Source organism: Elephas maximus, chromosome 13 (genome assembly GCF_024166365.1).
Source record: "Elephas maximus indicus isolate mEleMax1 chromosome 13, mEleMax1 primary haplotype, whole genome shotgun sequence".
NCBI lineage: Eukaryota > Metazoa > Chordata > Mammalia > Proboscidea > Elephantidae > Elephas > Elephas maximus.
In genome coordinates, this window is record NC_064831.1 from 77,256,710 (window position 1) to 77,328,234 (window position 71,525).

Consider the following 71,525-nt stretch of genomic DNA (forward strand, 5'->3'; position numbering starts at 1 on the left):
GAGAGCCTCCTTGTGTTCTCCTTCCAGAAAGGAATTTGTAAAACTAAGAAAATGGCCTGGTGTGTGTAACTGGTGTGAGCAATCTCTCTCCTGCTCTACTGTCCATTCTGCTTTCTTGTGCATTTTCTGGGAACCCTGGTGGCACAGTGGTTAAGAGCTACGGCTGCTAATCAAGGAGGTCGGCAGTTCAAATCCACCAGGTGCTCCTTGGAAACCCTATTGGACAGCTCTACTCTGTCCTATAGGGTTGCTATGATTTGGAATCGACTCCACAGCAGTGGGTGGTTTTCGGCATTTTCCAACCCCTCTTTAATCTGGGTCTGCATTTCATTTGGTCTGTCTGTCCTGTCTGTTTCCTGTCTCATTTCACAAGGGATTTGAAGCAGCTGTCAAAAATACATGCAAAATAATACCACAATAAAGCAACTATTTGAGTAATCTGGGGCCAGAGAAAAATATGGATAAAGATTACAGCCTAGAAAATCCTACAGGGCAGTTCGACTCTGTCACATTGGGTCACTATGATTCAAAAATTGACTCAACAACACTTAATATCTGGAGTTATACCGAATGCTAATTCCTTAGTGACTCATTTTCAGAATACTGCTTCCAGAACAACTCTAGTCTGCCTTATGCTTTCCAACTCAGAATGACATTTTGAGCATTAAAAAAAAATATTATATAATCAGCTGATTCATTCAATAAATATTTATTGAGAACCTACTTTAAAAATATCCCCACCCTTTCCATTTCTAAAGTATTTTGCCACATTTTGGAGATACCACTATGGTGTCCTTTCAGAATCAGACACTAGCTGATGCTTTGAATTCTAGAGAACATTCTAGAACCCATCCCTATATATAATTTCAGTCATTCACCTTGTTGGTAATCCACTTACTGTTTTGGAATGTTTCTTCCATAATTGTTCTAGAATGCCATCTTCGAATCACGTTTTGTGATGCTGTGCAATGTCCCCTTCATATCTGTGGTCCCGTCCTCCCAGCCACCCCCTCTGTCTTCTCGCTGCCGTCTACTCTTCCTTTTCTCAATGTTGCAATACTTGTATCAGAGCTCAGCTCAGACCCCTTAGGCACGCCCCAACTCCTTTGCACAGCCCTTGAGCCTGCCCTCAGCCCCTTTTTCCAGTCCCTCCGCTCAGTGTTCCCAGCACTACCCCATCCATACCTGGCCCTCCTCCTGTCCTGGCATCCCTCAGAATAGCTCTGCTTCCAGAGCCTGTGGCCAGCACTTTTCCTGGCTTTCCAGCTATTTTCCATGTTGTTTTCTTGCCTGGGATGGCCACTGCCCAGTATCATTGACTCGAAGGCCCAACTCGACAGCCACTACCCTTTAAACCCTCCTTCCCTGGTCTACTCCCCACTCCCCACCCCCAGCCCCAGCCAGCATGACTGCCTTGCTCCTCTGTGCTCCTAAAGTGCTTGTCCTCTGAGGACGAGCAATTGAAACAGAAGTCCAACCATGAGCTACTGCTGACCTTGTGCCTGGAAAGCTAAACTTTGCCTTCAATCACAGTGCAGAGGAGGCAGGTAAGTGCCCTGTTCTCATGGCCTACTGGACTCTGGGTGAAGTTACCAGTTACTGTGAGCTTCTGGAAGGCAGATGGTTCTGACTCATCTTTGCATTCTCCAGGCACCTGGCCCAACCCCTCCTTGTTCAGCTAGACCTTAAAGGGGACTCTTCCTGCTGTCTTGGAATTTTAGCTAAAGGCTTGAAGCTGAGGATAGTTGTTGTTAGCCACCGTTGAGTTGACCTCCCCTTGTATCTGTTTTCACTGGCTGATTTTCTGAAGTAGATCGCCAGGCCTTTCTTCCAAGTCTGTCTTAGTCTGGAAGCTCTGCCGAAATTTGTTTAGCATCATAGCAACAGAAAGACCTCCACTGACAGATGGGTGGTGGCTGTGTTTGAGGTGCATTGGCCAGAATTGAACTTGAGTCTCTACCACTGAATGGCCATTGCCCCCCAAACTGAGGATTAAAAAAAAAAAAAATCCATTGCCATCCAGTCGATTCCGACTCATAGCAACCCTATAGGGCAGAGTAGAACTTCCCCAAAGAGTTTTCAAGGAGCACCTGGTAGATTCAAACTGCCAACCTTTTGGTTAACAGCCGTAGCTCTTAACCACTCCACCACCGGGGCTTCCGAGCTGAGGATAGTAGCCGCTAAGTATCAACAACAATCTGAAGTTGTGATTCTCAGCTGGTCTGGGGTGGGGCCACTGCAAAGGCCTCACCTGGCTGATGGCCAGGCCCTTACACTTGGGCCTCAGCATACCATTGAAAGGGTGAGACCGTGGGCAAGGCAGTTCTCTGCAGTGAAGCTGTCCTGGGGGTGGCAGCACTCCCACGGCTAGGCAACAAGCCCTTCCTTTAGGGCTGTGGGTGGCACACTACCTGTCCACCCAGAGAAGCCAGGGCACAGGTCTCTGTGTGGAGGGGTGGGTAGGAATGAGTCTCCAGAGACCCACTGATGGCCCCATGAGGGGGCCAACCTGTCACTAACAGGAACCCCACAGATAACATCTGCAGAGTGAAACAACCTTTGTACATTCTCTCTAAATTCGTCTCCCCCCACCCCGCCAACCCTGGGCCAGTCTGGACTTGGAGGGGAAGAGGTGGGGAAAGGAGGGTGAGGACGAGAGAACAGCCTCTTTCTCACGGCTGGTCCCAGGCAGGAAGGCAGTGTGGGGGGCGGGGGGAGGGGGTGGTGTGTGGCCCTGAGCTGGAAGTGAAGTTGGAATTTTGTTCTGGATCTGGACTGGGTCCCTGAGAGTTGCAGCCATCAAAATGAGACTTAGGAGTAAAAGTAACCAGAAAGCCATGGAATCTCCCCTAGATGGTGCTTTGGGGGTACAAAGACGGGGACCTGACAGAGTTGATATAAGGCAGTCACGGGAGAAAGAGCAAGTCCTGCCTGTCTCCCTAGTCCACCAACTGCTCCTTGGAAACCCTGTGGGGCAGTTCTACTCTGTCCTATAGGGTCGCCATGAGTCGGAATCTACTCAACGACAATGGATTTTGTTTTGATCCTCCTAGTGCTTTTAGTGCTTGGAGTTCATTACTCCGAGGGCTGGACAGGCTGGGCAGAACAGGTCAGTCCTTGGGGGAGTGGAAGGAGGGCTGGGCCGTACTTTTTGTGTGTCACCGTGGATATGCAGTGACCCAGTTTTCTGCCTCTGCCAAAGGACCTGAGCTCTGACTATGGGAAGTGTGAGGTCTCTAAATGACTGCAAAGTACTTTTCGATCAGACAGAAGATAGGTGAGAAATGCGTTTCCGTTAATGGCCCAATTATCCCAATCCCAACAGGACAAAAAGTGTGCTTTTGCCTGCTCCCGGGGACTGGCTGCAGGGCCCCGGACTGTGCTCTCCCGGGTGCAGTTTCGGTGCTCAGCACACACAGACCAGGGCCGCAGCAGGTTCCTTGCGTGGCTGCATCTACTCCGCCCCTTCAGAGGGCTGGGATGCAAGGCCTGCTGGGCACCCCGACGCTGCAGCCCAGGCTTCCAGGAGGAACCACAGGATCCTTCTGTTAGGCACCCGCTGTGGCAGCTTTGGGGCGTCTTGCCCTTTAGTGTTTCTGTGACCCAGAAATGGCAATTTTGCCTCCTAAATGGTTTGGGTGTGACTACTAACCTAAAGGTTGATGGTTTGAACCAACTCAGTGGCACCAAGGAAGAAAGGCCTGGCGAAGTGCTTCAGTAAAGACCCCAGCCATGGGAAACCCTACGGAGCGGTTCCATAGCGCCATGTAACGTGTAGAGGGGTCACCCTGTAACGTGTAGGTGGGGTCACCCTGTAACCTGTAGGTGGGTCACCAGGAGTTGGAACTGACTTGACGGCAACAGGTTTAAACCTGTACTGACTTGTCCTGCTTGACAGTCCTGATGGCTGATGTCCTCAGCTTTGCCCCTGGATTTCTGCCTGGCCTCCTGTGGTCCTCCCTGCCTCCAGGTTTTGGGCTTGGGGTCCCTCTGTCCTTCTGGTAGCTGCTGGTGTTCCTTGGCTTGTGGCCACATCACTCCAATCACTGTCTCCGTGGTCACATCACCTTCTCCTCTTCTGTGTAGTCAAATCTCCCTCTGCCTCCTTCCTGTAAGGACACTTGGGACTGCATTTAGGACCCACCCAGATAATCTAAGGTAATCTCCTCATCCCCGGAGCCTTCGTTTAGTCACATCTGCAAAGACCCTGTTTCTATGTAAGGTAACATTCACAGATTCCAGGGATTAGGGCCCATTATTTAGTCTACGGCATTCTCCCTGCCTCACATTACGCCCCAAACTGCTTGCAGTTTACTGTGTGGACTGTGCCATTTCTGCACTCTGCCCTTTGCTCATGCTGTCCTCTCTGCCAGAATGTCCCCCATGTCACCTCGTCTCCCACATTCATGCCCTGACTCTTATTTTGAGCTCGTGCCATCTCCTCTGTGCAATGTTCCTAGATATCTCTTCCCATTACCACACCATCACACACACTGGCACACTCACACACACTCCTGGCACACACACACACACTCATGTACTCACACTGTCACGTGCACTCACATACACTGTTCCACACCCACACACTCATCCACACATACACATGCATACTCACACACATTCACACATTCTTGCACACACACACACTCTCACACTCACACACACACTCACACCCACAGGTGCTCCTCGTCTGCATAGCAACCTGTGGTGTTACAATTGAAGTTTTCTGAAGTTGCTTCCCCAACTGGACTGTATGTTGTTTAGGGCAGTTACCAGGTCTTAGACATCTCTATGTCAGCACTGATGGATGTCTGAGGAAAAAGGGAAGAAGGAAAGACTCTTGAGGGAACGATTGAGCCATTTGGTATGTTAATTTAATTTAATTTTTGGCTGCAAATACTGACAATCTGGCTTCATCTAGAGTTAAGTGGACTGAAGGGAGTGGGAAGATAGATGATGGGCTTCTACAGAGCGTTTTCTGATTAAAATTACAGGAAAAAGCCCTTGAGAAGAAGAACACTAGCAGCAGCTGCAGCAGCAAGACGGACATGGATTTGCATCCACCACTATGTTCCCAGCCAGGCCTCTGCAGAATGGAGCCCAAGGCACTGCAAGTATCGGAAGCTGCCCCCTCAGTAGCGCGAGTGAGGAGCAGACGGCAGGACAGGCACAGTCACCCTGGATGGACACCAACTGTGTACAGGCGGAGCGCACGGCTGTCTCAGCAAATCCTCCTCACAGCTCTGTGGAGGTGGGAGTAGCTGAAGCTCAGAGAGGTGCAGTTATTTCCCCAGGGTCACACAGCAGTGCTGGAATTCACACCTGGCTCTGTCTGACTCCAAAGCCCAAGCTCTTCCACCCACTAGTTGGCAAGGCATGGGCACTGGCAGGGAGCCCACAGGGGGAGAAGAACTGGATTTCCAGGGCCATGAGTCTGGCCCTTGTAGCACCCCTGAGGCCCCCCGGTGGGGTCTGGTGAGTCCAGATCTAGCTTTATTCTAGCCATGAATGAGTTATAGTTTCCTAGGGTGCCAGAGCCAGATTCCACTCAACCCTCTCCTAGTACTAAGGGGGAAACTGAGGAGTGGGGTGTGTGTGTGTGTGTGTGTGACCTGCCAGCCTGCGTCGTGAGCCTGTGTTCAAGCTGGGACCAGACACCAGGTGCCTGCTCCTCCCAGCCGGGCCCGCCCCTCTGTCACCACGCCGCCTCTCACTGACATTTCCGCTCAGTTCAAGGGGATTACGCAAATCCAAGCTGGTTAAGCTGCCACAGGGCACTATGGAAACGGAGCGCCCTGCTCTGCCTGCCGCCTCTTTTTAGCCAAGCAATCAGGACACGGAAACTGACTTTCTGGCAAGACGTGTTATCTAAATAGTAGAAGAGGGTGCGCACAACTTTCCTGAACTCGGGCAGGCAGAGGGCAGAAGCCAGACTAATTACGAGCACATTTCTGAGTCACAGCAGATGTTGCCTCCCAAATACCGGACCACCAGTGGGGGTGGGGAGTTACGGGGTCCACGTATGTCAAACTGTAGATCAAAAAGGGCTATATGTGTATTTCAGCAGATCATTTACATGTTGCTGAAATGCAGCTTCTGTATCTTTTTGAAAACAATTCTTTATTTCTATTTTATTTTAGTTAGCTCATTAATTAATTTGAATAAGTAACAACAGGTACATGGCACCCACTTCTAAAGATTCAAAAGGTTAACTCTTCCATCTGTTACCCAGCCCCTCAGTATCTCTCCCTGGAAGTAACCATGTTTCCACTTTTGGGTATGTCTTTCCAGGCACTCATTCCGTCTACAAACATGTGTACATATATCCTTTGCTTATCTACCCAAATTAGCCACTGTACTATACATGTTGTCCAGCTCCCTCCCTGTACCCCCCTGCCTTATTTTTCATTTAGCAATACATCTTGGCTTGTTTCAGGGCTGATAGCTTTCCATTATATGGATGTACCATAATTTCTTTAACTAGCCCCCACTGATGGACTTTTAGGTGGTTTTCAACCTTTTTCCGTTACTTACAATGCTGCAATGGTACTCATGTGCAAGAGTATTTATAGCTGAAATGTTCAATATGGTAACCACCAGCCACATGGGGCTATTTCAATGTAAATTAATTTGCATGGAATAAAATTTCAAATTCGGTTCCTTGGTCACACTGGCCATGTTTTAAGTGCTCACTAGCCACATGGAGCTAAAAAAAAAAAATGGAGCTAGCGGCTACCATATTGGCAATGAGGATATAGAAGATTCCCATCGTATAGAAAGTGCTGTTGGACAGTGCTGATGCCTTTGTATGATAAATTCCTGGAAGTGAAATTATGAAGCCAAAGGTCTGTGCCTCTGAAGCATTGACAGATACTGCTGAACTTCCTCCTGAAGAAGCTGGACTGATTTACAGCTCATCTCCCCCAGTAAGAGCTGAGTGAAAGCTCTCTTCTTTCAGAACCATTGTATGGAATGCTGGAGAAAAAGCAATGTTCCCTGTCTGAGTCCAAGGACATTCTGTTCCATTTGCCCCCGTTGTGTGTGTCAGACACTGCTGTTCCCTACTTACAAGGTCACGCCTGTCACAGGGAGTCCCACGCTGGCTATCTCCAAGGCCTGGCCCTCTGCCACCTTGCTGAGGTCTGTTTCTCCCCAAGTTCAAGTCTCTTCACCTCTCCTCTCCCTCATGTCCGGGACTCCCACACAACCTGTTTCCCAGCCCACCACATCTCAGGGTGAAGTGTTGATCTCCTCATATATTCCCTGTTGCCATGAGACAGCCTTTTCTAGAAGACTCAGCATCCTTGGCTGAAGTCTCCATTTCCTCACCTCCTACTCCTGTCAGCCCTCCCTCCCTAAGGTACATTGTGACCTCCAAGTTGCCAAAGTCAAGGGGCACTTTGCAGTCCTCATCTCAGCAGCATTCTCCACTTCATTCCTTCCTTCTTCAAGTGGTCGCTGTCTTTGGCTTCTAGGATGCCGCACTCTCTTGGCTTCCCTCCTGTCTCTCTGACTGCTCCATCTCTGTCTCCTTTGCGGTCTTGTCCTCCTGACAGCATCAAAATTTTTGCTTTCTTCATTTCCTCACTGGGTACTTTTTTTTTTTTCTGGACAATCTCATCCACATCATGGATTTCTTTAGCATATCTACATTTGGTGAGTGATGGTAATGCATTTTAATTTTCATTTCCTTGGTTACTAGTAAGATAAAGCATCATTTTCATGTTTTTTGCCGTTTTGTATTTCTTTGTCAATGCAGGCCAGGAGCAGAGTATGTTGAGCACAGATTCTGATCCAGATCCTGGCTATGGCATGGCTCTGTCTTCAGCCCATTCAGGCACTCCCAGGTCTCTCTAGTTTCTACACTTCTCAGCATTTTCATCCCCTTGGCTCCTTCACCGGTCTTTGCACTGGTATACTCATCCCTAGCCCCAGCCTGCATTCTCCAGGACTCTCACCACTGCTCCCCTTCCCCTATAGTCCGAGAACATTCTGAGAAGCAGCCTCTTATCACCATTGCTTTTCTCCAACACTCCTCCCCTTCCCTCACCCAACTCTACATGTCACATCCAGTGACTGGGGACAGGTGTCAGCATGCTCCCAACTTTTCACCCTTCCTCCCCCCTTCCAGGACATTGTTCTTCCATCACCACTCAACAGTCCTTCTCTCTGGAGTTCATACTGCCTGTGACCTTCCTCTTCTTATACTCTGGACCACTCTACTTTGTTTAGGGGCTCTTACTCTCTCACAGACTTCTTCTCTATCCCTTTTCTTGACATCTATGTTGGGACCTCAGCAGCAAGTTTAATGACTTTGTCCACATTTCATACTTACTTGACTTCAATCTCAGTGACTTATTTCCATTCAATTTTGACACCTACATACCTAGCTCCACCTCCTGTACATGAGCTACTTCTAAAATAACTCTGAAATCTCTTTCTGACCTTGGCCGCCTACACTCCCATCTCCCTTGCTCCATCGTATCTGTTGAACCGACTCTATCCTTGGTATAACCTCAAGTTTTTGACCCCTTCCTTTTCTCTCAATCTTTCAGTAAGCTTTTACTTCCATTAATCTTCCTATATAGCCTGAAATCCATGACCCATGATGCTAACTAAACCTTAACCTGTAACCTAAGGATCTCTTACTCCCTTAACCTTGGGCCATGCTGCTTTGCTAATTTCCAATCCTAGACACCCATTCACTTATCTGGTTATCTCCCATGCCACCTCATCCATGAAGGCTTCCTTTCCTTCCCTTAAACAGAGACGGTCCCTCTTTCACTTAAACCTGAGGAACACTTACGCCTTTTCAATGGAGATTCATTCTATTACTTCCTCCTTGGGCTGTGAGCTCCAGGACAGTAGTGACAGTTCCCTATCTCTGATCCTGGTGCCCAGACTCTGTGGAATAATCTTTGTTCTTTCACTTTGGTTAAGTGAACAATTTCTGCTTTGGCAGTGACTGATGCATCACTCTGGGCTGATAATACCCAGATCTAAAAAGCAACATGCAACTTGAAGAATGTAATCAAATCACTGAATTGTACATGTAGAAACTGTTGAGACGGTGTATGTTTTGTTAGGTATATTTTCACAATAAAATAAAAAAATAACAAAAGCAATGTGCCTTTCTAAACAGGAAAAACTGAAGAGAATAAAGAAGCCTAGGGGGAGGTATACCTGTATTTTTCTTTTCTTAATGCATACGTGTCTTAGTTACCTAGTGCTACCATAACAGAAATACAAGTTGGTGGTTTTAACAAACTGAAATTTATTTTCTCACAGTTCTGGAGCTAAAAGTCTGAATTCAGGGCATGTCTCTCGGGGAGGTCCTTCTTTGTTAGTAGCCCTGGGAGTTCTTTGGCCTTCCCTGATGTTCCTTGGCAATCCTTAACAACTGTGTCTGTCTCTGTGTCTATTCTGCTCTTGTTAAAACTCAGAAAGAATTAGGTTTAGGACCCATCCTACTCTGGTATGACTTCATTAACATAAAAAAGGAACTCCTATTTCTAAACAGGGTCCTAGTCACAGGAACGGGCTAAAAATTTCAATACACATTTTGGGGTGATACACCTCAATCCATAACAGGCATGTCAGAGCCAGGCTGCAGGCAGAATTGGATTGGAAATGCTTCTCCTAAAATGCTGTGTGATATTGTGCCAGCAACCAGGCACTCTAGTATTAAACAGGCACACTTTGGCAGTGACTGTATCTCGTATCAGGTAGTGACCTTGGCTGGAAGAAGGGGTAACTCTGTGTCTATGCTGAAAGGACATAAATTGCATTTGCCCTTTCTCTTGCTTAGGAGAGGATAGGTTTCCCTTATTTGGCCAATCCTGTGCTACCAATGAGCTGGTAGAAGAAAAATGCAGATGTTGTTGTTAGGTGCTGTTGAGTGGGTTTTGACTCATAGCAACCCTACCTACAACACAATGAAACACTGCCTGGTCTTGCACCATCCTCAACAATCCTTGCTGTGTTTGAGCCCATTGTTGCAGCCACTGTATCAATCCATCTCACTGAGGGTTTCCCTCTTTTTTGCTGACCCTCTACTTTACCAAGCATGATGTCCTTCTCCAGGGACTGGTCCCTCCTGATAACATGTCCAAAGTATGTGAGACGGAGTCTTACCATCCTCGCTTCCAAGGAGCACTCTGGTTGTTCTTCCAAGACAGACTTGTTTGTTCTTTTGGCAGTCTGTGGTATATTCAATATTCTTCACCAACACCATAATTCAAAGGTGTCTATTCTTTTTCGGTCTTCCTTATTTGTTTTCCAGCTTTCACATGCATATTAAACAAAAAAAATTCCATGCTGTCGAGTCAATTCCAACTCATAGCGACCCTATAGGACAGCGTAGTACTGCCCCATAGAATTTCCAAGGAGCGCCTGGCGGATTCGAACTGCCGTCCCTTTGGTTAGCAGCTGTAGCACTTAACCATTACGCCACTAGAGGATTGAAAATACCATGGCTTTGGTCAGGTGTACCTTAGTCCTCCAAGTGACATCTTTGCTTTTTAACACTTTAAAGAGGTCTCTTGCAGCAGTTACACCCATAGAAATAATCCAAGGCCCTCTGCCCAGAAACAAGGAACTGTGTCATAGAGCTGATGCCAACGTGCTGCTTGGGCAAGTCCTTTCTAAATAGGAAAAAATGAAGAGAAAAGAAGAATAAAGAAGCCTGGGGGGAGTGCGAGCACATAGCCTGCCTGTTCCTCAGGACTGAGACCCACTGCTGAGAAGGGTTTCCAGCAGCAGGGGACACGCATCCCAGCATTTTAGGGTAAATGATAATAGACTTCAGTGGTCAGCCTTCCATGAAGGCGCTTGTTATGGATTGAATTGTGTCCCCCTAAAATGTGTTGAGCTCTGTCTTAGTCATCTAGTGCTGCTATAACAGAAATAACCCAAGTGGATGGCTTTAACGAACAGAAGTTTATTCTCTCACAGTCTAATAGGCTACAAGCCCATATTCAGGGTATCAGCTCCAGGGAGAGGCTTCTCTCTCTCATGGTCATGGCAGAAGCCACTTCCCTCTGTCACCACAGCTCCTGTCATGTGCCGCCTCCTCCCTAGCTGCACCTTTTGCTAGGTCTTGATAACTGCTCCTTCCTCTGCCTCTTCCAGCCTAGGGTGGTAATGGCTTCCTGCTCCTGCTATTCCTTGAGCTCTCCGCCATCTTGGTTTATGTGCTTAGCCCTGCCCACACATCTGCAAAGAACCTTTGTTAAACTTCTCTTAAACCCTTTGGGCCTTCTCTTTCCTGCCTGAACCCTGACACATCTTCCAACTGCTCCAGGCCCTCTGTCCACCCAAATAAAGGGCAAGCCACATCAAACCACAAGAGCAATTCTCAAAAGCCCGATGTTTTTTATCCACTGTGTTTACACGTAAGGAGCCCTGGTGGTACAATGGTTAAGCACTTGGCTGCTAACCAAAAGGCTGGTGGTTCAAACCCACCAACTGATCTATGGGAGAAAGATCTGGCAATCTAATTCCGCAATTACAGCCTTGGAAACAGTATGGGGCAGTTCTGCTCTGTGCTTTGGGGTCGCTGCTATGAGGTGGAATTGACTCAATGGCAACAGGTTTACATGCAGTTTTAAGGTGAGACATTCTTGACTCCTACCCGCATTGGCTTTGACACAAGCAGCCTTCAGCTGGGTTTTTTTAGTCATTAGTCTCAAGTTTACCTTCACAGGTGCTGCTAAGGAGGAAAGAGAAAGCAGTAGGGAAAGATTTTTCCTTCTAAATTCAAATTTACGTTCATGGTCCTTCCCTATCTTCTTTAACACAGCCTCTTAGCTATTTAATAGGGCATTTGTGGATTTAATTATACAGAGCTCAGGCAAATCACACTGCCTTGCTGGCTGGGCAGAGAATTAAAACTCCACAGTACCCTTCTTGGCCAGCAGGCCCTGCCCAGACTCTGATCTGGGAGGAACAGTGCTTTTGTGTGTGCACCACCCTTTAGTTTTCTGGTGATGCTCTCAACCTGGGCCTTCTGTCTGTGAAGGAGGGGTCTTTCCTGTTGGGTCTCTAGAGCTTTGGCTTCTGCCCCTGAAAGGTTGTTGAGTTCTCCAAGGATCCCAGAGCCCCCACTAATGAGTGGTCAGTCCTGCCTGGGGGTCCTGGGCCAAACCCACCCAAGGGTCAGCACTACCTGGATTCCCACCTCTACTTTCTTCCCTGCCCTTGTTTTTTTTCTGTTGCTCTTTTAGAAGACGATTTACCAAACTGACACAGAATGAAGCTTGTTTGGTATTTGGGCTGCACTCTAGCCCACCCCTCCACCCACCCTATTTTCTAGAGAATTCTTAGTTTTATACAAATCTACCCACCCCTGTTTAGGGTCACCCAGTCTTGGGTGCTGGAACTGTTGCAGACCACTGAGTTGTTAAAGATGGCTGCCACGTTGCTACGCGCAATCTGAGCTGGAAAATCCTCCGGCAACGTTAGGGATAAGTTTAAATATGCCCACTAAGGTGAAATCCAACACTAGAGTGCACTCGAGGGAGAAGGGCAACTACTCTCCATTTGTGGCCAAAGCACAAGTTGTTCATAAGAAAGCTGCTCTGCTGAGCTCTGGAAACCTTGGTTAAAGGGCTACAAAAGCAACACCTGAAATCAAAGAGGCAGGTTTCTGGGGAGTGGCAGATCACATCTGCCGCATTTTAACCTTTCCATCTGGGTCTAGCCTCAATTCACAATCACTTCTTCAGGAGGAAGGGAGAGATTACTGTTCCCACCTCTGGAAGCAAAAAACTCACGAGTTACTGAAGTGGTAGAGACTCTCTTTTATTTTCATCGCAGCAGAGGCAGCATTTGCTGGGTGGCATCTGGGCCACAGCTGTCCTTTTGCTCCTACTCCTGTCCGAGACAGGCCTGGCCTTGGTTCTGGGACACCGATCTCGAGTCGGAGCAGCAAGCGAAGGCCACAATGTAAGGAGGCAAAGTTCGTTCCTTGCTGCCTGAACTGATCTCCCACAAGCCCTCTCCTGGACAGTGTGACTTCTGCGAGGTCGTGCTAGACAGAAGACCTGCAGTCAGGTTCTCGCTTCCTTCTCTCACAGCCTCCGAGCCTTCCGGGGGCGGCAGCCATTGTGTGGGATGGGCGTGTTGTCTGTGATGGAGATCACCTGCAGGCCCCCCATGGTCAGCCCCTTGATGGAAGACTAGAAAGAGCAGAGAGAAAGAACAGGAGAATGACGGGTCCAGCGTCCCAGACAGGGCTGGGGGTGGTGGGGAGTGCCAGGGAGGCTTACTGGCTTTGGTACATTCAGCCCCAACCCTATTCCCCCAGCACTCTCACAACAGTCTCCACCCAAACCCGTGACCAAGTTCTCAATGCTACCCGCCTCTCTAATTGCACCTGCCACTTTGCATCTTGCGCTTCACGATCCAGCACCCAAAACTACTCTGGCTTTGGCACACCTGAAGCCTCATACTTCTGTAGCTTTACTTATGCTGTGCAGTCCCTGGGTTAAGTGCCTGACTACTTACTAGCTGAAAGGTTGGTGGTTCAAACCTACTCAAAGGCACCTTGGAAGGCCTGGTGGTCTGCTTCTGAAAGGTCATGGCCTTGAAAATGCTATGGAGAAAAGTTCTACCCTGCACACACGGGGTCGCCATGAGTTGGAATGCACTTGACAGCAACTAACAACAACTTACGTAGTTTCCTTTGCCTGGAATGTCCTTCCCTCCTCTCTCACCTGGCAATACCTTGTCGTTCTTGAAAAGCCAGCAGAGATGTCACCTTTTCGGGGAAGTTCCTGACCACCCCCATGGGATCCGGCCACCCTGACACATGCTTGACCACTGCCCTGACTGGTCTGGACTCAGGGACCCGTCTATGATGGTCCCCCAGAGGCACCCTCCCACTCCCAGGGCCTGGTACACAGCAAGCACCCAACAAGTGTCTGATGGACTGAGCTAAGCAATCTAGGTCTGCGCCGAGGAGATGAGAGATTATAGGAACAACAGAAACAAACTCCAAGCCAGCACGGCAGTCCACTAGAGGGTGCTTTCCTCTCTCTCCTGACTCTGCTCTGAAACCCGTTTCTCTTGGCACAGATGGCTGTGGAGAATCACTGAAGAGTCACGGTTACTTACCAAGCGCCCTGGCCCCAGGCCTTTCACCACCACTCGGACATGGGTCACGCCCTTCCCCACGGCCTTCTAAAGAAACAGCAATTGGTTAGTGGCCCAGAGACAACCACTATGTCCAAATGTCTTGCTACTGCCACCTGGAGCAGCATGGTTATAAGCTTTAGAGAAACGGCACGTACATATACACAGAAACAAGCAGTTAGACAGACAGACAGACAGACAGACAGACGGGGCCGAAGCCAGAGAAGCCAAGGGCAGATGGCTGCAGTGGAGAACAGACACCGGCACAGGCCACAGAGCTGGGGAATTACAGAATTAAAGTAGACTGGGTGATGCAGACGGTTAGTGTTCCTGGCTGCTGACTGAGAGGTTGAAGGTTTGAGTCCACCTTGAGGCATCTCAGAAGAAAGGCCTGGTGATCTGCTTACAAAACAATCAGCCACTGAAAACACTAGGGGCACAGTTCTCCGACACACACGGGGTTGCCACGAATCTGACTGGACTCAAGGGCATTTGGTTATTAGCGGTGATCCCTGTAGCCCATAACAGCACTGCCACCCAATGGAGAATTCTAAATATTGCTCAGGTTTCTCCCTGATGGGTAAGTGCAGAATAGAAATTCCCAGTTAAAGTGTTCTCTTACCATTTTAAATCTTTATAGTTAATTCTGGTTCTTGATTATAAAGGCAGTTCATTATAGAAAGTCTAGAAAATACACGGAATTCACTCATAACCCACGCCGCAGAAGTCACTGTCAACACTGATACATGCCGTTTAGTCATGTATATAATCTGTCCATTGTTGGACATTTAGAACATTTCCATTTCTGACAATCATTAATGTGGTACAATGAATATTTCTGGGCACTGAGCTTGGCTTGAAGGTCAAAGTTTGCCCCCAGGAAGTACTCCTGCTTTGGCTGAGTCAGAGCATCTGTAAGGCCTGTGCTACAGTGGGAAGTGCAGGCACTTTAGTCCCAGATGGATCTGGGCTCAGATCAGAGAACTGAACTGGCTGCAGGGCTCTGAACGAGTCACAAACGCTGAATCTCAATTGGCTCTTGGAAGTGTGGATAATACTGAGGGTCTTTTGAGGATTAGAGATAATGAATACGGTGTCTGGCACACAGCAGATGCTCAATAAATATACCAGTAGCAGCTCACTGTCAACTGGCTTCCAGAGAGGTCTGCAACAGTTCTCACTCACACTGGTAATGTATGTGTCTTCGCCGTGCCACTTGCTCTCCTAATAGAGTGTTATCACTGCCCCCAAGCCCCACTGGCTTTTAAATAGAGGGGGCTCTGGTTCTTAAGCCTTCAGTGCCCTGGCTCTTGGACCTCCTAGAATGAACCAATACGTGTTTCACCTCTAATGCAGCCGAGAGAAAGAGAAGAGAGAAGCGCTTTCACACAGACCTCTTCAAACCACCCAATGAGTCGGGGTGTCTAACATGGTACGGTAAGCATCCCATTGCTTCTGAACGCTAGTTTAATGACAATTCTCCTTTACAGCGATCAGCCATGCAGCTAACAGACCTCACGGAGAGGGCCGGGAAGGACACCACTTACCAATGCCGCAGCTATGCCTGTGGTCTGCCCCGCGATGCCCGTGCCCTTCTTGGAATTTCGAAATCCCTCCGTGCCGCAGGAAGCATGGGCCAGTGGCTGGTTCGTGGCAGAAATGACCTGGATCTGGGTGCTGGGAGTATAAGGGGACACATAGCATACAGCTACCGTTCAAGGAGAAAAAGAGCTAACCTATTTCCTCATCAGCCTGAGTGGGCTGCAAAAAGAAAGCCAGGTGCTTTTTGAATCCATGTAGCCATTTCACCCTTGTCACGTAATCTAGCCTGTGACCACCAAGTCCTGTGTTGTTCTCTAAATTGCTTCATGGACCTCTGTGACGAGACACTGACCCATCTCCAAGTGTGGCCAACCTGGAGAGTTGTCACTAACGTCAGTGCGCTTCCATTACCGATGGACGATGGGGAGTGCCCTCCAGCACCCGTTTTTGAAAGCCTCACCGGAAGACCAGTCTTGTCATTCATTGCTTTAATCTCACCATTCACATTTGGCCTTACAAAGTAGAGGCCGGTGCAGTGGCCTAAAGTGAGTACATTAAGGGGACATTTCTTTGGAGGTTTATATTCTGGTTAGTTTGTAATAAATCATATATTCTTAAACCACACCTCTCATCTTATTTATATATCACTCGCCCTCTGCCTCCCAGTGCTCAGTAATGCTTACCAAACACCTTCATGGCAGGCTACCTGGCTTTAAGACACATCCTCACCAACTCTTGAACAGAATCAGGAAATAGTATTCCCAAAGAAAGCAAAGCAATCTTATAAATAGGATACTCCCAATCTATTTCACATTTTTACAGAACTCAAACAGACTTTAAAAAGACAGAAGGTGGCTTCCCAAAACAAGACGGGGTGAGCCTAGAGTTCTCTAGATTAACACCTTCAGTCCTGACCCACCACCTCTCCTGGGAAGGCGAAAGACAGGCACCACTGACCCGCCCAGGTGCTGCCTGCTTACTTGTTGTAGGATGCCTTAATGTGTGCGATTGGGATCTCCTCAAATTTCCTTCCTGCCCACCTCAGAGAGCTCTCCTGTCCTGGAACTGGAGGGTAAATGCTGCAGTTAGAAAAAAAATTTTATTTAAAATTGCCTTATTATTATTATTATTAATCAAAGAAATACATCATATGGTAAAAAGACAAACAAACAAATAGCACGGAAGAACTCACAACAGAACCCACAGCCCTCTGCCCCACCCCTCTGCCCTAGGCTTGCTCTGTGGGGTAGCTGCCTGCCGCCCTTCCTTTGCAGTTGTTCTGTGTGCTGCCTCCGTATCTGTAAACACCACGCTTGTGTGGCTATTTCTTGATTTGTCAACTTTAGACATACCTAGTGACTTTCTGGTGTGAAAAAGAAATTTTAATTACACTCCCTACCCTTCCCCGTCCCTTCTAGTATAATCATGACTATTTCAAGTCCTCCATTGGTTATTCTTTTTGTAACTTTAAAAATATAGTCAAACCTCCATTTCATCTTTCATCAACCACAGACAATATCTTGACTCCCTACTTCATAAAAAATAAGATGAAATAGTTTTAATATTCACAATATCACTATTACATACACAAAAAAACCCAGTATCCCCTAGAGCAGAGGTCAGCAAATGTTTTCTGTAAAGGGCCAGACAGACAGTAAATGTTTGAGGCTTCACCAGCCACATGGTTTCTGTCCTAACTACTCAACCTTGCCATTGTAGTACAAAAACGGCCACAGACAACACGTACACAACTGAGTGTGGCTGTGTCTCAATAACACTTTATTACAAAAATTGCCAACGGGCCGGATCCGGCCATGAGTGAGAGTTGGCTAAACCCTACCTTGGACTAGTGGTTCTCAGTGCTGGGTGGACATCAGAATCATTCCAAACTTCTGCGCGGGGTTGGGAATTTGCTTTTAAAATACTCTAGGTAAATCTGAGGGAGCCCTGCTGGTGCAGTGGTCAAATCATTTGGCAGCTAACTGAAAAGCGGGCAGTTGAAACCCACCAGCCGCTCCATGGGTGAAAGACGTGGCAGTCAGAGGGTTGCTGAGACGGAGCCGACTTGACGGCAATGGGCAGGTGAATCTGATGTGAACTCAGGGTTGAGAACACTGGTCTAGACACTGCATTGAGTTCAAGGTCTTTCACCATGCCAGCCCAATCTGTTCTCTGGCTACCCTTAGGTAAGCACTCTTTTCATTTTCAGGTGGAAAAACAGAGGGAGAAATAGGAGAATAGAGTTAGTGAGAAAGGCTAGGCTTTGTCTCTAGGAGACCTGCCTCAGTTCAGAGTTTTGTTCACCAAGCTGTGTCTTCTTTCGTGCAAAAAGCACACACAATTGTCCCTCCGCATTCCAGAGGGGAGTAAACCCGCTGTTCCCACCTGCCCACTCGCACAAATCAGATTCACGGTTGGGCCCCCACAGCCACCTGAAATAAATCACACCATTAACTGAGCACCTGTCCTTAAGCAGCCCTACCTGCCTTGCTAGAGGTATTCTAAAAAACGAAATAACAGAGTGGTATTCAAAAGCTACAAGAGTATTCCTTCCTGCTAGACCTCACCTTGGAGATGACTTAGCCCTCACAGGTCGCGGGCTTATCAGCCTGCTGCATGCCTAGATGGAAAGCAGAGTCTCCTACATGACATTCGGATTTAAGACATACCATTTCCCCATTGGTAATTTCCCCTGTTAACCTGGGTAAAAAAAACAAGCCCACTGAAGTCTGTATCTAACCAGTGTAATGCTTTTCATACATATGTATAACAAGGTTTTTGGTAGGAAGGATTTGGGGCTTAAACCACTTAATTGATGGCACAGACGAGACTAGACGTCGAAACGTCCAAGTCCAATGTAGGAACGAATAAGTGGTTCACCCCAAAGTAGCCCAGGGAAAAAAAAGACAAAGCTTTTTGGCACTGGTCTGCTGCCACTTCATACTCATACTCCCACCAGGGAAACGGAGATAAACCCAAAGCCGTACGCACTGCCATGGAGTCGATTCCAACTCACAGTGACCCTACAGGACAGGGTAGAACTGCCCCATAGAGTTTCCAAGGCTGTAAATCTTTATGGAAGCAGACTGCCACATCTTTCTCCTGCGGAGCTGCTGGTGGGCTTAAACCACTGACCTTTTGGTTAGCAGCCAAGTGCTTAACCACTGTACTACCAGGGGTCTTTCACTTAACATTACTCCTATCATAATTGTTGGTGATTCAGTAGGATCCTTCTAACCACATGGCTTCTCTGTTTCCGGATCTCCTTTCCTCTAACAATCCCTCCATCCTGCCTAGCCCGCTTCATGACCAGTACCTACAAGCCCTTCACAGCCCTGGTTTCAAACATCACTCTGTGGGCACCCCCTCTGGCACATCCACTCATTCCCTCTACGATCTTGTCCAGGAGCCCTTCAATTCTATGGACCCACCACTTTTCACCACCTCTTATACCCCCCATGTCCTCAATGCCCTTCTCACCCACAGGAAATGCCACAGTCAATCATTCCAACCACTCCCCCCTCCCCAATTCTCTGCCCACTCGCACTTCACCATACTCGCCTGGCAAACCTCACCCCTGGTTAAAAACATCTCCCCCTGCCACCCTGCACCCGCACAGCTGGCCGGAGAAAAACACACAGCCATGCCCGCAGTCTCTATTCCAGGGTTTCTAACCTCAGCACTACTGACATCTTGGCTGCATAATTCTCTGTTATGGGGGGCTTTCCTGCACATTGTGGGTTGTATGGTAGCAGCCCTGGCCTCTACCCACCAAATGCCAGTAGCACCTTCCTCTCCCACCCCTCCAGAATTGCCTTCGGACGTTGCTAGGGCTGGGGAGGGGGTTGGGGAAGAAGCAAAACCACCACCGGTCGAGCCCACGGCTCTAAGTTAATGATTTCTAACATCAAGTGGGCCCTCAGGCTGCCTGGCAACCATCCTGCACAATCCTACTTCATTTACTTGTAGATGACTACTTTATACCTTCTTTTGTTTCCCCAAACCTCCCAGCTCCTTCCTGCCAGCTGATGACCTTCACAGAGCAATAGAAGCAATCAGAATTTCCTCTTGCTCCCATGATCAGGCATCTGGGCCCACACCCTCTTAGGATGGGTGGACTGTGTGCTCTCAAGGACACCACTTCAGCAAGCCCCTGCTCCAGCACCTTCTCGATTCTTACCCTCTCCAGCATCATTTCAATCAGCACACAAACATGGTTACTTTCCCAGCCCCCAAGCCAACAACAAAAAAAACCTTCTCTTGAACTCAAAGTTCCCACAGTTACTGCCCCATTTCGCTACTCCCCCTTATGGCAGAACTCTTGTAAGGAATTGCCTATGTATGCCGTTTCTTCCTGACTTCTTAGTCAGTTCTCTCTCCAACCCACTCTAGTCAGGCTTTGGCCCCCACCACTCCACAGCTGCTCTTGTCAAGGTCATCAATCAACTCTACACTGTTAAACCCGGTTAGCAAGTCTCAGTCTCTGTCCTGGCTGATATAAGTCTATCAGCAGCATTTGACACAGCTGAGCTCCCTCCTCCTTAAACACATTAAACAAATCAAAAAGCTCTCCTGGTTTCCTACCTCTCTGGACGTTCTCTGTCTCTTTTGTTGGTTCTTCCTCATCAATCAGATCTCTAAATGTTGGAGGGCTCCAGGGCTCAGTCCTTGGGCCTCTTCTCTTCTTTGTCTACACTTAGCCTCTTGATGATCTCATCCAGTCTTATGGTCTGAGGTATCATCTCTATGATGATGTCGCCCAAATGTCTACCACTAGACCAGGCTGACCCTCTGAGTTCCACGTCTAATAACCTTCCTTGAGCTCCACTTGGACGTTAATTACGCATCTCAAATTTAACTTTTTTCTCCTTATTTATTTATTGATGGCATGTGTTTTCAGTATTGGAATGCATGCTTACTGAGTGTGTTTAAATTTTTGGTTGCTAACATGGATTTTGAGAAATATGATCTGGTAACACAAGCCACCAACGAGGCGAGCAGCACTGTGGCGTCACTGATCTGTGGCATGACAATATACCAGTGAGAGCTATATAAATAATTTATTGCAGACGCTTTCCATTAGGTTACATGGGGAACCTCTGGTTTTCCAAATATGCACAGAAAGATGAAAACAAACCCATCAAGGCTCCCTAGTTATAACACAGGAAAGCCATGATTATGCTTACAAGCCTGATCTCACAGAAATAAAGAAAAAAGGCAAAAGTTTACAAAACTAGTACATTCAGGAAGCATCACCTAATAGAATGCTCAACCTACACAACAAAGAGGCTCTAACTCAGGTTTGCTGAGCTTCCCGCATTTCAAAAAGGACCCGCCTTGACGCTAAGTGCATTAGAACTGAATACAGCCTAACCTCTGAGGACCAGAGGCATAAAGTGGTTGGTATACTGTTAACCCAATGGTAAGGAAAAGGTTAACCCAGCTAAATCCAAACTCCTGTAATCTTCTCCATCTTAATAAACGCCAATTTCATCTTTTCAGTTGCTGGGGCCCAAAATTAGTCTTCCTTCACTCCTCTGTTTCTCACACCTTACATTAACAAATCCTGTTGGCTCTACCTTCAAAATGTATCGGCTACCATCATTTCTTGCCTGGATTACTTTAATAGTCTTCTAACTGCTTAGACGATTTCTCCCTGCTTCCATTCTTGCTTCCCTACAGTTTAATATCAACACAGCAGGCAAAAGGCTCCTTTTAAAATGTAGGCAAGATAATGGCACATCTCTACTCAAAACTCTCCAGTGACTTCCCCTCTCACTCAAGGGTAAAAGCTTAAGAAGTCCTTATGACGGCCAAAAAAAGGCCACACAAGCTATGGCTGCACAAGTCTGCTGCATGCTGCCCCTCACCCCCCACTCTTATCTCCTGCTGCAGTGAAACCTGGGAGAGCCACAATTCGATGGGTCTGTCTTGTTTTTCCAGGTCTTACAAGTTTTCCGCTTTTGACAGGGTCTCATTGCTTTTCTATCAATCGTTTTAGTGGAAAATATTTAAGTTTTCCTTCTGACAGGCTTCCACCTTACACAGGATCCAGCTTTTGCAGGTTTTACTGTATTTCTACCTGTCACTCCACACTGGCCTTCCTGCTGTTCCCCACACACACCAGACACACTCCTACCGCCTGTCATATGCCCACGTTTTACTTGTTTTTTATTTACTGCCTCTCCTATTAGAACTTAAGTTCTATGAGGCAAAGATTTTTGTCTGTTTGATCGCTGACATAGCTCCAGGACCCTGAACAGTGCCCAGCATTGCTGAATGAATGACTACAACAAAATCTTGGTTTAAACTCCTTCAAGCAGCTCCCTGGTGCCTATAGCGGGGACACAAAGATTCAGTGTGGACAGCCAAGACCCTCGACCTTATGATCCACTCTAGTCTTGCTGGTCTCATCTACCATTAGTGTCCACATTTACCCTGAGCCATCACAGAGCTACCTGAAGACACCATGTACTTTCATACTGCATACCTTTACATGGGCTGTTAACTTTACCTAAAATGATCACTATCATCTTGTTCAGCTCAACTCCCATTCAGTTCAATTCTTAGCTTCCCATTATCTTCTCTACAGTCTTGCCTGATTTCCTCAGGAGTGAGACACTTTCTTTCATATGTCCAAACACCCAACTCTTACTGCCATTATACTCCTGATCAGATTATGGTGTAACTGTTTGCGTGTGTGCCTTCCTTGGTAGGCTGTGAACTACAGTACTTGTAGGAAGGAATGATCTTTTGTATTTGTATTTCCAGCACCCGGCATGGTGCCTGGAAACCCTGGTGGTGTACTGGTTAAGAGTTCAGGTGCTAAGCAAAAAGTTGGCAGTTCTAATCCACCAGGTGCTCCTTGGAAACCCGATGGGGCAGTTCTACTCTGTCCTATAGGGTCACTTATGAGTTGGAATCGACTCAACAGCAATGGCTTTTTGGTTTGGATTTGGCATGGTGCCTGGAGCACAGTACATTCTCAGTAAATGTTAAGTTGATGTACGGTATATGAAGCGTATAGAGACGGTGGCAGTAGTGGCAGGCAAGGTGTCAGTCCCTAAGCCTGAGCACAAAAACCACCCTGGACCTGGACTAACTCTAATAAGTCCACAGCAAGTCCGCAGTAATCTGTCATATCCCAGGGACTGCCCCTCTGTACACATCCACCCACTCTGGAGTCCCAGACAGGAAAGGCTGTTTGTCGGACATTATCTCCATCTCTGCAGGAAGGAAAACTGATATTATATTCATTCAACATCCACTCATTCATTAACAAGTGTTCATTGAGCATCTACTGTGTGCCAGGGCTTATTTCATTTTCACAATTTCCCTCAACACTACCCGCATTTAAAAATGAGAAACTTGAGGCTTGATTTACATAAAGTCTCGGAAACGGCAAGGGGCAGAGTTGGGAATTCATTGCTTCCCTGACTCTGGAGAGTGACAGGCAAGAATCTCGGGGAGCTGGTCTCGCAAGGACTGAAACTAAGTGGCTCTCACCTGAAGCTTCTGTGCCTCGGAGCCGCCTCCTCCTCAATATTCTCCGCCGCCGCTTCTTGCAGCTGCTGGAGGCCAGTGTGGATCGTTCGGGCCGGCGCCTCGGCTAAGACCCTGCAAGGAAGGAAAAGTTCGGTGAGGTCCAGCGGCGCCCTATAGGCCACTGGAGCCAAGGTGGCTCATGGGACATGAGCAGGAGTGTAGCCTCGGAAGTGGTATGGGTTCGGAGGGGCAATCACTCTCACCCGGTGGTCGGTGGCCGAGCCCATGACCGCAAGAACAGGGACCCGGCAGTCTTTGCAGTCTGCATGGCTTGATTTGACCCCAGCCGGGTCTCGTCCGCGGCGTCCGCGGAGCCTGGCGTGGCTGGAGCTGCGCCAGCACCACGAGTACTTATTGGGGAGACACAGAAGGGAAAGACATAATTATTCTTTATAAGGCCCATAGTTTTTAGATCATTTAAATGAATTTGTTCAACTTAAATGATATATGAGTTATTATTTCAGTTTCGACTTGGGGCTTTTCCTTTTTTCTAGTGCGCCTAGCATGACAAGATCTTCGTCTAACCTCTCTTTTGGAATGGTTTGTTCTAACAGCGACCTGAGCGGTCTCCCTCATCCCGCAGCCTTGTGGGAACATGGGGTTGGCTGAGGACGTCGCGGGGTGCCGCGGTGCATTGTGGTCAGAGTAGGAAGATGGCGGCGCCCGTAGCGCGAACCTTGTTAGGGGTGGCGCGGAGCCGGTGGCGACTGGAGGGGCTTCCGACTGGTACCTTGAGTATTCGCAGTCTGACCCTTGCGGCCGCACCTTCGAATAGTGGGTCCCCATGGCGCCTGTTGGGCGCTTTGTGTCTGCAGCGGCCACCGATAATCTCGAAGCCGCTGAACCCGTTGCAGGAAGATATGGCAGCTCTATTCAAGCAGGTAAGACTGAGGTGCGGACTGTGACTTGAAGGTGACATGAGGAAGCAGTAGAGTCAAGCCTGGGTTTGATCCCGACTCTAGCATCAATTAGTCTGGGTGGCCTTTGGGGTGTCACTTCATCTCTCTGTTGTATGCCGTCGGGTCGATTTAGACCCATAGCTGCCCAGTGAGACAGAGAAGAACTGCCCTATAGGGTTTCCTAGGCTATAATCTTTTTTTTTTTTCTCAAATAATTTTTATTCTGCTTTAAGTGAAAGTTTACAAATCAAGTCAGTCACTCGCACAAAAACCCATATACACTTTGCTATACACTCCCAATTACTCTCCCCCTAATGAGACAGCCTGCTCTCTCCCTCCACTCTCTTTGTGTCCTTTTCACTAGCTCCTAACCCCCCTCCACCCTGTCATCGCCCCTCCAGGCAGGAGATGCCAACATAGTGTCAAGTGTCCACCTGATCCAAGAAGCCCACTCCTCACCAGTGTCCCTCGCCAATCCATTGTCCAGTCCAGTCTATGTCTGAAGAGTTGGCTTTGGGAATGGTTCCTGTCCTGGGGCAACAGAAGGTCTGGGGGCCATGACCACCGGGGTCCTTCCAGTCTCAGTCAGAATAGGCTATAATCTTTACAGAAGCAGATCGCCAGGTCTTTTCTTCCCCAGAATGACTGGTGGTTCCAGCCGTTGACATTTCAGTTAGCAGCCAAGCCTAACCAGTGCACCACCAGAGTTCCTTAAACTTCAGTATACTTACCTGTAAAGGGGTAAATGCCTTACTGAGTTGGGGCACATAGTAGGCATTCAGCAAAAGGTAGTTTCCTTCCTTTTTTTTTTTTTGGCTTTCTTTATTGTCATTTTAGGCAACTCTTTGGTGATGCTCTCCTTCTCCTTGTTCATTCAACACACTAGGAATGTGGTGGTGAACGAGGCTGACTCAGTTCCCATCATAGAGAGTTTGAAGGGGAGAAAGTCTTTGTGATGTAGTCAGTGTTAAGAAGAAAGAAGTACAGGAGACAGTGAACACATTTGTAAATGTCTGTGATAAACTAAAGCCTGCCCCTTTTTATCTCACAGGGTCATTTGTATGAGGGACAAGTGAGGGAAACATGGGCAAAAACTGGGCGTAGTGGCTGTGAGGGCCTTAAATCACCGCAGATGATGACCGAAGCGTTATATTTTACCAGGGTCTGAAATACTTTCATCTTGGGGTACTGAAAGCTATAAACTTTGCTGTGTTTTTTACTTGATTTATTCATTTGCTTTCAGATATTCATTGGTCACCTACCGTGTATCAGACATTGTGCAAAGGATACAGTGGTTATTAAGGCAGGCATATGTCTGGTTCTCAGAGGTCTCTGTTTCATGGAGGGGGCAGTCAATAACCAAGTAATCATGTGATTATATAATTGTAGATACTGATACATGTTGTAAAGGAAAGTACAAGTAGTGTAAGAGTGTTTAATAGGGAACCTTATTTTGATTTTATGGTAGTGTAAAAATAGCGTGGAAGCAATAGACCTCCTCATCTAACTTCAGGAGGGGGAGAGAGAATCATTATCAAGATCAACATCAGCTCAAAGCTGATTCCTATAAGGTGGAGGTCAAACATACCTCCTCTCTCTGACCTTTTTACCAGTTCTAACACCAACCATCCCCTCTATGGCACTCTACTTTTCTGGGTTTGATAATTTGTTCAGTGGCAACACAGCATGCACAGACTACACTCACAGCTATGGGGTTTATTAGGGAAGTAACAGGTTACATTTTGGGATCAGGATCAACAGGCTACAACTAGGAATCAGGATCAGGAAGCGTGTAGGCAAAGTCTCCCTTCTTCAGTGCAGGACAGCTCTCAGCTCCTCTCAGCCCCCTGAAGACAGGCCTTCTCCCTTAGTCCAGCTTGGGCAAGTGTTACAAAGGTCTTTTAGCTCTGCCAACAAGTACCTGGAGGCGCCCCACTCTGCCAGTAATTCTCGGGCCAAAAGTGCACTCAATTCCCTCTTTTAGTGGGTTGGCGGCTCTGCCAAGTGCCTGGAGGTACCCCACTCAGCCAGGAAGCCTCCTGCCCAAAGGCACTCAGCTCTGTGGCTTAGTGGGTCAGCACGCCCACTGTAGTAGCCACCTCCACTGTAGCCACCTTGCTCCATGGGCTGGGAAGCTCACCATGCCATCTCCTGGTTCTGCCACCAGTGTTTCTCTGCCGTGCTTTTTGCTGCTTCTAGTCCTGTGCTGTTTCTGGTGTTACAACTCTGTCTGTCTCTCGGGTCTAGGAGGTTCTCAGCGCAGGGACCTCCGGGTTCAAAGAACGCGCTCTGCTCCTGGCTCTTCTTCTTGGTGGTAGTGAAGTCCCCCTTTTTGCTTCTGGGATTGGGTCCCTTTAAGCCAAGTGGGATGGCACAACTGACCAATCCCCTTGTTAGGGTTCTCTGCACCTTATTTGCATCTCTGTAAGTGTTTCATGCACCTTTGTTGTTGTTAGGTGCTGTCGAGTGCATAGTGACTTTATGCACAACAGAATGAAACACTGCTCTGTCCAGCGCCATCCTCACGATTGTTGCTATGCTTGTGCCCATTGTTGCAGCCACTGTGTCCATGTCTTTGAGGGTCCTCCTCTTTTTTGCTGACCCTGTACTTTACCAAGCATGATACTCTTCTCTAGGGACTGATCCTTCCTGATAACGTGTCCAAAGTATGTGAGACATACATAGTCTCACTATCCTTGCTTCTAAGGAGCATTCTGGTTGTACGTCTTCCAAGACAGATTTGTTCGTTCTTTTGGCATATGGTATATTCTGTGGTATATTCAGTATTCTTTGTCAACGCTGCAATTCAAAGGCGTCAGTTCTTCTTCGGTCTTCCTTATTCATTGTCCAGCTTTCACATGCATGTGAGGTGATCGAAAACACCGTGGCTTGGGTCAGGCGCATCTTAGTCTTCAGGGTGACATCTTTGCTCTTCAACACTTTGAAGAGGTCCTTTGCAGCAGATTTACCCAATGCAATGCGTCTTTTGATTTCTTGACTGTTGCTTCCATGGCTGTTGATTGTGGATCCAAGTAAAATGAAATCCTTCACAACTTCAGTCTTTTCTCCGTTTATCGTGATGTTGCTTATTGGTCCAGTTGTGAGGATTTTTGTTTTTTTATGTTGAGGTGTAATCCATACTGAAGGCTGTGGTCTTTGATCTTCATTAGGAAGTGCTTCAAGTCCTCCTCACTTTCAGCAAGCATGGTTGTGTCATCTGCATAATGCAGGTTGTTAATGAGTCTTCTTCACATAGTCCAGCTTCTCAGGTTATTTATTCAGCATACAGATTGAATAGGTATGCTGAAAAGATACAGCCCTGACGCCCACCTTTCCTGACTTTAAACCACGCAGTATCCCCTTGTTCTGTTCAAATGACTGCCTCTTGATCATGCACCTTATTTGCATTTTTAGCAGGCTATCCAGTCCCCTTGGTGGGCCGCAAATACCTTATTTGCATAGTTCTGCCCAGTCATTGTAGGAGTCACAAGACCATACATGGCTAGAAGGGCCATATTAATTCATTGCCCTGCTGGTCGCTATCAAGGGACATTTTGATATTTAAATGATACTTAGTGATATTTAAATTGGAGTCTGAAGAATGAATAAGAATCTCTTAGGAGAAGAGTGTGAGGAAAAAACATTCTAGGAAGAAGGGACAGCATCTGTAAAGTCCATGAGGCAGGAAAGTCCTTTGGGGACTCACCAAAGACTGATGTGGCTGGAGCGTGGTAAGTGGACAGGCAGGATCTGCCTCAGGCCTCTGTTCTTTGTAGCAGTCTTGACCCCCTATCACATTCTAATATTTTGGCAAATGTAACTCAAGCCCAAAATACAGATGAATTTTTTTTTTTCACTCTCTGTATGGTATTTTGATCATATGTTTGGTTATGTTGTTGTTGTTGTTAGGTGCCGTTGAATCGGTTCCAACTCATAGTGACCCTGTGTACAACAGGACAAAACACTGCCCGATCCTCTGCCATCCTTACAATTGTTATTCTTGAGCCCATTGTTGCAGCCACTGTGTCAGTCCATCTTGTTGAGGGTATTTTTCGCTGATCCTCACTTTACCAAATATGATGTCCTTCTTCAGGGACTGGTCCCTTCTGATAACATGTCCAAAGTATGTGAGACAGAGTCTTGCCATCCTCGCTCATGAGGAGCATTCTGGCCGTACTTCTTCCAAGACAGATTTGTTTGTTCTTCTGGCAGTTCGTAGTGTATTCAATATTCTTTGCCAACACAATTCTTGGTAAACTTATGAGCCTGTCAAGTGTGCTAGAGCTCTGTTGCATTCATTCTGTTTTTATCCTTTTGATTTTCCTAGATCGAGTTAGAGAGAAGCCTGTATTCAGACCATGAGGTTCGTGCTTTGGATGAAGCCCAGAGACTGGCAAGGAAGAAAACCGACCTCTATGGTGAAGAAGATGACAAGGAGATATTGCTGTTGCAGGATACTGAAGATATGTGGGAACAGACATTCCTACAGTTCAAACCTGGAGCTCGCATAACAGGTTGTGGCCTTGTCAGGCCAGCAGGAGGGAAGGGAGGAAAGGTGTTCTAGTTCCCAAACAAAGAACAGCTTCTTAGCACTGGCTTTGTGTTTTAAGTAACAAATAGATTCAAATAACAAAACTTCTTTCAGGCGGGAGAAAAATAATTTCTTTTCCCTGTTTCTCACATCAATCCTAATATAATTTTTTTTAAAGGCCTGCATTATTTTTGAGTGGGAGGTGAGGGTGTTGGAATAATCCTTTCTGTCTCTGTTAAACTTTGTGAATGTTACCTGAATTTAACTCCTAATTTGGGATTGAGAGAGGACAAATTAAGCCTTTCCCACTATATCCTGTATTTTGGAGCCTTGATAGCACAGTGGTTAAGAGCACAGCTGTCAACCAAAAGATCGACAATTTGCATCCACTAACCACTCGTTGGAAGCCCTGGGGGGCAGCTCTGCTCTGTCCTGTAATGCCGTATGAGTTGGAGTCGACTGGATGGCAGCGAGTTTGGTTTGGGTTATCTTGTGTCTTATCTGAAAGCCTTCAGATAAAATGGGCCTTCAGATGAAATGGGGGGTTGAATTCCCTTATCCCTGTTTCACAGATAGAGCCTAAAGAACAGAGAAGGTGAGGATTAGTTACTAATACTGTCAAAGCTAATGAAGGAGTAGTATTTGACTGAGTATGGGCATTGCTTCTTTTCCAAAGGCTCAAAGTACTTTTATGTTTTGCTCTTCAAAGAGAAGTTCAGCTCTTGTCTTCCTCCTCTTACCTTTTAGTTTCCTCGAAACTATGAGGTGAACCATTGAAAAGGTCAAGGTCAGGGAGATGGGTCAGGGTTGTAATTTGAGTATTAGCTCTTTGAGGGCAGAGGTTGTGACTCTCCCTTGAAGGAAGACTACACAACTCTTACGGTTCTGGCCACCACAGCCTCCTTGTCTCCTCTGACCCCCTTCTTTCATAGAAGCTGATAAGAAGAATGACCGAACCTCACTGCACCGGAAGCTAGACAGGAGCCTCATCCTGTTGGTCAGAGAGAAGCTTGGAGACCAGGATTTTTGGATGCTGCCCCAGACAGAGTGGCAGCCTGGGGAGACCCTCAGGGCAACAGCTGAGCGAACCCTGGCCACACTCTCCGGTAAGCTCGCTGTCTCGTGCTGAACTCCTCGGGGCCTACCTCAGACTCACAGCCAGAGGAGTCACACGCTGACTGGGAGGATGGGTTCAAGGGCGGGCTGGGAAGGCTAATGGAAACTTTGATGTTTATTAAAGTTTCAGCTACAAAAGTCAAGGGGAGGATTTCCCTTAAGCCAAGAGAGAGTCATATCTTTGTCCCACCAATTTTTTTAAATTTGGTGCATCCAGAATTGATGTTTCCACCATTCCTGCAGCCTGCTTCTCTTTACAGCCTTGCTTATTGACACTGCTGCTTACCTGTTCATCCAGCTGCAAAACTCAGACTTATCTTTGACCACATCCTGACACCACAGGCCCTTGAGTTCTACCAGTTCTCTTCCTGAGTGCTCCCTCTTTGTTTCCACAGCTTTAGCTTTGGGCCCCTTCACTTCCTACTTGTTGTTATTCACTGCTGTTGCGTCAGCCCCAACTCATGGCGACCCCTTGCATAATAGGATGAAATGCTGCCTGGTCCTGCACATCCCCACAGTTGATTGGGGATTGGACCGTTGTGATCCATAGGGTTTTCACTGGCTGATTTTTAGAAGTAGATTGCTAGAGCATTTTTCCTAGTCCGTCATAGCCTGGAAGCTCCGCTGAGATCTGTTCAACGTCATGGCAAAACACAAATCTCCACTGTTAGACACTTAGATGGCTGTGCATGGGCTGCCTTGGCCGGGAATCAAACCTGGGTCTCCACTGATACATGACGGCTATGCATGGGCTGCCTTGGCCGGGACTCGAACCTGGGTCTCCACTGATACATGGCGGCTGTGCATGGGCTGCCTTGGCCGGGACTCAAACCTGGGTCTCCACTGATACATGACGGCTGTGCATGGGCTGCCTTGGCCAGGAATCGAACCTGGGTCTCCACTGATACATGATGGCTGTGCATGGGCTGCACTGGCTGAGCCTTCTGAATGGAAGGTGAGAATCCTTCCACTAAACCACCAGTGCCTCAGTCACTTCTCACTAGACCAGGGTTTCTCAACCTCAGCCCTGTTGAAAATTGGGGTGATTCTTTTTCGTGGGGGGCTTGTCCTGTGCATTGTAGCATGTTTTGCAGCAAAGTACCTGGACCATAGTAGGTGCTTGCTGAATGTTTGCTGAGTAAATGAATTTGGAGGCTTAGGTGCACAGCCACTTTACTGGTCCTGTCACCAGCTTAAGTCCCTGCCAACAAAATGGCAGAGGCCAGTGTGTGCTCTCCCGATCCTCTCACGGGAGGGGCCTGTGTGGTATGGAGGAGCGCAGCGACCCAGACGGAAGGGGTGGGGCTTTGCTGCTCTCCCGGTTTCCTCAGCCGTCACGGAGGGGTTGGCAGCCGTGTTTCTGCCAGGTTCATTGCGTTCAGGTGTTCATGTCACGTCAAACATTCATGACTGATGCTGGCTCAGCTCCACCCCCTGTGTGCCATGTGGGACCCTTCCTCCTCTGCTCTACACTTTCTTCCTCATAATATATCAATGTAAAAGGAAATATATAAAAGATTTTATAAGATCAAATCATACTTAATAAATGCATATAAGAATAAAATGTATTGATTTATTAGTTTATTACCAGTACCAGCTGCTGCTGAGTTGACTGACTCATGTTAACCCCATGTGTGTCAGAGTAGAACTGTGCACAGTAGGGTGCCCAGTGGCTGGTTTTTCAGAAGTAGATCACCAGGTGTTTCTTCCAAAGAGCCTCTGGATGGACTTGAACTGCTAACCTTCTGGTTAGCAGCCAAATGCATGAACTGTTTGTACCACTCAGAGGCTGTTAGCTTATTAAGTGGCAGATAATTTGTTCTTGCTCTGAAAGACCGAGCTCAACCAATGTGAAAGTATATTAACAAAAGTGAAAGTACATTACTTTCCTCCCCACCACCATCAAAATTCCCAAGTACTACTGCAGGGTGGAATTCCTAGAGGCAGAATCAGTGGGTAAGAGGTGTGCATATTCAAGTTTTGGATAAGTATTGCCCAACTGTCCTCCAGAATGTGTGTCACTGCTTCCATTTTCAGGAGTATTGTATGGGAGTGCCTGCTTGCCCAGGCCTTGCCAACAAAATGCTCTCTTTTGGATTAGCATTTTCCTGACAGCTAGTGACATTGACTGTCTTCCTACATGTTTACATTGTCTTGATTGCTAGTGAGAGTGACCATCTTCTTACATGTTTATTGCCTATTTGTATTTTGTGAACTGCCTAGTCAGAGCCTTTGCTCATGTTGGTAGCGGGCTGGTTGTATTTTTTTCCCCTAAACTTGATTTATCTTGTTGTTGAGAATATACACAGCAGAACATACACTAATTCAACAGTTTCTACATGTACCATTTAGTGACACTGATTACATTCTTTGAGTTGTGTAACCATTCTCACCCTCCTTTTCTGAATTGTTCCTCCCTCATTAACATAAATTCACTATCCCCTGAGGTTCCTGTTTAATCTTTCGAGTCACCGTTGTCAATTTAATCTCATATAAAAAAAATTTTTTTTTTTTTTTAGCTCTTAAAAGAGCATAATGTTCAAGAGAGACCTTTTTTTTTACTAGTTAAACTAAATTATTGCCCTGTTTTAAGATGATTTCAGGGGATATTTTTGGCTTAAGGTTTAAAGATTATCTCAAGGCAATAGTTTCAGGGATTTATCTACCCTCCATGGCTCCAGAAAGTCTGGAGTTCATGAGAATTTGAAGTTCTGTTTTGCATTTCTCCCTTTTGGTCAGGATTCTTCTATGAAATCTTCCATCAAGGTGTTTAGGAACGGTAGCTGGGCATCATCCAGCTCTTCTGGTCTCATGGCAAAGGAGGCAGCTGTTCATGGAGGTGGCCAACCACGTGTCTTAGTCACCTGGTGCTGCTATAACAGAAGTACCACAAGTGGATGGTTTTAACACACAGAGATTTATTCCCTCACAGTTCAGAAGGCTAGAAGTCCGAATTCAGGGCACCAGCTCCCAGGGAAGGCTTTCTCCCTATTGGCCCTCATGGAAGATCCTTGCCATCCATCTTCCCCTGGTCTAGGAGTTTCTCAGTGCAGGGACCCTGGGTCCAAAGGATGCGCTGCTCTCCTGGCTCTTCTTGCTTGGTGGTAACGAGGTTCCTCTGCTCTCTGCTCGCTTCTCTTTTTTATCTCAAGAGATTGAATCAGAATACAACCTAATCCTGTAGATTGTGCCCTGTCGCGTTAACATAAAGCCAAAACCAAACCCGTTGCCACTGAGTCGATTCCAACTGGTAAAAACCCTATAGGACAGAGTAGGACTGCCCTGTAGGGTTTCCAAGAAGTGGCTGGTGGATTCTAACTGCTGACCTTTTTTTTTTTTTTAAATTGTTGTTGTAAATATACCTATCACACAGCTTTAGCCAGTTGAACTTTTTACAGGTGTACAACTTATTGACAGCAATTACAATAAGTGGCTGTGCAACCCTACTCTTAATCAGTGTGATTTTTCCATCACTGTTAACCCCTTCCTCTCTCTCCCTACCATCCCTAGTAACCTCTAATAAACTTTGGTCTCCATACATTTGCCTTTTCTTTTTATATAAGTGAGGTCATACAATATTTGTCCTTTTGTGATTGGTTTGTTTCACTCAGCATAATGTCTTCCAGCTCCATCCATATTGTAGCATGTACCGAGATTTCATTCCTCTTACTGGCTGAGTAGTATCCCGTCGTATTATGGACCACATTTTCCTTATCAGTTAATCCATTGCTGAGCATTTAGGTTGTTTCCACCTCTTGGCTGCCGTGAATAGTGCTGCAGTGAACACTGGTGGACAAGTCTCTTTTGGAGTCTCTATTTTCAAGTCTTTAGGGTTTTTTTTCTTTTTGATTTGAGGGAGCTCTGTATTTTTTTTCATCCATTTTTTTTCCAGATTATGAAAAAGTAAATCATGCTTATTGACCTAAGTGTGGAAAATTCAGAAAAAATAAAGAAATATGCCAGTTTCATTCTACCACCTACTGATAGCCACTGCTAACATTTTGTATTGTAGATGAGCTGATACTCTTTTTCTAATGCTGATGGTGGTGTTTTTTGATATTGAAAAAAAAATTCACATATATGGTGAAAAAATATGAAACATGCCTAACAGATATAGTCTAGAATAAGAAGTAGCTCTCCCTCCTCAGAGGCAGCCACCATGAACAATTTTTGTGTGTATCCTTTCAGAAATTTTCTATTCGTATACAGTTTTATCTTTCTTTTTTCCCCACATAAATGGGAGTATATATATATATATATATACACTGTTATGTACCTAGCAAGGAGCCCTGGTGGGACAGCAGTTAAGTCCTCCTTGGCTGTTAACTCACAGGCTGGTGGTTCAAACCCACCTAGCAGCTCCACAGGAGAAAAGGCTTGATGCTCTGCTCTTGTAAAGAATACAGCCTAGAAAACCCCATAGGACAGTTCTGCTCTGTTACATGCAGGGTGTGGGGGTCACTGTAAGTCGGAATCGACTTGATAGCACCCAACAACAGCAACAAAACGTACCTTGCTTTTTTCTCTTAAATGTAGCTTTAAAAAAATTTCTGTACAACACATAAAAACCGATCTTACACGTTTTCATACCAGCGTAGTATTTTATAACATAACATAGATAACAATTTGTTGAATCTGCTGCAGTGAACATCCTTGTACACTCATCTTTGCTCACATGGACAAACAGGCTCATTCGGGAGGATGAAGTTCTAGAAGTGGAGTTACTAGGTCAGGGAGTATGCACAATTACAACTGATCGCTCCTGCCAACAGTAGCACTTACACCACTACACCACCACGCCGTGTGCGAGGGGGCGCCTTCCCCCTTGTCCGTCCCAAGCACTGTACAGCTCAGGCATTTTGAGTTTTTATTTTAAGCTTTTTGAACTTTATGAATCCGATAGATGAAAAATGGTGTGTTATTATTGTTTTAATTGGTATTAGTTATTAATAAGATTGAGCATCTTTTAATGTGTGTATAAGCTGGTGGTACTTATTTTCCTGTGAATTTCCTGTTTGTATGCTTGGTTCATGTTTGCTTTGGATTTTCTTTTTCTCAGTCATTCCTAAGTGCTTAATATCTAAGCATCTGAAGTACCTTAAGATATTATTCCTTTGTTGAATGCATATGAAGTATTATTCCTAGTTTGTCATTTTGTTTTTGACCTTGTTTTAGCTTCATTCTTCTTTGCAAAAAGATTTAACTTTTATGTAAACAAATAGAAGTTTTTATTTTGGTGTTTTGAATTTTTTATCTTAATTAGACAGTCCTAGTCCACATTTTCTTCTTTGAAAAAAACAATTTTTTTTAATGAAAAATTTAAAAATCTAGAAAATATTAAATACCTGTGAAATCACCATCGGGGATGGACAAACCTTTTATGAAAACTTAGATTTCTGGTATTGAGTCTTTGATCCATAGGGTCTCAGTTTTGGTGTAGGAATGAGATGGGATATAGTTTATTTTTCCCATATAGCTAATCAGTTCTCCAAATGTCATTTAATAATTACTCTATCATTTTCCCATTTTTTTGAAATGCTGAATGGGGATTATTAACTCTGTGTTACAGATTGCAGAGATTATCTTGCCGTGTCTTGGTCTTTTAGTTTGTGATGTTCTCACCCTACAGAAGTTCTGTATAGTCAAATCTGGGGCTTTCTTTATGCTTTCCCTGTGGCATTCCTTTTAAAAGGTTGCCCTGGTTTTTCATCAAGAGCTGGCGACAGGGTTGAGTCTAGAACCTGGGAGCTCTGACTTCCAGACCTGTGTCATTTAAACTGCGTACCCGACTGCCAGTCTAAAAGGAGTAGCTTGAAACCTGGGAACAAGCCCCGTGAGTCTGAACTCCATGGGCCAGGAAGTGTTTGGATTGAAAGGGGAGGCAGCTCGTTTTTATGATGACCCTAGTCCTCATTCAGAAATGCTTTTATCTCAGGGGGCCTGAAGTGATTCTTGCAGAGACCCTCTATGATTTGGGAGCCAGAGTGAACATCTGTTTGTTTTTTTCACTCAGAAAACAACATTGAAGCCAAGTTCCTAGGAAATGCACCCTGTGGCCACTACAAGTTCAAGTTTCCCCAGGCAATGCGGACAGAGAGTAACCTTGGAGCCAAAGTGTTCTTCTTCAAAGCACTGCTACAAACTGGAGACTTTTCCCAGCCCAGGAAGAAGGGCCAGCATGTGTGGGTCAGTAAGGAGGAGCTGGGTGACTACTTGATACCAAAATATCTGGCCCAGGTTAGGAAATTTTTCTTGGACCTCTGATGGACTGAGCTGCCTGTGGACAATCTCAGAGACATCTAGGACTGAGCCTCAAGGCCATTTGTGTGGTTGACCCATCTTTGCAGTGAATGTTAGGCAGCAAACTAAATTGTGAGAAAATAAAGGAGTTTACCACTTGTGAGTCTTGCTCATTTGCCCTTGAGGATGGCTGGGCTTCTCCCAGTGAAGAGAGAGCCACCAGGGCCCCTTTGTTCTGGAACAGCCATGTGGAATAAGCAAGGTCAGCTTGTTCTCCCTGTTCTACAGATGGAATCACGGCTGGGTCATGACTTGGCTGTAAGTCCCTGGTGGCGCTAGAGGAGAGCCCTGATCTTGTGTCTTAGCTGGGACTCCTGGTCCTATAATATGTTGTTGGGTCACCATTGGGCCCCTGTGCCTGGCACACGGAAGGCTTCACTGCACATTTGCTGAATGAAGGGAAGAGACTGAGGGTCTCAGGCATGCCTCTGTCTGCCCAGACCAGGCGTTCCATAGCAGGCTGCAGTCCTGGCCCCCCCACAGCTTCCCCTGGTATCCTCTGAGACAGCATCTGGACCTAAACGGACTGGCCCGAGTAACATAAGCTGGCAAAATGGGATTTCTGCTTTGAGTCAGATAGAGCCTTGTTCGTACGCAGGGTCAAGGAAATTGCTTTCTGTCACCAAAATGGAGGGATGCCTAGCCCTGCTGTTGCTCTCCTTTCCTTTACCTCCAGCAGGTGCTCTCTCTGCCCTTGCTACTGAGGAAAGGTGGGCACTAGGTGAGGCTTGCCGATTGTGTGGACTATAGTGGTTCCTACAGGATGTAGCCTGGCCTGTGGGGACGGTAAGGGCAGCTGCAGGACCAGGAGTGTGCTTTCTCTTGCTGGTCTTTGGAGTGAGGCCTGTATGTGTACTGCACTGCATATTAGGGCCCTGGGCACCCCTAAGCATCAAGGGAAGGAATCACCAGGATGAGATGGCACTGCTCTCATGAGCATTCAGAAACGGGTCTGTTTTGCTACAATGTTGTCTTCAATGGGAAATAGCATATGTGCAGTTGGTAAACAGAGAAATGGTGTCAGGATAACCCAAAATTATATTGGTTCCTGGGAGATTTTCCCCAGCACGTTAATGTTTTGAAATAATCAGGGACAAGATTGAATGCCTTGAGATAAAAACTGAAAATTTTATATAAGTGCTTTCCTATATTGCAAATAATGGTTGTTTAGTAGCTTCTGGGTTTTAGTAGCTTCAGGAATCACTACTAGCCGTTTTTCTACGTTCGACTGCCTGGGGAATCTGAATGGCAATGGAAAAGCCATGAAGACACTCCCCTCATTTTGTTTAAAAAAAAAAAAAAATGATGAAGAGGGCTCCACCCTGGATCAGTTCTGATGGAACTCATCTCTGCGAGGACCTACATCTCGGGGAGAAGCACGAGCCCCAGGATTTAGGGCCGCCATGGACCTGCGTGCACGTGCCAGTGGACACACCTGCATTCATGTCACATTAGGCATATTTCTGTTTTGTTAGGGCTCTGGTTACAAGGCTCCATAAGTTTTAAGTGGTTGCCACTACCCCTGTTCCCACGAGCCCTGTTATTTTGGGAGTTATATTTTGAAGAACCCAAGTTTTTATAGCATTACTGCAGAAATGGCTGTATTTGCTGAGTGCCAGCCTACATCTTAACCCGACTGCCAAAGGTGACCAAAAAGTTGTTTCTAGTATATTCCTTGGGGGGGAAGGTAGCCAGAGACCAAAAGAAGAGAGGTGACGTCCTCCTTGTTTAGGGCGTGGAGGCCTTCAAAGATGGAAGAGGAAAGGGTCATGCCTGTGCTGTGGGATTAGGAGTTACAGTTTGAGGTGTATTTGTGGACCCTAAGAAATGCCACTGTGTGTGAGTGTGTTTAACGTATAGACCAGACCACCCAGCTTACTAGAAGGATCCTCCACAGATTTAGCCCCACGATTTGGTCATTGTCTTCCAAAGTGATTTGCAGTTACTCCTGGCTTCACCTTTATTGGTCCTACAGAGAAAATACAACGCTTACTGATTTCTTTTCCTGGTAACTTACTCCTATGTGGCCATTTCTACACCTTATATGTGCTTCTGCATCTAGCACTTTCTGGGATAGCTAGTGGTTTGTTAGCCTGGCTCCTGTACCTAACTGGACTCCTGCATCCTAGTTCAGAGCCTGCCTGACGGGCATACACAGCTAGTATTTGTTAAGTCCATCCGTGTTTCTCAGGAGCACGGAACTTGGAGTCAGAAAACCTGGTTTGAGTTTGCTTTATGGCCCTTTGGCAAGCTACTGCCACTATCACTATTAACGAGAGTGGAGTGATCCCCCAGTGCCAGGAACCATGGTGAGGGTCTTACCTAAACCTACATTTTAATATAAACCAGCAGGGCCAGCATCATTACCCATATTTTACAGACGAGCAACCAAGGTTAAAGAGGTTAGCTAAGTTGCTTAGAGTTCACTAGTGAGTGGCAGCGTCAGAATTTGAACTCAGATCTTTGCATAAAGCCTATTCTTAACCTTTCTTAACTTTACCTTCCTCATCTGTAAAATGAAGACCATACTACTCAGGTAATGTGATAATGTATGCGAGAGTATTTAGCACCTTGTGTGGCTGGTTATAAACATTCAGTAAATGTATCCCTCCTTCCAACGTATTATGAGTCAGAATCCACTCAATGGCAACGGGTTTGTTTTTTTTGTTTTCCAATGTATTTAAGCTCCTAAATCCTGTTCCACAATTCAGCCATATCATTTTTAGTTTTTAGGACTCTCATTCATACCTCTTCCAGATTATACATTGTGACAACTCAGCATTTCTGACCTATTTGATAAGGAACCTGGGTAATTTGGACGTTAATGGATTTTATCTACCCATCTCAAAATGGATGGGTGGCAGGTCAGTCCTATAGCTGCATCCAACTGGTTGGGTTGTGTTTGCCCCATTGCACCCTGGGCCCGGAAATCCAGAGCCACTGCTTGGCACAGGATTGTGGGCCACTGCAAACCAAATGGACTTGCTGACCCATTCTATTACCCCAGCAGGGGGAAAAGGGAGCACAGCTGAAAGGTCAGCAAAGCAATTATTAAGAGCTCGCATATCACTAAGCTGTAAGCACACACAGCAAGGTAAAGCCTGTTAGCCTGAATTCTCAGGGCAGCCAAGGCCCCCGCCCTGCTCTGTTTTATTTCCTATAAGCCTGTGGAGCCTGGATTATAGCCAGTCACTTCAGGCTGTCAGTCACCTCTCACCTGCCTTGGAACTTCAGTGCATAAGACCCCAGAAGTGGGGGAGGAAACTGCTCATCCCATTGCCTGCAGGAGATACGTCCAAAGCAAGCGCTAATGGAAAGGCTTAGGGGATAGGCCCTGAGAGTTAGAGAGTCATAGATATCACTGCTGCAGGGAGACCCCTGTGAGTTTGGGTGGGGAGGGGGCAGAGGGAGGGAGAGGGAGGGGGAGGGCGTTACCAACCAGAGTAAAGAATAGGTGCGTGTGCGCACACATGAATACAAACGAGCTACCCTATCCTAATCCATTGACATCAAGTTGATTCTGACTCATACTGACCCTATAGGACAGAGTAGAACTGCTCTATAGGGTTTCCAAAGCTGTAATCTTCATGGAAGCGGACCACCACATCTCTCTCCCACAGAGTGGCTGGTGGGTTTGAACTGTGACCTATTGGTTTGTAGCTGAGTGTTTAACCACTGTGCCACCAGGGCTCCTTATCCCATCCTAAGCCATTCTCAAGTGGGCCTGAGGAGCCAGTGAGAGGTTTTGTTCAAAGAGGGCTTGGCAGTACAGGCACACCATTGATGATTGGAATATCTGACCCCCAGGCCCCAAGTAGCTGCTGAATGGCTGAAGATGGGTCTGAGATCAGTAAGAGGGACCCCCATGTTCTCTTTTGACCCAAAAAACCAAAACCAAACCCTTTGCCATTGAGTTGATTCCCGCTCATGGCAACCCCATATGTTACAGAGTAGAATCTTCTGTACAGTTTTCTAGGCTGTAATCTTTGCAGAAGCAGGTCTCCAGGTCTTTGTTCTGCAGTGCCGGTGGGTAGGCTCAAACTGCCAACCTTTGGGTTAGTAGCCGATCACAAAATGGCTCTAATACAGAGGAACCCTTAGACAGGACTGGTGGACAAAGTAGAGGATACCCTGGGATTATGGGGTTTGGGAGGACGTCTCCATTTCAGGTAGATGGGGCTGAGAAGAGGAGAAAGGACAATCCCAGACTAAGAAGCCATGTTGGAGGCAGAGGGAGAAGACGAGGCTTCCTGGCTGGTGTGTGACCTTATATGCAAGCACCACAAGGTGGCAGGATTTGTCTGAAAACCATTTCGTTGTGGATGTAGACAGGATGTCTCTAACAGCCTTCACCCTTGCCTGGCCTGTGACCTTCAGAGAGATTTTGCTTCAGGCTCAGCAGAGGCCCCAGTAGGGGACCTTCAGGATTAAGAAGCAGCTTGAAGCTGATGTGTAACTGGCCAGGACAGACCTGAAGCATTTTTGGCCACCTCTCCTCTGTGCAGACAGCTCCAGGGAATGCCACAGATAGCCACTGTCACATGGGGGTGGGGGAGGGGCTGGGAGGGACTCCCATGTACTGAGACCCTCTTTATGTTGTCTGTGCTAGGCCTGCCTGTTCACAGACTCTGCCTCATGTAACTCTTTATGTCAGTCCTGTGTGGCAGCTTTCACTTTTGCCATTTTTAGGTTAGTAGACAAGCTCAGGGAAGTGAAGAGACTCTGAGAAGGTCTCAGCCAGTGGGTGGTAGAGCTCAGCTTTGAATCAGAGCTCTTTGATTCTAGAGCCACCCATCGTCCTGTGCTGCCTAGACGCTTACCTCTGTATCAAAGAATTCCTATACCTGTCACTGAGTGGCATTCAACTGCAGGTCTGCCAGGACCATGGACCCTTGGAAGGGCCTAGGAAATGGGGCACTTTGGACAAATATGAAGAGGATTTGCAGTAGAGAACATTGAGGCTAAAGGGACTGAAGTCATTGGGTTTGGAGAAGAAAACAGCGAGGGTCATGATTTCCATCTCATGGAGTCACTGTACCTTACCTGGGGGCTGGATTTGAAAGCTGGTGCATATGTCACTCTCATGAACAGAGTTATCATAGAAATGTCCCTGAGAAAGGAGACACATTGTGACTGGCATAGGGCCTTGGGAAATTCAACATGGCCAGTGTTTTCTCCAGTGAGAGAACCAATTATGGTTTATTTGGTTGAGCACAAGATGAGCTAGTTGGTTTGTGTTTAGGAGCCTTTTTGTACAAAAATACTAGGATTCCTGTACCTGTCACCGAGGGCCAACCTCTTGCAGGTCTAGGCCTTCTAGAAAGACCTGTATTTGTTGTTAGTTGCTGTAGAAATGGCTCTGACTCATGGTGACCCATGTAGCACAGAATGAAAAGTTACCAGGTCCTGTACTATCTTCACCATCATTGGTGTGCTCGAGTCCATCATTGGTGACCACTGTGTATTTCGAGTGTTCCAACTTAGGGGCTCATCTTCCAGCACTGTATCAGACAATACTCTGTTGTGACCCACAGGGTTTTCATTGGCTGATTTTGGAAGTAGATCATCAGGCTTTTCTTCCTAGCCTGTTTTAGTCTGTAAGTTCTGCTGAAACCCGTCCACCATGGGTGACCCTGATGGTATTTGAAATATTGGTGGCATAGCTTCCAGCCTTATAGCTACACACAAGCCACCATAATACAACAAACTGACAGATGGGTGGTGGTTGAAATGGCCTGAACTGGGACAACCTGGTAAAATATGTGGAGGATTTAGAATCACATTCAGCATCATGAGCTGCTCACAAAAGGCAGGTGCTCGGGACCCAAGATGGAGTTGCCTTCCCCATCTCAGGCTCATTCCAGGGCAGTGCCCATGGAAGAGAAGTGTGCACGGAAATGCCTGCGCTGTTTGCAGTGTTGTTGGCCTCGCCTGAAAAAATCCACATACATATAGTCTGGATTCATAAAAGCCAAATAGGTATGTGCTGTGATTGCCCAGTGTTCATTTGATCCTTACTTGCTTGTGTAGCTCAGTGTGCGCCCCCATCTACAATAGCTAAATATCAGGCAATGAACTGTTTTAACCCATCTGCCCAAAGAAGGCTTGGCTTCAAAGGTAACAAATTAGCATTTTTTCAAGGAGAGAAGTTTGGGTTTTGGAAGAGTTCTAAACTCAAGCCAGGCGATGGGAGTGATTAAGCTATTAAACTGGTTCACTCAAGTCTCAGCCAATAAGAATATGTGATTATAAGTAACGACCGTGGATTTTTTTGTTTGGTGCATAAACTGACTCTGAAAGCAGGTCTAAAGAGTTCATTGGGCTATGGCAACATCAGTAAAATAAGGATTTCACTTTTTAAGATGACTGTCTTGAAGCACATGGCACTCATTTGGATGGAACAGTATGTTTGCTAGAAAACAATTTTATGTTTCTTGTGGCCACACCTCATATATACCCTTCTCTGAACACCATGGAGTCTCTGTGCAGTGTAAACTATTAAGCCCTTCACTACTGGCTGAAAGGTTATCAGAACCCACCCAGAGGTGCCTTGGAAGACAGCCCTGGTGATCTGCTTCCGAAAGGTCACAGCTTTGAAAACCCTGTGAATTGGTTCTACTCTGCACACATGGGGTCAGCATGAGTCAGAATCGACTTGGCAGCAATGAACAACAGCAACTGAACACTTTACATTTCCTCTTAGGTATTTCATGAGGAGCCCTGACGGCATAGTGGTTAAGAGCTTGGCTGCTAACCAAAAGGTTGGCAATTTAAAATCACCAGCCACTCCTTGGAAGCCCTATGGGGCAGTTCTACTCTGTCCTACAGGGTTGCTATGAGTTGCAATTGACTTGATGGCCCGGGTTTGGTATGTGAGAATGAAAAGTTTTGTACATATATCTGTCCCCAACAGAGACACCCCACCACATTTTCTACTATGGACATAGAGAACATTTCGGTAGACTTCCTTTCTCCTCTCCACATCTCTTCCCACCAGTCTCTCTCTCACACACAGCCACACACACACGCTTGAACATTGCAACACACAGTTTTGAACATTCATATCACACATCCACACAGCTTTGAACATTCAGTTCACACATACACCTCCTTGAACAGTCATAGCACACGCACACGCACACACACACCTCCCAAAGCTTTAACGATTCCCATCACACATACACATACCCCGAATGTTCACATCATACACAAACCCTGGGATGTTCGTATCACACACATACACACATCTATCTGAAATGTTTACACACTTGAGCAGCCACACCAAAACACACACGCATACTTACACACACACACCATTGAAACCCATGTCACATTACGCCTGCGCATTCTTGGACATTCCGGTCACACACAGACTGTTGAATATTCCCCTCACACACTGGCCAGGTCATTTGCCCGTTGCTCTCAGATCCATTTCCTCCCCTTCCCTGGCTCTGCTCTGCAATATGTGTGTGGGGGGCGGAGAGCTGACCCTTGCAAAGTATATTTCTGAGCTTTCTGACCAACCAGATTCCAGCTAGGTTTTGAGTGAAGAGGGTGAAGAGGGAAGCCAGGTGTTCCCCTCTGTTCTCTGCTGAGGTGGTATCTCCAGCATCTCCTCTGGGGTCCCAGCTCCTGCTGGCAGCCTTCTCCATGATTTCAACTCCCGAGGATGGTCCCGGCTTCTAGTAACGCCACCGCCTTCCTCTGTCCCTCCAGCCTTAGTGGTGGTCGTGGCTTCTACTCTTGCTAATTTCTGGGCTGCCTCATTACCCCCCTGATTTCATTTTTCAGCCTTTCCAACACCTTTGTAACTAGTTCTCTGTATTAAATTCCTTCTTCTGAACAACCTGGCACAGGCTCCTTTTTCCTAACTGGATGCTGACTGATGCCCAGCCAACACTGACACCTTAGAGTATTCCCATTTGCCTTGGAATACTCTAGTCCCTTACCTACAGCCTTCCCCTCCAACTCTGGTTGGATCTTTGTAGGGTCACATTCTGGTACAGAGTAGGTATTCGGTATTTGCTAAATGAATGAGTGCAGTGACACCCTCTTCCATGTTCCAGGATTTTTCTGGGATAGAGCTGGTTGCAGCCCTGGATGGGGTATCCCAGGGACATCTTAAACTCTCTCCAGATGGATTACAAATGACAACAGTGACAGTGCCCAGCCTCATGGAAGACCTGGTCATCTCAGCCAGAGCCCATGTGGAGAGCAGAGGGTGAATGGGTGGATGGTCTCTTGGAAACTTTAAAAGCATCTCACGTATAACCAGACTATCGTCAGCAGCCAGATGTGGTTTTAGAAGCTAAGGAGCTATCACTGTCTGAGATAAACAGGGAAAATGGGGGTGTGCGTGTCTCTCTTAAGCGCTCAGCTGCTAACCTAAAGGTTGGTGGTTCAAACCCACCAGCCGCTCCACGGGAGAAAGATGTGGCAGTCTGCTTCCATCAAGATTACTGCCTTTGAACGCTATATGGCAGTTCTACTCTGTCCTATAGGGTGGGTATGAGTTGGAATCGACTCGATGGTAATGAGTTTGGTTTGGTTTTTGGCGTTTCTCTTTCCCTAAAGATCTGGGTGTGCTTGTGGTCTGAGCATTGGCCCCCAAATCTAAATTCCTAGTTCTGAAACTGACTTGCGCAAGCTGTCCTCTGCCTCAGCTCTTTTGCTTATAGAATCACTAGGGATTATAGTTGTTATGTGCTGTTGAGTTGGCCCCTGACTCATGGTGCTCCCATGCACAATGAGAATGCTGCCCCATGGTGTTTTCATTGGCTGATTTTCAGAAGTGGATTACCAAGCTTTTCCTCCTAGCCTCTTTTAGTCTGGAAGCTCCATTGAAACCTGTGTTACTGATCATGTAATCCTGTTTGCAAAACACCTAAGGAGCTGTTTGATATTGGACGAGTTATATGCCCCCATGTGGGCCTCAATTTCCTCATCTGCAACATTAGGGAGGTGGATTCACAATCTTGATGGGGGCTGTTTCAGGCCTGCCATTTCATGGGTTGGTGATCAGGGTGGGTCCCATACAGTACACGTGGTGTCCACAGGGAGGCGCCACCCTCAAATATAAACCTGGCCCAGGACACTCCAGACCAAAAGAGGTCCTGCCAGGCATGCCAGTTACAGCAGAAAGTCCATGTCCCCTTTCCCCAGAGCCTCCCTGAATATGAGTCCTGCTGAGCGGCCATCTGTCTGCTACACATTGAGCCAAGGCATTGAAGGCCACTGCAAATATGCAACTATAATATAAGGCAGAAATCACAGACCAAATCCTTAACACGTTGTTGTTGTTAGCTGCTGTCAAGTTGGCTCTGACTCCTGGTGACCCCATGTAGAACAGAACAAAACATTGCCCAGTCCTGTGCCATCTTCATGGTTGTTGTCACAGGTGTCCCCGCGACCCAAAAGTAGAGGTTCCTAGGAAACCTTTTGTAAGCCGAAATGGCATAAAGCGAAGAAGCAATTATCATTAACTTATATGGGAAAAATTTTTGAGTGTTCTCAGACCCAAAAATAACCTACCAAATCATACCAAATAACACATAAAACCTAAAATAACACTAACATATAGTAAAAGCAGGAATGATATGATAAATAGAGATAAAGCACAGATGTTCACAGACACAGTTCAAAGCTGTGGCAGCTTGATGCTGAGATGCTGAGTGTAGTTCCCCCGGGGAAAGAGCTTGGCCAGAACAGGGACATCCCCCACCTGGGACACAGGCCCTGAGGGCCTCCCCCTACCCAGATTAGGGCTGCCACCCCCGGGGTGAACGCCCTCCCCAGCTCCTGTGTCTGAGAGCATCCAGCATCTTGGCCTTCCGGAGGTACTGGGAGCCGCTCCCCACGGCCCAGGGATGGTCGCGGCTAGGCGGAGAGGGGGTGAGGCCAGGAAGAAGCCAGGAAGGAGGAGCTGGATCAGCCGCTTCCCCCACCCTCACCGGAGCCTGGGATCCAGGAGGCACAGAGAGGTTGACAAGCGGCACATGGCACACGCTGGAGGACTGGGGCGACTGGCCTTGGCTCTGGCTCTGGGGTGCTGCGGGCTCCCTTTTCTAGGAGAGGGGCGGAGACTCCCCACTTGGGACGCTGGAGACTGTGGCGGGGGAGCCTGGAGGGAGGGTGGTGGACAAAAGAAGCGTGGCAGGGGAGGGGGAAGGGGTGTGCTGGAAGGAAGGAGGAGGGTCACCGGGTGGGGAGGACTGGTTAGAGGCTCAGGCGCTACCCGTTTTCCACCCTCAGGGAGCTCAGGAATGCCCTGAGGCCCGAGGTGGGGGCAAGGCCACTGTCGCTGCCCTGGGGTGCACGCAGCCTCTTTAAGGCTCGGCTACCTGCAAAACCAAAGCCCTAACTCTTATTTCCGCTATTCGCCTTTTTTCTTAAAAGCGGAAATCCTCTTTGGATTTCTCTCGGTTAGTGAAAACAGGTACTAACATAGGTCTTTCTTAAAATCCAAGTGGCTTAAGGCAAACTCCTGAAAACCGGGAATACCTGTATGCTCAAATCCATTGTTTTGCAGCCACTGCATTTTGAGTGCCTTCCCACCTAGAGGACCCATCTTCCAGCACTGTATCAGACAATATTTTGTTGTGATCTGTAGGGTTTTCATTTGGCTGATTTTCAGAAGCAGATTGCCAGGACTTTCTTCCTAGTCTATCATAGTCTGGAAGTTGCACTGAAATCTGGGTGACCCTGCTGATATTTGAAATACCAGTGGCATAGCTTCCAGCATCATAGCAACATGCCAAACACCACAGCATGACAAACTGACAGACGGGTGGTGGCTTAACACATTAGAGAGAGCTAATAGGATCAAGCAGAGTCATGAAGAGGGTGTGGGGACTCAGGAGAGTTAGCATTTGAAAGGGAAGACAGAGCCAGGTAAAAGGTAATAACACCAACATCCACGCACTTTCACAGGTATTTGATTCCCCTTAACATATTTTCACTGTGAGCAGACTATGCCAGATCTCCCAGTACTTCAGCGCCCTGAACTCGTGTGATCCTCACCAGGTAACTGGGGAAAGCAGATTGTGTAAGTATTCCTAACTGACAGACGAGAAGCGAAGAGGCATTTCCCTCGTCACATGTCTGGTAAGTGGCAGAGCAGTCACTAAAATCTCGGTCTTATGAGTGGGACACCAGGCTTATGAAAGGCACCCATGGGTCCTGGAAACAGTGGGGAGGGGAGGGAGCTGCCTCAGGGTGGCTTTGCGCAATTCTATTTGGCAAGTGGAGTTCCTGAGTGGTGCCAATGATTAATTAGCTCAGCTGCTAACTGAACGGTTGGAGGTTTGAGTCCACCCACAGGCCCCCCAAAGAAAGGCCTGGAGATCTACTTCTGAAAAACCTGCCGCTGAAAACCCCATGGGCACAGTTCTACTGACACACGTGGGGTCACCATGAATTGGCGTTAACTCCACGGCAACTTCTGACATGTGACCAGGCAGCCATGCTGGCCATGGATTCACACATGGCAATGGGGGAAGCAAGGTGGGCTCTTTAATTTTTTTCAAACTTGGTATAAGGGAAGAAGTACCTGATCAAGTCAATTCAAAGAGATGGAAGCTTTTGAGAGGGAGGAGTGGGGAGAGGTTCATCCTTGTTAGACTGGATACAGGGAATGGTGTCGGCTTAAAGACTGTTAAACTTCTTCTACCACTAGCTGTAGTCGAGTCAGCCCCTACTCATGGCAACCCCGTGTGTGCAAAGTAGAGCTGTACCATAGGGTTTTCAATGGCTGTGATCTTTTGGCAGCAAATCGCCAGGCCTTTCTTCCGAGGCATCTATGGGTGCATTTGAGCTGCTAACCTTTTGGTTAGAAGCCCAGCAGTTAACAGTTTGTGCTGCCCAGGGACCCCAAGGCAGGGTCTTTAAATCGCCTGGTCTCTTTATGTTTGGGAATAGCAAGGCCCAGAGAGGGAGAGTCCCTTGTCTTAAGCCTCCACATAGCCTAAGACAAAGGCGAGAGATCCCGGGAGTCTTGTCTCCCAGCCTGGAGCTTTAGCTCAGATACCACGTGCGGTCTGCCTGGCCCCAGTGTGAGATCCCAAGGGCCGCCTAGGCGCCTGCCCTCAAATTCCCGCCCCGCCCCGACACGCAGGGGTCCTTGGGGGTCCTCAGCCCCTTCCTGGAGAGCAGGGATTACCTGGTGCATGGGACCCAGAGAGGCGGTGGTGCAGGCTCACTGCTTGGCCTGCTCCTTTCCCTGGGATTAGAAGATAATGTGTATGAAGAAACATTAGCTCATCCAAGTTTATGGATTATGTGGAAATCAAATTGTAGTAATCTCCCTGTCCATCTGGCCTTGGTGCCTCCAGCCAGGGCCTCCCAGAGGCCTTCCCAGGCCCTGGTGCAAGGCCAGGATTTTCCAAGGGGCCCGGAAGGCCAGGAGGGTTTCTGGCCTCAGTACCAGGGAGAGGAGAGCAGGGCAGGGCACCTGCAGCCAGAGCAGCGGGTGGAAAGCCGATCATTAGCAGTAATACTGCATACGGACGCTCCGCCTGTTTTCGTAATGAAAAGTCAACCTTGCATTTTAGGAAGCATCATTAGGCATATTTCCCGAGTGGGAGGTGGAAGTGGGAGGGGAATCTTTCTCAAGATTAGATGCAAACCTTTCCGTCCTCCCCTAGATGTCTGGCCTGAACAATGGAGGGTGTTTCTGAAGCCTGGGGCCTTCCCTGCCCCTCAGGAAGGAGAAGTCAGGTTTTCTGTAGCTGGTAGTTTGGGCTCTACTTTAATGGCCGACAGAAAGACCATAACCTAGTGAAGAAGCCTTTTCAACGGGAAAGAGGAGACGCAGGGCAGTGTCCTGTAGGGAGGGGTTAAGCATGTGGACTCTGCCACCAGACTACCAAATTTGAATTCAACTCTGCTGCATTGTAACTGTGTGACCTTGGGCAAGTCATTTAACCTCTCTGTCCCTCAGTCCTCTTCCGTAAAAAGGCGATACAAATAGGGTGTGGGGAATCCTGGTAGTGCAGTGATTAAGAGCTACAGTAAGCTACAGCTGCTAACCAAAAGGTTGGCAGTTCAAATCCACCAGCTGCTCCTTGGAAACCCTATAGGGCAGTTCTTCTCTGTCCTATAGAGTTGCTGAGTCAGAATCGACCGAAGGCAGCGCATAATAGGGTGTACCTTGTGGGGTTATGTGAGGATTAAATGAGTGCGTATATTTAGGAGTCCTTGGGTGTTGCAAATGGTTAGGCACTTGGCTACTAACCATGGAGCCCTGGTGGCGCAGTGGTTAAGCATTGGGCTGCCAACCAAATGTTGGCCTTTCAAATCTACCAGCCCCTCCTTGGAAACCCTATGGGACAGACATACTCTGTCCTATAGGGTCACTATGAGTTGGAATCAACTTGACAGCAATAGGTTTTTTGGTTTGGGTGGTGCAAATGGCTAAGCACCTGGCTACCAGCTGAAAGGTTGGTGGTTCTGAATCACCGAGAAGTGCCAAAAGAAAAGCTTGGCCGGCGATGGCCTTAAACAGGCCTCAGCCACGAAGGTCCTACGGAGTACGGTTTTCACTCTGCCACGTATGAATTTGCCATGAGTTGGAGTTGACTTGACGGCAACTGGGGAAAAAAAAAAGTGTATGTATTTAAAGCACGTAGAAAATTGCCTGGCGCCAGGCTCCCTGAGTTCAGAGACTATCCTGAGTGTGGGCTTATAGCTGGTATTTAGTCAGTGCTGGTGGTGTGCCGCTAAGCAGGGTCTGGGGAGGGAGGGAGGCTGTTTGTAGACCTGGCCGATTTCTGTGGTGTAAGTACCTCTACTATGGCCGATTTTAAGTTACTACTGTAACATCACTGAATGAGGAGTTGGGAAGAAATGCACACGGTTAGCTCACTGGAGCCCGTGTGAGACAGCTCCAGCACAGCCCTGGCCCCGCACCCACTGGTCAGATAAGGCTGGTTAATAAATATCAAAATTTTTCATACTGGTTTGTAAACAGACACAAGAGTTCTCCTACTACTCCGTTAGCCCAGGCCTCTTCCTTAGTGACTCCCTAGACCTTCCACTAACTCATTCACTGAGAGTGGTGAGGACCCAAAAGGGTGCTCCAGGGCCCTTTCCATTGCATAAGCATATGTGCTATCTGTTCTGATTGATTTTCCTGTACCTGGAAGCTGAACTGGGGCAACAGGGTATATATATAAAAAAAATTAAAAGAGAGTTTTCACATGATCTGCTTAAATAGTTAAAAATGTAATCAATAGGACCTGCTTCACCAGCTTGGAATGCAAATACCATCACATTTCTTTTATTTCTCCAATTAATTGTTTGAGCGGTCTTTATTACTCAGAAGTTCAAAGTCTGTCTTTTGAGGCTTGCTGCCCATTGAATTCTTGGCTCAGTAGAACAAAGTAGACATACTTCCAAACACCAGGAGAGAAACAACCAGAGTTGGAGCAGTCTGCCAACTAGCGGTCTGGGCCGGTGGTTGCTAGGGTGTCTTCACACAGGACTTCCAGGCCAACTGCTTTACCAGAGTGGTAGGGTTTGAGGTGGCATCCAGTCTCAGCCCTGTATGGACAGGAGCCAGTCTTCTGGCACAAACCTCTGGAGGAGCCTATGGAGCCAGGCAGGTAGCAGGAATGAATGTGATTGGCTGGGGCTGAGCAATAGAGAGTGGTGAGGCCTGTGGTGAAGCACATTCCCCCAGCCTATTATGGCCACATGGGAATGCAGTCCTGTGTTGCCAGATTGTCTCATGTTTTCAACAGAAGCAAAATATACGTGGAATTTTTCTTGTGAGGCATAATTTACATGCAGTAAAACACATATTTTAACAAATTTTTACATAGGTACACATTTTACATATGTAACCACCATTCATATAAAGACATGGAATGTTTCCATCACCCAGAAAATTTCCTTGTGATCCCTTCCAGTCAATAGCTATATCTCTTCTTCCCGCCAGAGGTCGCCATTCTTCTGACTTCTTGAGATTTATCTATGTTGCATGTATCAGTAGTTCATTCCTTTTTTATTGATGAATAGTATTCCATCAAATGGATATACCACAATTTGTTTATTTTCACCTTTTAGCTATTGTGAATAAAGCTGCTATGAACTTTAATGCGTAAGTCTCTTTGTGGGCATGTGCACTCATTTTTCTTGGGTGTATAACTAGGAGTGGAATTACTGGGCCATAAGACAGGTATGTATAGCTTTATGAGAAACTGATGGTTTTCCAAAAATGTGCCAATTTTCATTCTCACCAGCAATCTATGATAGTAGCAGGGGCTCCATGTCCTCGCCAGCATTTTGGCTATTCTGGTGGTATCCAAGTGTGGTTTTAATTTGTGTGTCCTTGATGATATTGGAGCATCTTTACATATACTTTTTGGGGTGTCATTCTTATTTTGTAGGAGTTCTTTATGTTTTCTGAGCACATGATCCTTTGTCAGGTACATGTACTGTGAATGTTTTCTCCCTGTCTTTGGCTGGCCTTTTTGCTCTCTTAATTGGTGACATTATTTTTTCCTTAAATGTTTGGTAGAATTCATCAGTGCAGCTATCTGGGTGTGAAGTGTAATTTGTGTGAGGTTTTTAACTACAAATGCGACTACTTTAACAGAAACAGGATTTCCCCTTTCTTCTGTATCAGTTCCAGACAGTGGTGTTTTTCAAGGAATTTTTCCATTTCCTCTAAGTTGTTCATAATATTCCCTTATTATCTTTGCAAGGTCTGTAGCGTGTTAATCATGCACTTTTTATTCCTGATATTAGTAACATGTTTTATCTCCTGTTTTCTTGGTCAGTCTTACTAGACATTGGCCAATTTTATTAATCTTTAAAAAAAGATATTTTTATTTTGTTGGATTTCTCTATTATTTGTCTATTTTTTATTTAATTGATTTTTGCTTTTATGTATTATTTTTTTCTTCTACTTTGAGTTTGTTCTTCCTTTTTAGCTTCTTGGGGTAGAGCCTTAGACCACCGATTTTAGCTTTCTCCTTTTTTAATAGACACCTTTAAAGTCATAAATTTCCCTTTAAGCGTTGCTTTAATGGCATCATTAATATGCATTTTAATATGTTTGTGTTCACTTCCAAGTATTTTTCATTTCCTTGATGCCTGGAGTGTTTTTTTTTTTTTTAATTGTTTCCTCTTTTTTTATTAATTTATTTATTGTGCTTTAAGTGAAAGTTTACAAATCAAGTCAGTCTCTCATACATGCTATGTACTCCTATCTGCTCTCCCCCTGATGAGACAGGACACTCCTCCTCTCCTCCCTGTATTCCCCCTGTCCATTCAGCCAGCTCCTGTCCCCCTCTTTCTTCTCATCTTGCCTCCAGACAGGAGCTGCCCACGTAGTCTCATGTGTCAGCCTGAGCCAAGAAGCTCACTCCTCACCGGTATCATTTCTATCTATATAGTCCAGTCCAATCCCTGTCTGAAGAGTTGGCTTCGGGAATGGTTTCAGTCTTGGGCTAACAAAGGGTCCAGGGACCATTACCTGTAGGGTCCTTCTAGTCTCAGTGAGACCGTTAAGCCTGGTCTTTTTAGGAGAATTTGAGATCTGCATCCCACTGTTCTCCTGCTCTGTCGGGGATTCTCTGTTGTGTTCCCTGTCAGGGCAGTGATCGGTTGTAGCCGAGCACCATCTAGTTCATCTGGTCTCAGGCTGGTGTAGTCTCTGGTTTATGTGGCCCTTTCTATCTCTTGGGCTCATCTTTACCATATGCCTTTGTTGTTCTTCATTCTCCTCTGCTCCAGGTGGGTTGAGACCAATTTATGCATCTTAGATGGCTGCTTGCTAGTGTTTAAGACCCCAGATGCCTCTCACCAAAGTGGGATGCAGAACATTTTCTTAATACATTTTGTTATGCCAGTTGACCTAGAAGGCCCCTGAAACCATGGTCACCAAACCCCCATCCCTATTACCCTGGCCTTTGACGTGTTTGGTTGTATTCAGGAAACTTCTTTGCTTTTTGTTTAGCCCAGTTGTTATATATTGCCCTTCCCTTCACCTAAAAAAAATTTTGTCAACTATCTAGTTAGTCATTTGATTTCTTGACTGCTGCTTGCATGGGCATTGATTGTGGATCCAAATAAAATGAAATCCTTGACAACTTCAACCTTTTCTCCGTTTATCATGATGTTGCTTATTGGTCCAGTTGTGAGGATTTTTGTTTTCTTTATGTTGAGGTGTAATCTGTACTGAAGGCTGTGATCTTTGATCTTCATCAGTAAGTGCTTCAAATCCTCTTCACTGAGTAAGTCCAAGGTTGTGTCATCTGCATATTGAAGGTTGTTAATGAGTCTTCTTCCAATCCTGATGCCACGTTCTTCATAGAGGCCAGCTTCTCGGATTATTTGTTCAGCATACAAATTGAATACGTATGGTGAAGGGACACAACCCTGATGCACACCTTTCCTGATTTTAAACCACGCAGTATCCTCTTGTTCTGTTTGAACAGCTGCTTCTTAGTCTATGTACAGGTTCTGCATGAACACAATTAAGTGCTCTGGAATTCCCATTCTTCGCAATTGTCTTAGTCATCTAGTGCTGCTGTAACAGAAATACCATAAACGGATGCCTTTAACAAAGAGAAATTAATTTTCTTACAGTCTAGTAGGCTACAAATCCAAATTTAGGGCATGAGCTCCGGGGAAGTCTTTATCTCTCTGTTGACTCTGGAGGAAGGTCCTTGTCATCAGTCTTCCCTTGGTCTGGGAGCTTCTCAGTGCAAGAACCTCTGGTCCAAAGGACATCGTCTGCTCCCAGTGCTGTGTTCTTGGTGGTATGAGGTCCCCCTGTCTCTCTGCTTGCTTCTTTCCTTTATACCTCAAAACAGATTGGCTCAAGACACAATCCAATCTTGTAGGTTGACTCAAGCTTCATTAATATAACTGCCACTTATCCCACCTCACTAACATCATTGATGTAGGATTTATAACACATAGGAAAATCACATCAGATGACAAAACGGTGGACAATCACACAATACTGGGAATCATGGCCTAGCCAAATTGATACACATATTTTGGGGGGACACAATTCAATCCCTGACAACAATGTTATCCATAATTTGTTATGATCCACACAGTCAAATTTGTTTGCATAGTCAATAAAACACAGGTAATCCTCTTTCTGGTATTCTCTGCCTTCAGCCAAGATCTGACATTAGCACTGATATCCTTCATTCCACATCCTCTTCTGAATCGGCTGGAATTTCTGGCAGTTCCCTATTGACGTACTGCTGCAACAGCTTTTGAATGATCTTCAGCAAAATTTTACTTGTGTGTGATATTAATAATATTGTTCCATAATTTCTGAAGTTTGTTGTATCACCTTTCTTTGGAATGTGTACAAATATAGATCTCTTCCAGTCGACTGGCCTGGTAGCTGGCTTCCAAACTTCTTGGCATAGGCGAGCGAGCACTTCCAGCGCTGCATCCGTTTGTTGAAACATCTCAACTGGAATTCCTGGAGCCTTGTTTTTCAACAATGCCTTCAATGCAGCTTGGATCTCTTCCTACAGTACCCTTGGTTCTTGAGCATATGCTACCTCCTCAAATGGTTGAACGTCAACCAATTCCTTTTGTTACAGTGACTCTGTGTATTTCTTCCATCTTCTGTTCGGGCTTCCTGCATCATTTAATATTTTCCCCATAGAATCCTTCAATATTGCAACTCAGGGCTTGAATTTTTTCTTCAGTTATTTCAGCTTGAGAAATGCTGAGTGTGTTCTTCTGCCTTGGTTTTCTATGTCCAGCTCTTTGCACATGTCATTAGAATACTTTGCCTTCTTGAGGCACCCTTTGAAATCTTCTGTTCAGTTCTTTTCCTTCATCATTTCTTCCTTTTGTTTTAGCTGGTCAACATTCAAGAGCAAGTTTCAGAGTCTCTTCTGATATCCATTTTGGTCTTTTCTTTCTCTCGTGTCTTTTTGATGACCTCTTACCTTCTCCATGTATGATGTCCTTCCACAACTTGCCTGGTCTTCGGTTGTTAGTGTTCAACGCATCAAATCTATTCTTGAGACAGTTTCTAAATTCAGGTGGGATATACTCAAGGTTGTAATTTGGCTCTTGTGGACTTATTCTAATTTTCTTCAGCTTCAACTTGACCTTGCATATGAGCAATTGATGGCCTGTTCCGCAGTCGGCCCCAGCCTTGTTCTGACTGGTGATATTGAGCTTTTCCATCATCTCCTTCCACAGATGTAGTCAATTTGTTTCCTCTGTATTCCATCCTTTGAGGTCCACATGTATAGTTGCCGTTTATGTTGGTGAAAAAAGATATCTGCCATGAAGAGTGATTTTAGTCCTTTAAGGTTTATTGAGACTTACTTTATGTCCCAGCATATAGATAACTTTGGTGATTGTTCCACGTGTATTTGACAAAAATTATATTCGGTAGTTGTTGATTTTTTTTTCTGTGAATATCAGTTAGATCAAGGTAGTTGACAGTGTTGTTCAAATCTTCTATATACTTGATTTTTGGACTAGTTATAAAATCAGTTACTGAAAGGGGAGTGTTAATAATCTCCACTTACGATAGTAGATTGTTTCTTTTTTCTCTTAAGTTAATTTTTATGTGACATATTTTGAAGCTTTGTTATTAGATGCATATACATTTATGATATGTCTTCCTGATGAATTTATCCTTTTATCGTAATAACATGCATCCTTTATCTCTAATAATACTCTTTGTCTTGAAGTCTATTTGTCTGATATGAAGATAGCCACGCCAACTTTCTTCTGATGTGTTTATACAGTATGATTTCTTCTTTGCTTTCAAAATATGTCTTTGTATTTAAAGTGTGCCTCATGTAACAGCGTTTTTGGAGCTTGTTTCTTTATCCAAACTGAAAATTTTCTATTTTATTTTTTTTTTAATTGGAGTGTCTAGTGTATTTAATGTGATTATAGATATGACTGAGTTTCACTTTGGCCTCTTACTATGTGTGCCATCTGCTTCTTGTATATTTGTTACCCATTTCCTGCCTTCTTTTGAATTAATCGAGTATTTTTTAAATCATTCCCTTTTATTCCTGTGATGGTGTTTTAAGGTATATTTTGTTATACTATTTTTCATGTTTATGCTATAAGTTATAATATACATACTTAACTTTACACATTTTACAAACCATGTAATTAGTATTCTTTAGTATTATAAAAAACCATTTAACAATTTAAGAATCTTACAAAGTATGATTCCTTTTACTTCTTCTCCTACCATATGTGCTATTTTTAATGTATTTTGCATGTTCACATGTTATTAACCCCACAGCTCAATGTTATTTTATTTATAAATATATGTATTCTCTACATATTTACCCTTTTCCTATGCTTTTTATTCCTTCTTGAAGATCTGGCCTCCATCTGTTCCTCAGCCCGAAGAATTTCCTTTAGTGTTTCTTTTAGTGCAGTCTCCTGGTGATGAATAGTCTCTTCTTCTTTTTTTTTTTTTGGTCTAATAATGTCTTAATTTGCCTTAATTTAGGATAACATTTTCACAGTTTATAGAATTACAGGTTGACAGTTTTTTTCTTTTAGCACTTTAAAAATGTCATTCCATTGTTTTCTGAATTCCATTGTTTCTGTTGAGAACTTTGCTCTAAATCCTGTTGTCATTCTTAATGTAAGGTGTCTTTTTTCTCTGGCTGCTTTTAAGGTTTTCTTGTTATCTTTTGTTTTCGGTAGTTTGACTATCATGTTCTTAGGTGTGATTTTCTTTGTATTTTTATTGGGCCTTGCTAAGCTTCTTGGGCTGATATGTTTCACAAAATTTCAAAATTTCTGGGCCATTATCCTTCCAAATTCTTCCTGTGCCCCAATTTCTTCTTTTCTTTTGTAAAAATGGTGTGGTGGAGGTATCGGACCGCCTCACCTAACTTCACAAGGGGGAGGAGAGAGAGTCAACATCAGCATTAGCCCAAGGCTGATTCCTGTGAGGTGGAAGTCAAACGTACACCTCCACCCTCCAACCTTTTTACCAGTTCTGATACCAGCCATCACTCCCACAGCAGTCTCTACTTCTCTGCTGGGTTCGATAATTCATTGCAATGACCACACAGGACTCACAGACCATACTCACAGGTATGCGGTTTATTAGAGAAGTAACAGGTTACAACTCAGGATTAGGATCAACAGGCTACAACTCAGGATCAGGATCAGGAAGCATGTAGGCAAAGTCTCCCTTCTTCAGTACAAAACAGCTCTCTCAGCTCCTGTTGGCCATGCGGGCCTCCTCTTGTCACCCTAAGGACAGGTTCCTCATGGCCTCCTGAAGACAGGCTCCTCTCAGCCCCTTGAGGACAGGTTGTTCTCTTGGCCCTTGGCTTGACGTCTGCTGTGCTCAGGCAAGTGTTACAAAGCTCTTTTAGCTCTGCCGGTAGGTGCCCAGAGGCACCTTACTCAGCCAGCAAGCCTCCTGCTTGAAGGCACTCAGCTCTCTCACTCCGTGGGTCGGCACACCCACTGTAGTTGCCTCACTCGGTGGGCAGCGAAGCTCACCACAGCCATCTTGTGTTGGTCTCCTGGTTCTGCTGTGGCTGTTTCTCTGCCAGTGGATTCTGCTGTGCTTGCTGCTGCTTTTTTCCATTTCTGGTGTTACAATTCTCTCTATCTCTTGGCTCTAGGAGGTTCTCAGCGCAAGGACCCTGGATCCAAAGGATGCATTCCAATCCTGGCCCTTCTTCTTGGTGGTAGTGAGGTCTACCTGCCTCTGGGATGGCTCATTTTAAGCCTAGCTGGATGGCAAAACTGACCAATCCCCTCATTAGAGTTCCAAACACCTTATTTGCATGGTTCCATCTCTGCAAGGGTGCCATGCATCTTATTTGCATTATTAGCAAGCTGTCCAACCCCCTTGGTGGGCAACAAGTACCTTATTTGTTGAATCCCACCCAATCATTGTATGAGAGTTATAAGACCATATTAAGGGCCATATGAAGTACTTCACGTTTCCTTATTTAACTCCAATTATATTTACATTACGTGGTTTGGTATTTTTTAAAAGCACGTCTGATGCCACGTTCTGGTTTTCTATTCTTTTTTTTTCTCTCTTTGTACTTCAGTTTGGTTATTTTTATCGATCTGTGTTTGAATTTACTGATTCTTCTGCTTAGTCTGTTACTAAACTACTACTTCATTTCAGGTATTTATCTTTTTGGGTCTGACATTTCAATTTGATTCTTCTAATAAATTTTCGTTTGTCTAATGAAATTCTCCGTTTTTTTAGCCATTTAATTTATACTCTCCTTTAATTTAACATATTTATTTCAAAGTTCTTGCCTTCTAATTTAAATATCTGGGTCACCTCCAGATCTGCTTATATTGACTATTTTTCTCTTGATTATTGTTTTCATGCTTCTGTGCATTTAGTTTTTGATCATATGATAGATGTTGTGTATAAATGATCATATAATAGTTTTTGTGTATAAAACTGATGTAGGTAATATTTAAACCCAGAAAATGGATGCCCTTTCTTCTCTCAGAAGCTGAAATGATGGTTTTCTTTCAAGTCCAGTTTCCACTGTAAGAAATGTGTCAGGTCTCTCCCATGGGACCCAAGTATTATGTGATTACAAGATCTCTCTCTGATTTCCTTTTCTGCCTTCAGATTTTCATTCAGTGGGAGACACTTGCTTTACTTTCCAGTCAAGATGCTGCACACTTGATAAAAGTCCTGGGCATGAGAATTGGTAGGCAGTGAGGACCATCTCTACATCAATAGCTCAATCAGAATCCACCCAGACCTGCCAGCCATTATGGTCATTACAAGTTAATTTGGTTTCTTTGATTCAGAAAAGTATCTCTATCTATTGCAGGTTTGCTTCTCTGCCTGCCCATGTGCCGAAGAATAAAAGCAAGCAGTGGTCTCTATTTATTTATAAGGGGGTTAAGTCTCTCTAGAATTTAGTTTATTTAGATTTTTGTGTGTTTTTAGTTCTATGATAGGTTTATAAAATATGATTTTGTAGTTTATATGATGTTTTCTCATTGTTATAGTGGGAGTGACTGTCTTTCACGACCTTTTCTATCCAACTAGAAGCCCAAGTAATTGCTCTTTTATTATGAAATTCCCCATTTTCAAGATAGCAAAAAATTCAAATACTTAAAAAATATTATGTGGACCAAAGGAAATGCATTTGTTGGTTAGGATTCTTTCTGTTCATGGGCCATAAATTTGTAGCCCCTAATCTAAAATAATTTACCGCTATTGGTGGAGTAACTGAATTATTGTAATTACTTCTCTGAAAAATGGTTTGAGGTTTTATATAAACTACCTGTACCTTGGGAGGGACATTATGCAAATGTTTTTCACATCTTTTATAAGTGTTGCAATGGGAAAAAAGTTAAGAACATGCTGGATAAGGCCATTGGTACTCATGGTTGATAATCTTCCAAACACTTAAGTCTCTGGATCAAAGTAAGCCCTACCATGATTGCAAGCATACTGGGATCTCTTGGTGGAGAGAAAAGAAAGATTTGAGGTTTCCGGTGTGTGTGTGTGTGTGTACACACGCACACACACACACACACGCACACGCACTAGGAAAAACTAATTAGGAGGAAAAGAGGGAGCTAGGAGTCCAAATCACCAAATCCAATGTGGTGTATAATTTCAAGACTCTAGAAAAATGCTGGGTTGCCCTTTCTCCAAGTCCAGTGAGTGCTTGAGGCATGGATCAGGATGTCTGTCAAAGGACCTGAATGTACAGAATAGCCCTGGGGACATGGGCTGATGGGAAATGAGCTAAATCCAGTATAATACATTTTATTCCAGAAGACCTTACCTGGTATAAATAAAACAATATTTTTCATACATTTTGTTTTGAGTAGTTAATCTTACCCTTTTCAAATACAACCCTTAATGAGCCCAATGATCAAACTCCTGACACAGCATATCATTCTCCAGGTTTTGAAGTTCTGCCCAAAGTCAGTCTCTAGGGCTTGTAGATAATCATCAAGAAAACCAGGAACCTGTTCTTTTGACTGTAGAAGGCAACAGGGGGAGTGAGAGATGCATAGGGTCTGAATTCACCATGAGGTTCATATTTGTTACAAACATCCCCTAATTTGGGCCCCACCATCCTGATTACAGCTTGTTGAGGATTTATATCTGGAACACCTATTTGTCTAGTCCATTATGGAGGATTTTCTTTTCTTCTTATTTCCAGTCTTTTTTCTCTGCCCTCAGGTCTTTCTGCTCCTCTTCATTGTGACTGTTTTGTTTAAGCATTAGAGCTTATTTGATTGCTTCTCTGAAGGGGTATAAACAATTCCCTTGTGGTTTCTCAGAGGTCTTACATATTCGGTTAGTCATTCTTACCCTTCATGAAAACTTAAAACCCTCAATTAAGTAAATAAATACATCCAAACACACACAGTTTTTTGATCAAGCAGATAAGTGCTCAAAAAACAATGCAGTCCTTATGAATACTTTTATGCACGGCGTTAAGAGAAAAAGAAGTGACGTGCTTAATGAGGCACTTTGCAGAAATTCAAATGTTAATTTAAAAGATTAAATAAATACTCGGAAATGCATACAATTCTTATAAACACTTTTATATACAGTTCAAAATAGGTGATGCATATTTAACATCAATGCTGTACAAAATCCTAGATTTAATTTAGGAATATGAAGTAAACACATGCTCAGAAGCACATCAGTTGTCACAAAGGCAGTAACCAAATGGACAGGCATGTTTTTCTCAGAATCAGTGGCTGGAGTCATCATAGAGAAATGCATGCTCAGCGGGCCCTTGGGGAAACAAACATTTGGATTTTCTGTGTCAATAAATGAAGCTCAGAACGCAGCCCAACCCTGGTCCCAGCTTCATAGAGGCTTAAGAGGCACCAGAAGATGTGGCTCTGGCAGAGCCTATGGTCTGGTACCATAGTACTCAGCACAGCATTTGTTTATGACCCCAGGGCTCTGAGCTTCCAGGCCATCTGACATGGTAGCAGAACTATCTCCAGATTTATGGTGAAGGAGAACCTGCTGGCCTATGAGTGGGAAATGGTTTACTATAGCTGAATCTATCTGGGCTGGGGCAACAGGGACCCAAACCCTGTTGCTGGTGTCCCCTCCTTACTCTACTGGGTGGCTGCAAAATGGAGAGGAACGAACCTTCCTTTTAGGTTGAATTGTCCTGGGTTTGAGACTCTGCTCCAAGACTCGCCAGTTGGACAAGTCACTTACCAGTTGACAAGTTACTTAGTTTTGTTGATCTTTAGTTTTCTTATCTGTTGTTAACTGCCATTAAGTTGACCCCGAACTCACAGAGACCCCATGAACAATAGGACAAAACACTACCTGTTGGGATGCATAGGGTTTTCATTGGCTGATTTTCAGATGTACCGTATTTTTATGCAAATAACACTCACCTTCTATATTTGTTTGCCAACTACACCCTCCCCCCCGTAGGTGTTTTCATAAGCAGCACTATGCCATTTTTTTACACTTTGCTATAAAAAAAATGACTATAGTGTGCTTATGAAAATACCTTGTTGTGGGAGGGCATGGCTGGCAAACAAACCTAGAAAATGCATGTTATTGTATAAAAATACACAGATTACCAGGTTTATTCTTCCTGGTCTGTCTTAGTCTGGAAGCTCCTCCAAAAGCTGTTCATTATCATAGTAATATGCAAGCCTCCACCGACAGATTGGTAGTGGCTACCCATGAGGTGCATTGCCTGAGAATCAAACCCGGGCTTCCTGCATGGAAGGCGAGAATTCTACCACTGAAGCACCAATGACCTCCCTACCATTGTCTACACCCCATTGCTGTTGGGTCAATTCCACCTTGTAGCAACCCTGTAGGACAGGGTAGAACTGTCCTATAGGGTTTCCAAGGAGCAGCTGGTAGATTCCAACCACTGACCTCTTGGTTAGCAGCAAAGCTCTTGACCACTGTGCCACCAGGACACCACTCCCTAGGACTTCAAAATACTCTTCTGGATACTCTACATCCAACTGGAGGGAGGCGGGTAGCAGGCGTGGGGGTGAGAGAGAAAGAGAATATGAGAGAGAACAGCCTGGGTGGCTTTTGGTGGGCCAGCCCTGGAAGTGGCACCTTTCACCTCTGTTGTGTCCTCACATGCCATGTGCCATTGGCTAGGAATTCAACCTCGTGGCCACACTTATTGCAAAAAATATGATCTATCTCTGTGCCCAGGAAAAAGAGGAAATCAGGTTTGGTGAGCACATTTGGTGTCTATCCCAGTAAACACTCTTCTCAAAAAGGGAAAATAACGAGAGCCACATTTCAGGGCAGTTGTCAGAATCAAAGGAGATGTCGTATAAGAAGCTTTCGACCAACTCCAGAGCACTGTTCAAACGTGGACTGTTGTTCCGTGGTCTTTTCAAGTCCGCCCAGGCGCTGTGCCTCCTCTCCGTTTCTTGGCGATGGAGCTCTGCTGTCAGTTAAGCACAAGTCCCGCCCCCAGCCTGCTTAGAGTGGGACCAGGGAGCCAGCTGGGATGATGACCTGGTTTCCCAAAGCCACATGCAGAGGCTCAGAGGGTCTTTGCAAGGAAGGATTGGGATTAACAGATGTGGCTGGGGGGATTGCATGCCTTATCCAGCTGGGAACACATGCAGCTCAACTGGAAAGATGGTGATTAGTGGCTCTGCCAATGCTTTTAAAAAATGATTCTTTTTCCCATTTTAAATCAGTACACACTCGTTAAAGAACTGGGGTTAAATATAGAAAAATACAAAAAAAAAAAAAAAAAAAAAAAGATACTTCTAATACCACCGCACAACCACCAGTAACATTTTGTTTCTGTTTTTTTTTTTTTCTTCCTTTTGGTATTTTCCCTCTGTGAGTAGGCTTTTAATTCATTTATTTTTAATCAAAAATTCATTATGATACATAGCACAAACAAAATCCAAAAGTCACAGAGGGTTATACAATGAAAAATAAGTCTCCCTCTCCTTCCTTGTCTCCCAGCCACCAAGTTCCCTTTCTGGAAAGCAGCCTCGGTTACCAGCCCCCTTCTGTTTCCTTCCAAAGTTAATCAATGCACATATAAGTATATGCATGCATATTCTTTTATTTTTAAATACACATTCTAGCATGGTATTTACTCTGTTCAATAACCTGTTTTTTTTTTTTTTTCACATAACGATATATCTTAGAGATTGCGCCACATCAGCTCAGAGGAGCGGCCTCGTTTGTTTTAAAGGCTGTGTAACATTCAATTGTATGGTTTATACCATAATTTATTTAACCAGCCTACTATTGAAGGATAATTAGTTTGTTTTCATTTCCACTCTTTTGAATTTTCAACAATGCTGCAATGAATATTCTTGTACATATGTCATTTCACACATGTGCAAGCATAGCTGTAGGGTAATTTTCTGGAATTGCTAGGGCTGGTTAAAGAATCTACACATTTTAAATATTAAGGTAACTGCCGCCATAAATGTCATACGCATTGAGAGTGCATATAAATGAGAGAATCACTTTCCCCACACTCTTGCCAACAATCTCTTGTTAAGTTTGTCAACTTGGCCAACCTGACAGGTAAAAAAACTGGTATCTCATTTTAATTTGCAAATCTTTTTATATGTTTAAAAGCCATAGCCATATTATATTTCAGTTGCTGTTAATTATCTATTATATCTTTTTCACATTTTTCTATTGGGCTGTTCATCTTATTGATTTGTAGGAGTTCTTTATATATTAAGGAAATGAACCTTTTGTCTGTAATATGGTCGCAGACACTTTCCTCAGTTTGTTACTCTTCTCATGATACTGTTTATCTTTTTTTTTCCATAAGGGAAATTTTTATTTTTGTGAAATTAGTGTTATCAATCTTTTTTATTGTAGTCTCTGGGTTATCATCATACTTTCAAAAAGTCTTTTCCCACTCCAAGAATATAAAGGTTATTCTAGTACTTTTGTGGTTTTATACATTTAAGTCTTCCTTCCATCAGGAATTATTATTGGTGTAAAGAATAAGGTTGAGATAAAACTTCTTTTTCCAGCCAGAGACACAGTCTATCCCAACATCATGTGTTGAGTAATGCATCTTTTATTCTACTGATCTTTGCTGTCATGTTGATTATGTACTATATTTCTACTTGTGTTTCAGTATGCTTCCAGAATGCGTTTCTTTGATAGGTTTGCTACAGGGAAAAAACAGACTGAGGGAGGTGTGTTCAGGGACAGTCTATGGGAGGTGACACTTCAGCTGAAGCCTGAAGGATGAGCAGGAGTTAACCTGGCTAACAGTGGGAGGATGAGAGGGAAAAGCATGTGTGAGGGCTTTGAAGCAGGAAGGGATTTGGTGACAGAGAGAAGCCCAGTGGGGCTGGCATCCACGTGAGATGAGGATGAAGAGGTGGAGAGGGGCTGGATAAGGATTCATGTTGTTGTTGTTGTTGTGTGCCATCGAGTCGATTCTGACTCATAGTGACTCTACATGGCAGAGTAGGACTGCCCCATAGGGTTTCCTAGGCTGTAATTTTTATGGGAGCAGATATCAGGTCTTTTCTCCCATGGAGCCACTGGTGGGTTCCAACTACTGACATTTTGGTTAGCAGTCAAGCGCTTAACTGTTGCACCACCAGGGCTCATAAGCCGTATTAAAGATTTCATACTGCATCCTATGCAACCGAGAGCCTTCAGACGGTCTTAGGCAGGGAAGTGACATGGTCTGGTTTACACATATCTTTTTAATCCCTCTTTTAAAATGCCTAAGATGCTTGTTGGATGAATGAAGAAACTTGGTGTAAGCCGGGATAGGGGAGAAGTGCCCATCTTCTCTTCTCTCCTGAGGTTTCTAGCCCAGCCATTCAGGCTTTCCCCTTCCCTCTGCCTCGTTGTGCTGACAGCAGCAAGACCTGTGTATTAGCCAGTAATTAGTTTTTAATTAGAAAAGCATGGCTTTGCCTCTACGAACGGACAAATACCTTTAAAAATGGAATCATCTTAATTGAATAAATTTTTTACCAGATAGTTCTGAAAATTCCAGTCATTTCATTACGAGCCCCATCGAACAAAGCCATTTGAAAGCGCCTGGTTAATATAGCAGTCACTGGAGCACCATTTAAAATATAGTCATCTTTATCACAAAGGGTAACTGACTTTTTTTTTTTTTCAATTTTGCAGTTCTTGAGAATATACTCAACAAAATGTACACCAATTCAACAGTTTCTACATGTACAATTCAGTGACATTGATTACATTCTTTGAGTTGTGCAACCATTCTCACCCCCCCTTTTCTGAGTTGTTTCTCCCCCATTTACATACACTCAGTGCTCCCTAAGGTTCCTATCTAATCTTTCAAGTTGCTGCTGTGAATTTCATCCCATATAGATAGTTCTTAAAAGAGCATAATGTGCAAGGCAGACCTTTTTTCCTCGTTAAGCTAAGCTGTAGTTTGGTTTAAAGAAGACTTCAGGAGATATTTTTTGGTTTAAAGTTTAAAGATTATCTCAGGGCACTAGTTTCTGGAGTTCATCCAACCTTCATGGTTCCAGAAGTCTGGAGTCGAAGAAAATTTGAGATTCCATTCTGCATCTTCCCCCTTTTGATCAGGATTCTTCTATAAATCTTTGATCTAAATGTTCAGTAGTGGTAGTTGAGCACCATCCAGCTCTTCTCATCTCCTGGCAGAGGAGCCAATAGTTCATGAAGGCAATTAGCCATACATTTCATATTCTCCTCCTGTCCCTGATACTCCTTCTTCCTCTGACACTCCAGCTAAATAGAGACCAATTGTTGTGCCTTGGATGGCCTCTTGCAGGCTTTTAAGAACCAAGGCACCATGCAACTAACTAGGAGGTAGAACAGAAGCACTAAACATATTATTAGGCCAATTAACAGGGATGTCCCATGAAACCGTGACCCTAGCCCCCCCAAACCAAGAAGCCAAATCCCATGAGGTGTTTGGTTGTACATAAGCAGCCTCAGCAGCTACTCTTTTTTTTTGTTGTTGTTGTAAATGTATCTATCAACTTTTTACAGGTATTCGACTTATTGACAGCAATTACAATAATTGGCTATGCAATCTCACTCTTAATGCACTATTGCCATCAGAGTTTAACCCCCCTTTGCTCCTCCCTTCAGCCCCTGGTAACCGCTAATAAACTTCGTTCACTGTATATTTGCCTTTTCTTGTCTTTTTATATAAGCGAGGTCACACAACATTTGTCCTTTTGTGATTGACTTATTTTACTCAATGTAGTGTCTTCCAGCTCCATCCATATTGTAGCACATATCAAGACTTCATTTCTCCTACTGGCTGAGTAGTATTCCATTGTATGTACGTACCACATTTTGTTTATCCATTCATCTGTTGATGGGCGTTTTGGTTGTTTCTACCTTTTGGCTGTTGTGAATAGTGCTGCAATGAATATTGGTGCACAAGTCTCTGAGTCTCTGCTTTCAAGTCTTTTGGGAATTGGTATTAGAAATGGAATTGCTGGGTCATATGGTAGTTTATTTTTGTTTTTTGAGGAACTGCCACATTGTTCTCCGCAACGCTGCACCATTTTGCATTCCCACCAGCAATGGGTAAGGGTTCCAATTTCCCCACATCTTCGCCAACATTTGTTATTTTCTGTTTTTTTTTTAAATCTTAGCCATTGTAATGGGAGTGAAATGGTATCTCACTGTGGTTTTGATTTGCATCTCTCTGATGGCTATTGACACTGAGCATCTTTTCATGTGTTTGGTGGCCATTTGAATGTCCTTTTTGGTGAAAAGTCTATTCAAGTCTTTTGCCCATTATTTTATGATTGGGTTATTTGTCTTTTTGTTGTTAAGTTGTCAAAGTTTTATATATATTTTGGTTATTAGATTCTTGTCAGACATACTTTGGCTTCTGAGGATATTCTCCTAGGTGGGGTAGCTTGACTTTTCACTTTTTTGGTAAGGCAGCCCACCTGTTGGCCATGACAGCACTCCTCTCTGATGCTCAGGGCCTCCCTTGTCATTCTCTCAAGCAGTGCTACTCAAAGTGTGACCCAGAGCCAGCAGCATCACCTGGGGACTTGCTGGCAATGCAGAATCTCAGGCCTCATCCCAGACCTCCAGAATCAAAGCTCTCCAGGCAATTCCTAGGCACACTGAAGTGTATATGCAGAACCCAGAAGGCAACTAAGAAGCTTAGTCCCATCAATCTGTTTGTTGCATGGTCCCTGGGCAAGCCATTCTCACATTGAACTCTAATCATATGTTTACTCTACAAGCAATTATTGAGCAGCCATGGAATGGCAGGTACATCCTAAGGACTGGGAGTACAAAACAGTTTCTGTCCTCTAAGAATTTAGTATGACACTGAAGATGAAAGCACAGAAGTTTTTTTAATTTTAGTTTTTTACTTCTTTTTGTTTTTCAATGATGTGAATGGAGTCATTAAAAATGTCTGGGATTTTATGGGAGCACAGGGGGGTGCCACTGAGCTGGGCTGTCTGCTGTTTTGTCACCCAGCATAGGCTCTCTCTTCTTGGGGTAGTTTCTTATGATTTGGGAGAACCACCTCTCTTTCACTCTCAACTATTTCTATTTCAGAAGAAGCAGAACCCATTCCCAGGCTTATAGGTGGCTGAAGCACATGATCCATGACACAGATACTGCTTTAGCAATGGACACAATACCCCACCAGAGCCAATGAGAGGCAGTGAGTCTTCAATGGATTCCCGGGAAAGAGGCTCTTCCCTATTGGGTGTGAAGTTAAGTGGGTATGAGGTCTAGAGCTGCTGCAGTCCCCTGGGGACCAGGAGGGGAAAGCCTGCCTGAGAATAAAGACAACTTATGGAGAACAGAGCCAGGCTGAAATACTGAGGCAGCCAGGTCTTGGGGACAATGTTTGAGCCCCTGCTCCGAGCCTGGCCTGAAGCTAGCCCACTCTCTGGAATTTTCAAACTCGTGAGGTTATAAATTATCTTTTTGCTTAAGCCAGTTTAGGCTGGGTTTCCTGTCACTTGCAAGCTGATTTTCAATATCAGAACAAAACGACAATATTCTATTTTAGTATGTATTTCGTGTGATACTGAAATACTAGTATTAATACTGGTACTATTTATAACAGGCATTTAAAATTCATTTTTAAATTATTAGTGAAGCTAAACCTTAATGCCTTTCAAATACATAAATGTGTAAACATGTTACAAAATATCAGCTAAAATAGTTAATTAAAATATTAACATTGTTGTCGTTCGCTGCCTTTGAGTCAGCCCCTGATTTGGGAACCCCATGTGACAGAGTAGAACTGCCTCATACGGTTTCCTAGGCTATAGTCATTATGGGAGCAGACTGCCAGGTCTTTTCTCTGGCAGAGCTGCTGGTGAGTATGAACCAGCGAGGTTTCGGTTAGCAGCTGAGCCCAGAACCATTGCACCACCAGGGCTCCTTTTCTTCTCCATAAAATCAAAAACCAAACCTGTAGCTGTCGAGCTGATTCGGACTCATACAGCTACCTTATTTCCTGGTTTCCCTACTTGTTCCTTCTTGTGATCCACTGTAGGCCTGTAGGGGTCACAGCCGCCCTCTGGCTAGCTTCATGGGCTGTGCTGTTTCCTTTGGGTTTCCCTAAACTCCACCCACATCTTTGTGAATGCTGTAGACTTCTTTTTTCAATTCTTCTCAATTATCTAGTTTGAGTGTGCCATCTGTTTCCTGATACATATATCAACCCCAAACCGAAACCACTCATTGAAATTACTACAAAATTGCCAATCTACCACAACCCATCCAACATCTAAGCTAGCTTGAGGTGAGGAGGAACTGGGAAGGCTTTCTGAGGGAGAAGATACACAGCCGTAGTTTAGAGGGATGAATTGGAGTTAGGCAGATAAACAGTGATGCAGCTCACCCCTCCAGATTGAGCCTTGGACTCACCTCCTCCAGGAAGCCTTCCCTGACTGGGTGGTAGGAGGAACTGGGAGATGACAGGGAAGCCATTCCAGTCAGAGAGAACAATATGTAAAACCTGGGGAGGCTCCAGGTTCCTGGGTTGTGCAAATCGTTTGTGCTCAACTATTTTTTTTTTTATTAACATAAAAGTTGGCAGTTTGAACACGCTCTGGTGCCACAGAAGAAAAGCCTGGCAATCTGCTTCCTTAAAGATCACAGCCAAGAAAACCCTATGGAGCAGTTCTACCCTGTAACATGTGGGATTGCCGTGAGTCGATGCCAAGAATTGACTCAATGTCGGTGGGTTGGTTTGATTTAGTATGGTTTGAGAGCTGCAGGTATTTCGGTGAGATGTAATAGCAGGCCACTTGGGAGGAGTGGAGATAGATAGAAGGAAGGCAGCACAGGTAGGCAGGATCCAGGAACCCACTTAGCCCAGTGTGATGATGGATTCTCTAATATCCAGCCAGATCGAGGAGGATGGACAGCCATTCCTGGTGCGTGGGATACCTGCTTGCTTCGATGTTTGAATTGGTGGTCATCCTGGGTGGGAGTAGACTAGACTGTACTCTGTCCATAGATTTCCAAGAGCAATAGCACAAGAAGACCCTGGAAGGTGCAGAAGACTCCTCTTACCAGGAGGGGAGGACAGAGGATCCTCTCAGCCATGACCAAAGGACTTGACCAACAAGCTCAAGAAATGCTTCTTGATGGAATGGCTATGCCACCAAATGTATGTGCGGGAACAAACGGCCAAGGCTGGGATAGAAAGGAACCTAGCTGTGAAACTCTCATCAGCAAGCCATGCTGTTATATTATAAAAGAGCCATTCTGAATGACCACAGCTAATTAGTGGCCTTAAAAGATGGCCTCCAACTGTGCTCTCAGACACAACACTCAGCTTGGGAGCTGATGGCTTCCAGGAGAGCCAAGGACCTCAGTGGTGCAAGGAGATGGGGCTCAGATGTGCCCCAGGCTGACCTGGGAAGAGGAGGCAAATTGGAGGGGCCCTGACACTCAGGGGACACTGTCTCCCATGATACCCTAAACCCAAAGACAGAGAGAAGGTGAATACTCAGGTGTGCTCACCTGAAACAGGTAAACTCAAGTATAAGACAATTTAGTTCATTTGACATCTGGATGGCAGCCTCGTTAAAACGTGTTGGGGAGAATGGGGCAGGAAAGGAGAAGAGAAGAGAACTGCCACTTATTGAATTCTTACTGTATGAAAGACATAGCTAGGTTCTTATTTAAACCTCATAGAAACATTGAGAAATAGTCATTATTTATGTCTACTCTACAGATAACAGAGAAACAGGTTAAGAACATTTTCTAAGGTTACATGACTAGTAAAGAGTGAAGGTGGGATTTGAACCCACATCTGTTTGGCTCCAAAGGCCATGCTTATCTGTTCCACTGAAAGTGCAGCTGTACTGAAAAACGACAATAAATGATGCATCCATGGAGTCTCGATGGTGCTGTGGTTAGAGTTCAGCTGCTAACCAAAGGTCAGCAGTTGAATTTACCTGCTGCTCCTTAGAAACCCTATGGGGCAGTTCCACTCTGTCCTATAGGGCCACCATGAGTTGGAATCAACTTCATGGCAATGGGTTTGGTTTGGTTTGGTGCGTCCATGAATTAAGAGTTAGACAAGGTGTCTTGAGCCTGAAACTGAACCTAGTTTCATTGCTTACTCCCTGGGTGACGTTGGGCAAGGTCTTGTAACTTCCTGTTCTCCAGGTTCTCCAGCCACAGCTGGTGATGGATCACTGTGGCTACCTTCTAGCTGGACCAGAAGTAGAACAGCATCTATTTAGAGGCTGAAGTGCAAATAGCTTCCAGAAGTAATTACAAGAAATGACAAGCTTTTCCTTTTCTTTTGTGTTTGCCACCTCTTTTCTTGGGCAAGGACAGAATTTCATTTCTCCTGGATCAAGTCTAGTATTGATACTTCCTCATGGAAAAAAAAAAAAATAGGAAAGGCTGAGAAGTGAACTGCCCCTTTAGATCACCATCACTTCCTTATCTCTGCCTTTCTTTTCCAGCCTTGCTCTTCTATGACTTTGGCCAAGAGTTTTCCAATGTGGTTTCAGGTCTTTGAGCTTGCCTTGTGCCATACAGCTGGTACCACCCAAAACTGCTCATGAACCATTTTCCCTCTCCACTTCACATACCATATGCCAACTTGTTCCAGGTTGTCTCAGATGCTGATGTCCCCATTTAAGACTTTGCATATTCACCCTTCCTCCCTTCCTCAACTACATTTTGGAGTCTTCTACCTATCCTGCCCTTGGCTGCCAATCCCACCCAACTCCTGGGATCCTCTACTTCAGTGCAGCCTACATGGTTTTCACTCCCACGACATTCATTTTGGCTCAATAGCAGGACAAGGGAAGAGTTAAGACCTCCCGTATCATGACACAGGAATGGTCTTGCTGAAGGGCTGGAAACATGGACGGGATTAGACATGTCTGCAGTCCAGTCTAATTTTCTAAGTTCACCAGTTCAGTTTGGGAAAGCTGGTGTACACTCTAGATAGGAGAGTTGTCTTTGAGAAGAGTTCTAGAACACCAAATCTGAATATTACCTGAGGGACTCAGTCCAATGA

General features: G+C 45.3%; 2 protein-coding genes across 2 annotated transcripts; one reads left to right on the plus strand and one right to left on the minus strand.

Moving 5' to 3' along the window:
* Positions 1–9,155: 9,155 nt before the first annotated feature.
* MRPS11 (mitochondrial ribosomal protein S11) lies at positions 9,156–23,547 on the minus strand. The gene is made up of 6 exons (XM_049906072.1): positions 23,424–23,547; positions 23,182–23,292; positions 16,656–16,754; positions 15,681–15,810; positions 14,116–14,181; positions 9,156–13,178 (listed from the first exon to the last, which is right to left on the minus strand). The coding sequence occupies exons 1-6, from the start codon at positions 23,486–23,488 to the stop codon at positions 13,071–13,073; spliced, it is 579 nt and encodes a 192-aa protein (XP_049762029.1). The 5' UTR covers positions 23,489–23,547; the 3' UTR covers positions 9,156–13,070.
* A 288-nt stretch (positions 23,548–23,835) lies between these two features.
* On the plus strand, positions 23,836–36,164 carry MRPL46 (mitochondrial ribosomal protein L46). The gene is made up of 4 exons (XM_049852621.1): positions 23,836–24,101; positions 28,447–28,633; positions 29,583–29,756; positions 35,780–36,164. The coding sequence occupies exons 1-4, from the start codon at positions 23,874–23,876 to the stop codon at positions 36,028–36,030; spliced, it is 840 nt and encodes a 279-aa protein (XP_049708578.1). The 5' UTR covers positions 23,836–23,873; the 3' UTR covers positions 36,031–36,164.
* The last annotated feature ends 35,361 nt before the right edge of the window (positions 36,165–71,525 follow it).

Bases quoted from the DNA above. Each gene is read 5' to 3' on its own strand.
- MRPS11 (XM_049906072.1), bottom strand. From the start codon at position 23,488: ATGCAGACTGCAAAGACTGCCGGGTCCCTGTTCTTGCGGTCATGGGCT. The intron at 23,293-23,423 runs GTGAGAGTGATT...CCTTCCTTGCAG, and splicing joins GCTCGGCCACCGACCACCGG to GGTCTTAGCCGAGGCGCCGG. The intron at 16,755-23,181 runs GTGAGAGCCACT...TTCTAACTGCAG, and splicing joins CCGAGGCACAGAAGCTTCAG to CATTTACCCTCCAGTTCCAG.
- MRPL46 (XM_049852621.1), top strand. From the start codon at position 23,874: ATGGCGGCGCCCGTAGCGCGAACCTTGTTAGGGGTGGCGCGGAGCCGG. The intron at 24,102-28,446 runs GTAAGACTGAGG...TGATTTTCCTAG, and splicing joins TGGCAGCTCTATTCAAGCAG to ATCGAGTTAGAGAGAAGCCT. The intron at 28,634-29,582 runs GTTGTGGCCTTG...CTTCTTTCATAG, and splicing joins ACCTGGAGCTCGCATAACAG to AAGCTGATAAGAAGAATGAC.